The sequence below is a fragment of the Scyliorhinus torazame genome, chromosome 12 (assembly GCF_047496885.1).
Source record: "Scyliorhinus torazame isolate Kashiwa2021f chromosome 12, sScyTor2.1, whole genome shotgun sequence".
Taxonomy (NCBI): domain Eukaryota; kingdom Metazoa; phylum Chordata; class Chondrichthyes; order Carcharhiniformes; family Scyliorhinidae; genus Scyliorhinus; species Scyliorhinus torazame.
This window is the reverse complement of record NC_092718.1, coordinates 82,943,303-83,014,207: the sequence shown is the minus strand read 5'-3', so window position 1 is coordinate 83,014,207 and position 70,905 is coordinate 82,943,303. Positions and strand designations below refer to the sequence as shown.

General features: G+C 53.4%; 1 protein-coding gene across 2 annotated transcripts; it reads left to right on the top strand.

Annotated features, from left to right (window-relative positions):
• The first annotated feature begins 14,427 nt into the window (after positions 1–14,427).
• lim2.5 (lens intrinsic membrane protein 2.5) lies at positions 14,428–50,121 on the top strand. 2 transcript variants are annotated; one of them, XM_072470184.1, is made up of 5 exons: positions 14,428–14,579; positions 19,223–19,444; positions 24,260–24,409; positions 43,291–43,425; positions 49,831–50,121. In XM_072470184.1, the coding sequence occupies exons 2-5, from the start codon at positions 19,270–19,272 to the stop codon at positions 49,890–49,892; spliced, it is 522 nt and encodes a 173-aa protein (XP_072326285.1). In that variant the 5' UTR covers positions 14,428–14,579; positions 19,223–19,269; the 3' UTR covers positions 49,893–50,121. The 2 variants fall into 2 exon arrangements, with proteins under 2 accessions (XP_072326285.1, XP_072326286.1); XM_072470185.1 differs by lacking the exon at positions 14,428–14,579 and adding an exon at positions 14,586–14,829.
• Positions 50,122–70,905: the final 20,784 nt, after the last annotated feature.

The following is a 70,905-nucleotide window of genomic DNA, read 5'->3' as shown; positions in this document are numbered from 1 at the left end:
CATTGGTGCCTGGCACCATGGGGGCTCTGGCCCTGGCACCCGTCCAAGCTGCCAGGGGTGCCATCACTGACATTACCCTTGCCAGCAGTATGCTCCATGGCCCCCTGCCCGGCACCTCCATAGGGGCTACAGTGGGCATTACCCTGGGTTGGCCCCCTGAAGCCCCGTCGGCGGGTTGCGGCCAGGTGGGGGGAGTACTCCGCAATTGAAATCTCCGACCATGCACCACAATACTTGGATGTGAGGTTGGAGACGGAACGGACCCAGCCCCCCCCGCTGGAGGCTGGACACAGCCGTCCTCGCCAACAAGGTGTTCTGCAGGAGAATGTCACAAGCCATCGACGGTGAGCAACCTGCAACCAGAATAGGGAGCAATGACCCCGCACCTGCAGGAGATGTTCAATGTCTCACTGTCAAGAAGGACCCAGCCGCCCACGCTGGCACAGGCCTCGATACTGCTGATTCTGAAAGAAGACAAAGACCTGACGGAGTGCGGGTCATACAAACCCATCTCACTCCTCACCACTGACCCAAACGTCCTGGCGAAGGCCCTGGCGACGTGACTGGAGAGTTGCAGAGGATCAGACGGGCTTTGTCAAGTGAAGACAGCTAACGGTAAAATTCAGACGTCCGCTAAATGTGATTGTGACAACGCCCGGGGAGGGGCACCAGAAGTGATCATCTCCTGAGACGCAGAGAAGGCCCTTCGACAGAGTCAAATGGAAGTACCTCATGGAGGTACTGGAGCGGTTTGGGTTTGGACCAGGATTCACCTCCCATGGCGAGCGGACGGACAAACACCACCAGCTCTAGATACTTCCTGCTGCACAGGGGCACGAGGCAGGGACGCCCATTGTCCCCACTGCGGTACACCTTGGCAATAATCCAGCGGCCATCGCTCTCAGATCAGCGAAAGGTGAAGAGGCATCCAGAGGGGAGACATGGAGCACAGAGTCTCACGCTTTGCAGATTACCTGCTCCTCTATATCTCGAACCCGCTGGCCAGCGTGGGAGGAATAAAGGAACTCGTAAAGGAGTTTGAAGCCTTGTCAGATTACAAACTCAACCTGTGCAAGAGCAAAATCTTCCCCATGAACCCGCGGGGGAGTGGAATCAGAGCTTGGGAAACTACCATTCAAGTTGACCCAAACCAAATTCCAATACCGGGGGACCCAGATAGCCCACGACTGGACACGGATTCAGAAATGGAATCGAATAAGACTGGTGGAAGAGGAAAAGAGGGACCTGCGGAGGTGGGACTCGCTCCCACTCTCCCTGGCGGGGAGAGTGCAGACAATAAAAATGGATGAGCTGCCAAGATTCCTCTTCCCATTCTGATCCCACCTGATCTTCATCCCAAGCCTTCTTCACCAAAACCTTTGACAAATTAATCATGGTGTTTGTGTGAGCGTGTGCGTGTGTGCATGTGTGTGCATGTGTGTGTGTGTGTGTGTGTAGGGGGGTGGTACCCTAGGATTCGTAGAAGCATTGTAGCCGCCTGTGTTGGCCACTTCCCGACTTAAAATGGAGAACCGCAAAGACTACAGGGAAATTCAGCCAACACAGGCAAAAACTAGCAAGTGCAGAAATCCTGTGTATTGGAACTTGCAAAACCCCAGACAGCACTGAAACCAACAGCCATCTGCATACTAATGAGCGATCCCCGGGAACAATTGAAACATGTAAGGTGAATAAGGCCAAGCCAGACTCCTCGGCGCCAGCAGGAGCCAAGACAAAGGAAGGCCAACGGACACTCAGGGACCGCCCAGCGATCAGGGAACAACTCCAGTATTGGAAAAATCGATTCAAGTGATCGGAACGTAGTCCAAACCAAATACGGGGTCCGCCCCCGAATGGCGGGAAGCCCCTGGGGACTATAAAGTAAAGCCCCCAAGTTCAAATCGGTCTTCTTGGCAGGGTCACTCAGCAACTCGAATCAACCCTTGACAGTGACCTGCCTCGCTGCCGCATCAACCAAGTAAGTCTCCAGTCAACGCTCGCTATGAGACAGGCGCTCCTAGCTACCAGTCTGTACCAGCTTTTGAATCCTGCAGACTCAGATCGAACGAAAGGCCATTTGTTCCCCTGACCTGGTGGGCCAATTCCGAAGCTAAGTATAGGCCTTTTAGTGATAGAGAATAGTCTAGAAAATAGAGTTTATGCATGAGTAGTGATTTACTGTGTATAATAAATATGTTTTGATTTGAATCTTACTAATTGGTGTGTTGAGTTATTGATCATTACTTGAACTTGAACCTCATGGCGGTATCATAAAGATACCTGGCGACTCTAGAGCGAAGGTTATAGAAACAGAGCAAATTCAGTAAAGACCCAACGGGCACCGAATTAAGAGCCAACCAAAGTTAGCAACAGCATCCTACAAAGGAGGAGGAATATGGGGGGCCTGGACCTTCCGAACCTCCTCTGCCATGATTAGTTTGTCTGCTTTGGTGAAGGAGGTCTTGGGGATGAAGATCAGGAGGGATCAGAGTAGGAAGAGAAATCTTGGCAGCACGTTCATTTTTATTGTCTGCATTGGGTAAACTCCACCTCCTCATGCGCAGGGCTGAGCCTAATGCAGCTAAAGGTGGTGCACAGGGCACACTTGACCAGAATGCACATGAGCAGGTTCTTCCTGGAGGTGGAGGATAAATGTGAACTGTGTCAGGGAGGCCCGGCCAACCACACCAACATGTCCTGGTCCAGTCCCAGGCTTGTTGAGTTCTGGACAGAATTTTCCGAGGCCATGTCCAAGGTTGTGGGGGTGAGGGTGGAGCTGTGCCCACTAGTGGTGCCCTAGCCTTTGCCTCCCTGATCGCCCACCAGAGACTCAGCAGCGCCACCCAGGCCGCAGGCTGGCCGTCCGACGTGGTAGAATTCCTCAAATTGGAAAAGATAAAATTCACCATTAGAGGATCGGAAGAAGGTTTCCGAAACACATAGAAGCAATTTACCAACCAGTTTGAGGTTTGAATGGTGGGGGGGTGGAAACACCCCTGGTATGTTTTACTACCATGGGGCGACGTTTGGATTTGATTTGTTGTCACGTGTACCGAGGTACAGTGAAAAGTATTATTCTGTGTGTAGCCCAGACAGATTGTTCCATACATAAATACACAATGTAAATACATAGACACAGGCATCGGGTGAGCATACGGAGTGTAGTACTGCTCAGTAGAGAAGATGGGTGAAGGGACCAGTTCAGTCCATGAGAGGGTCATTCAAGAGTCTGGTAACAATTGGGAAGTAGCTGTTTCTGAACCTGTTCGTGCGAGTTCTCAGGCTTTTGTATATCCTGCCCGATGGAAGAGGTTGGAAGAGAGAATAACCCTGGTGGGAGGGGTCTCTGATTATGCTGCCTGCTTTCCCCAGGCAGCGGGAAATGTAGATGGAGTCAATGGATGGGATGCAGGTTTGTGTGATGGACTGGGCGGTGTTCACGACTCTCTGAAGTTTCTTATGGTCTTGGGCCGAGCAGTTGCCATACCAGGCTATGATGCAGCCAGATAGGATGCTTTCCATGGTACGTCTGTAAAAATTGGTGAGAGTTAATGTGGACATGCCGAATTTCCTTAGTTTCCTGAGGATGAATAGGCTGTTGTGCTTCCTTGGTGGTAGCGTCAGCGTGAGTGGACCAGGAAAGATTTTTGGTGATGTGCACACCGAGGAATATGAAGCTGTCAACCATCTCCACCTCGGCACCATTGATGCAGACAGGGGTGTGTACAGTACTTTGTTTCCTGAACTCAATGACCAGCTCTTTCGTATTGCTGACATTGAGGGAGAGATTGTTGTCATTGCACCATACCACTAGGTTCTCTATCTCCCACCTGTACACTGACTCGTCATTCTGAGTGTTCGAGATCCGACCCACTACAGTCGTGTCATCAGCAGACTTGTAGATCATGTGTGTATAGGGACTACAAGGGCTAAGGACGCAGCTTTGCGGGGCCCCGGTATTGAGGACTATCATGGAGAAAGTGGCGTTGTTTATCCTTCCTGATTGTGGTCTATGGGTCAGAAATTCGAGGATCCAGTTGCAGAGTGAGGAGCCTAGTCCTAGGTTTTGGAGTTTTGATATGAGCTTGGCTGGGATTATGGTGTTGAAGATGGAGGTGGAGGTGTGGTCAACAAATAGGAGTCTGACATAGTGGTCCTTATTGTCGAGATGCTCCAGGGATGAGTGTAGGGCCAGGGAGATGGCGTTTGCTGTGGACCAGTTGTGGCGGTATGCAAACTGATTTCTTGTACAGGTCAGGGTCGCCTATCTTAAACGCCTTAGATCTGGCCGTCAATAGGGAGTTGATTTCCCAGTTAAACCATGGTTTGGGGTTGGGGAACGTACGTCCTACCTTCTTCGGCATGCAATCTTCTACACACTCATTGATGAAGTCTGTGACGGTAGTGGCATATTCGTTTAGGTTGGCTGCTGAGTTCTCGAATATGGTCCAGTCCACTGACTCCAAGCAGTCGGTTAAGAACTCTTCCGTTGCTTCGGACTGGCACTGCACGACCTTCTTAACCGGATTCTCCCGTTTAAGTTCCTGCTTGTATGCCGGGAGAAGGAGCACTGTCTTGTGTTCCTATTTTCTGAAGTGGGGTCAGGGGATGGGTCGGTAGGTGCCCTTGATTTTTGTGTTGGGGCCCCTGGTGGGACAGATGTGTGGCAGCACACTCTTGAGGTTGGCCTGGTTGAAGTCCTTAGCCACGGTGAACAAGGCCTCCAGGTGTTCTGTTTCATTGTTATTTATAAAGAATAAAGAACAAAGAACAAAGAAAAGTACAGCACAGGAACAGGCCCTTCGGCCCTCCAAGCCCGTGCCGACCATGCTGCCCGACTAAACTACAATCTTCTATACTTCCTGGGTCCGTATCCCTCTATTCCCATCCTATTCATGTATTTGTCAAGATGCCCCTTAAATGTCACTATCGTCCCTGCTTCCACCACCTCCTCTGGCAGCGAGTTCCAGGCACCCACTACCCTCTGTGTAAAAAACTTGCCTCGTACATCTACTCTAAACCTTGCCCCTCGCACCTTAAACCTATGCCCCCTAGTAATTGACCCCTCTATCCTGGGGAAAAGCCTCTGACTATCCACTCTGTCTATGCCCCTCATAATTTTGTAGACCTCTACCAGGTTGCCCCTCAACCTCCGTCGTTCCAGTGAGAACAAACCGAGTTTATTCAACAGCTCCTCATAGCTAATGCCCTCCATACCAGGCAACATCCTGGTAAATCTATTCAGCGCCCTCTCTAAAGCCTACACACCTTTCTGGTAGTGTGGCGGCCAGAATTGAACACGATACTCCAAGTGTGGCCTAACTAAGGTTCTATACAACTGCAACATGACTTGCCAATTCTTTTACTCAATGTCCCAGTCAATGAAGGCAAGCATGCCGTATGCCTTCTTGACTACCTTCTCCACCTGTGTTGCCCCTTTCAGTGACCTGTGGACCTGTACACCTAGATCTCTCTGACTTTCAATACTCTTGAGGGTTCTACCATTCACTGTATATTCCTTACCTGCATTAGACCTTCCAAAATGCATTACCTCACATTTGTCCGGATTAAACTCCATCTGCCATCTCTCCGCCCAAGTCTCCAAACAATCTAAATCCTGCTGTATCCTCTGACAGTCCTCATCGCTATCCGCAATTCCACCAACCTTTGTGTCGTCTGCAAACTTACTAATCAGACCAGTTACATTTTCCTCCAAATCATTTATACTCAGCACTGACCACTGCGGAACACCACTGGTCACAGCCCTCCAATTAGAAAAGCATCCTTCCATTGCTACTCTCTGCCTTCTATGACCTAGCCAGTTCTGTATCCACTTTGCCAGCTCACCCCTGATTCTGTGTGACTTCACCTTTTGTACCAGTCTACCATGAGGGACCTTGTCAAAGGCCTTACTGAAGTCCATATAGACAACATCCACTGCCCTACCTGCATCAATCATCTTTGTGACCTCTTCGAAAAACTCTATCAAGTTAGTGAGACACAACCTCCCCTTCACAAAACCATGCTGCCTCTCACAAATATGTCCATTTGCTTCCAAATGGGAGTAGATCCTGTCTTGAAGAATTCTCTCCAGTAATTTCCCTACCACTGACGTAAGGCTCACCGGCCTGTAGTTCCCTGGATTATCCTTGCTACCCTTCTTAAACAAAGGAACAACATTGGCTATTCTCCAGTCCTCCGGGACATCATCTGAAGACAGTGAGGATCTAAAGATTTCTGTCAAGGCCTCAGCAATTTCCTCTCTAGCCTCCTTCAGTAATCTGGGGTAGATCCCATAAGGCCCTGGGGACTTATCTACCTTAATATTTTTCAAGACGCCCAACACCTTGACTTTTTGGATCTCAATGTGACCCAGGCTATCTACACACCCTTCTCCAGGTTCAATATCCACTAATTCCTTCTCTTTGGTGAATACTGATGCAAAGTATTCATTTAGTACCTCACCCATTTCCTCTGGCTCCACACATAGATTCCCTTGCCTATCCTTTAGTGGGCCAACCCTTTCCCTGTCTACCTTCTTGCTTTTTATGTACGTGTAAAAAGCCTTGGGATTTTCCTTAACCCTATTTGCCAATGACGTTTCGTGACCCCTTCTAGCCCTCCTGACTCCTTGCTTAAGTTCCTTCCTACTTTCCTTAGATTCCACACAGGCTTTGTCTGTTCCCAGCCTTCCAGCCCTGACAAATGCCTCCTTTTTCTTTTTGACGAGGCCTACAATATCTCTCATTATCCAAGGTTCCCAAAATTTGCCGTATTTTTCCTTCTTCCTCACAGGAACATGCCGGTCCTGAATTCCTTTCAACTGATACTTGAAAGCCTCCCACATGTCAGATGTTGATTTACTCTCAAACTTCCGCCCCCAATCTAGGTTCTTCAGTTCCCGCCTAATATTGTTATAATTAGCCTTCCCCCAATTTAACACATTCACCCTTGGACCGCTCTTATCCTTGTCCACCAGCACTTTAAAACTTACTGAATTGTGGTCACTGTTCCCGAAATGCTCCCCTACTGAAACTTCTACCACCTGGCCGGGCTCATTCCCCAATACCAGGTCCAGTAAAGCCCCTTCCCTAGTTGGACTGTCTACATCTTGTTTTATGAAGCCCTCCTGGATGCTCCTTACAAACTCTGCCCCGTCTAAGCCTCCGGCACTAAGTGAGTCCCAGTCAATATTGGGGAAGTTGAAGTCTCCCATCACAACAACTCACTTGCAGACCGCCGCGTTTCTCTGGCTTCGTTGGTCGGCGACTGCTTCTGGATGGTCCTGGAATCCGTTGGGAGAAGTCTGATCTTGTGGAAGGTAGATGGTTGCAGCTGGTGGGGTCCCAGGCGCAGGTTGTGATTTCAGGGTCGCCGGAGGGACATGTTCAGATCCGGTTAGGCCCTGCGGTTCCGCGAGGACTGGAAACCCTTTTGGTGTGTTCGGGTCTTCGTGTGGAGTCTTCCCTGTTTTGGGGGTGCTTAGTCTGGATTTGGGTCTCTGGCAAGGTCTTCCTGAGTCAGATAGAGCCGGGTCACATGTTTGGTTCCATTGTTGGTGGTCTGGTTAGGCCATCCTGGATTCGGGCCTTGGGGCAGGCTTGGCCGGACCTCCACGTTGAAACTCCACAAGATAGTTAAACAATACGGCTGTGGGAACTGATTACTGGGAGCCCAATGTTAATATACCTCGTATCTGTATATGTGTTTCCTGTATATTGATACCAATTTACTTTTCCCTTGTTTTCTTTTCTCCCTTTTTCTTGTTCCTTGCAATGTTGTTACAAATAAATACAAAAAACAATAAAAATATGATTAAAAATGAAAATGGTGAAGTGGTGGTAGGAGTAATGGAGAAATTATCTTTCAGGTGCACAGTTTATACTGGGTAATGATCACAGGTGGAAGTGATGCCTACTATGGTTGGAAAGCCAGTGGAAAGTGAAACAGCTGAGGTGTTGCAAGAAGCACATACTGAGGTGTTCCCCTATTGGGTGGTGACAAAAGCCACCGATTGAGACAGAAGGAAGATAACTTGAGGAGTACCAATTGGGAAGCTGAGGATCAGTCACCAGAAATCATGTTTCACACAATCATTAAAGGAGGGAGGAAATTCGGTCCATCGAATCTGTGCCAACCATCTGAAAGAGAACCTGACCTAGACACTCGTCCCCACCCTACCCCCATAACCCAATATCCCCACCTGACCTTTTGGACACTATTTTGCAATCCACCTAACCTACACATCTTTGGACTGTTGGAGGAAACCGGAGCACCCGGAGGAAACCCACGCAGACACGGGAGAAATTGCGAACTCCACAAAGACAGTCACCTGAGGCCGGAATTGAACCCGGGTCCCTGGCACTGAGAGGCAGCAGTGCTAACCACTGCGCCACCGTGCAGCACCCTGTGCCACTGTGCCCCTCCCGTGCACCGTGCCGCCCCGGTGCCACTCCCTGTGCACCATGCCCCCCGTGCACCATGTTCCCCCCGGGCACCGTGTTCCCCCTGTGCACCATGTTCCCCCCGTGCACCGTGTTCCCCCCGTGCACCGTGTTCCCCCCGTGCACCATGTTCCCCCCTTGCACCGTGTTCCCCCCGTGCACCATATTCCCCCCGTGCACCGTGTTCCCGCTGTGCAACGTGTTCCCCCTGTGCACCGTGTTCCCCCCGTGCACATTGTTCCCCCCGTGCACCGTGTTCCCCCTGTGCACCGTGTTCCCCCCGTGCACCATGTTCCCCCCGTGCATCGTGTTCCCCCCGTGCACCGTGTTCCCCCCGTGCACCATGTTCCCCCCCTTGCACCGTGTTCCCCCCATGCACCGTGTTCCCCCCTTGCACCATGTTCCCCCCATGCACCGTGTTCCTCCTGTGCACCGTGTTCCCCCCTTGCACCGTGTTTCCCCGGGCACCGTGTTCCCCCCGTGCATCGTGTTCCCCCTGTGCACCGTGTTCCCCCGTTGCACCGTGTTCCCCCCATGCACCGTGTTCCTCCCGGGCACCGTGTTCCCCCCCGGGCACCGTGTTCCTCCCGTGCACCGTGTTCCCCCGTGCACCGTGTTCCCCCCATGCACCGTGTTCCCCCCGTGCACCGTGTTCCCCCCGTGCACCGTGTTCACCCCTTGCACCGTGTTCCCCCCTTGCACCGTGCTCCCCCCTTGCACCATGTTCCCCCGTGCACCGTGTTCCCCCCGTGCACCGTGTTCCCCCGGCCACCGTGTTCCCCCGTGCACCGTGTTCCTCCCGGGCACCGTGTTCCCCCCGGGCACCGTGTTCCTCCCGTGCACCGTGTTCCCCCGTGCACCGTGTTCCTCCCGGGCACCGTGTTCCCCCCCGGGCACCGTGTTCCCCCTGTGCACAGTGTTCCCCCCTTGCACCGTGTTCCCCCCGTGCACCGTGTTCCCCTGGGCACCGTGTTACCCCCTTGCACCGTGTTCCCCCCGTGCACCGTGTTCCCCCCGGCCACCGTGTTCCCCCTGGGCACCTTGTTCCCCCCTTGCACCGTGTTCCCCCCTTGCACCGTGTTCCCCCCGTGCACCGTGTTCCCCCCGGGCACCGTGTTCCCCCGTGCACCGTGTTCCCCCCGTGCACCGTGTTCCCCCCGTGCACCATGTTACCCCCTTGCACCGTGTTCCCCCCAGGCACCGTGTTCCCCCCGTGCGCCGTGTTCCCCCCTTGCACCGTGTTCCCCCCAGGCACCGTGTTCCCCCCTTGCACCGTGTTCCCACCGTGCACCGTGTTCCCCCGGGCACCGTGTTCCCCCCGGGCACCATGTTCCTCCCGGGCACCGTGTTCCCGCCGGGCACCGTGTTCCCCCCGTGCACTGTGTTCCCCCCGTGCACTGTGTTCCCCCCTTGCACCGTGTTCCCCCAGTGCGCCGTGTTCCCCCCGTGCACCGTGTTCCCCCTTTGCACCGTGTTCCCCCCGGGCACCGTGTTCCCCCCGTGCACCGTGTTCCCCCCTTGCACCGTGTTCCCCCCAGGCACCGTGTTCCCCCCGTGCGCCGTGTTCCCCCCTTGCACCGTGTTCCCCCCAGGCACCGTGTTCCCCCCTTGCACCGTGTTCCCCCCGTGCACCGTGTTCCCCCGGGCACCGTGTTCCCCCCGGGCACCATGTTCCTCCCGGGCACCGTGTTCCCTACTTGCACCGTGTTCCCCCCGGGCACTGTGTTCCCCCCGTGCACCGTGTTCCCCCCTTGCACCGTGTTCCCCCGGGCACCGTGTTCCCCCCGGGCACCGTGTTCCCCCCGTGCACCGTGTTCCCCCCGTGCACCGTGTTCCCCCCTTGCACCGTGTTGCCCCCGGGCACCGTGTTCCCCCCTTGCACCGTGTTCCCCCGGGCACCGTGTTCCCCCGGGCACCGTGTTCCCCCGGTGCACCGTGTTCCCCCTGTGCACCGTGTTCCCCCCTTGCACCATGTTCCTCCCGGGCACCGTGTTCCCCCCGTGCACAGTGTTCCCCCCAGGCACCGTGTTCCCCACATGCACCGTGTTCCCCCCGTGCACCGTGTTCCCCCGGGCACCGTGTTCCCCCCGGGCACCGTGTTCCCCCCAGGCACTGTGTTCCCCCCGGCACCATGTTCCCCCCGTGCACCGTGTTCCCCCCGTGCACCGTGTTCCCCCCAGGCACCGTGTTCGCCCTTGCACCATGTTCCCCCGGGCACCGTGTTCCCCCCGGGCACCGTGTTCCCCCCAGGCACTGTGTTCCCCCCGGAACCATGTTCCCCCCGAGCACCGTGTTCCCCCCGTGCACAGTGTTCCCCCCAGGCACCGTGTTCCCCCCTTGCACCGTGTTCCCCCCGGCACCATGTTCCCCCCGTGCACCGTGTTCCCCCCGTGCACCATGTTCCCCCCGTGCACCGTGTTCCCCCGGGCACCGTGTTCCCCCCGGGCACCGTGTTCCCCCCAGGCACTGTGTTCCCCCGGCACCGTGTTCCGCCCAGGCACCGTGTTCCCCCCAGGCACTGTGTTCCCCCCGGGCACTGTGTTCCTCCCAGGCACTGTGTTCCCCCCGGCACCGTGTTCCCCCCAGGCACCGTGTTCCCCCCAGGCACCGTGTTCCCCCCAGGCACTGTGTTCCCCCCGGGCACCGTGTTCCCCCCAGGCACTGCGTTCCCCCCGGCACCATGTTCCCCCCGTGCACCGTGTTCCCCCCGTGCACCGTGTTCCCCCCAGGCACCATGTTCCCCGCATGCACCGTGTTCCCCCCAGGCACCGTGTTCCCCCCTTGCACCGTGTTACCCCGGGCACCGTGTTCCCCCCGGGCACCGTGTTCCCCCCAGGCACTGTGTTCCCCCCGGCACCGTGTTCCCCCCATGCACTGTGTTCCCCCGGGCACCGTGTTCCCCCCGGGCACCGTGTTCCCCCCAGGCACTGTGTTCCCCCCGGCACCGTGTTCCCCCCAGGCACCGTGTTCCCCCCAGGCACTGTGTTCCCCCCGGGCACTGTGTTCCCCCCAGGCACTGTGTTCCCCCCGTGCACCGTGTTCCCCCGGGCACCGTGTTCCCCCCGGGCACCGTGTTCCCCCCAGGAACTGTGTTCCCCCCCGGCACCGTGTTCCCCCCAGGCACCGTGTTCCCCCCAGGCACTGTGTTCCCCCTGGGCACTGTGTTCCTCCCAGGCACTGTGTTCCCCCCGGCACCGTGTTCCCCCCAGGCACCGTGTTCCCCCCAGGAACTGTGTTCCCCCCGGGCACCGTGTTCCCCCCAGGCACTGTGTTCCCCCCGGCATTGTGTTCCCCCGGGCACCGTGTTCCCCCCGGGCACTGTGTTCCCCCAAGGCACCGTGTTCCCCCCGGGCACTGTGTTCCCCCCAGGCACTGTGTTCCCCCCGGGCACCGTGTTCCCCAAGGGCACTGTGTTCCCCCCAGTCACCGTGTTCCCCCTGTGCTCCGTGTTACCCCCTTGCACCATGTTCCCCCTTTGCACCATGTTCCTCCCGGGCACCGTGTTCCCCCCGGGCACCGTGTTCCTCCCGTGCGCCGTGTTCCCCCCGTGCACTGTGTTCCCCCCATGCACCGTGTTCCTCCCGTGCACCGTGTTCCCCCCTTGCACCGTGTTCCCCCCTTGCACCGTGTTCCCCCCTTGCACCGTGTTCCCCCCGTGCACCGTGTTCCCCCCGTGCACCGTGTTCCCCCCATACACCGGTTCTCCCGGGCACCGTGTACCCCCCGGGCACCGTGTTCCCCACCATGCACTGTGTTCCCCCCGAGCATCGTGTTCCCCCCGTGCACCGTGTTCCCCCCGTGCACCCTGTTTCCCCCAAGCACTGTGTTCCCCCTGGCACCGTGTTCCCCCCGTGCACCGTGTTGCCCCCCCGTGCACTGTGTTCCCCCCAGGCACCGTGTTCCCCCCGTGCACCGTGCTGCCCCCTGTGCACCGTGTTGCCCCCGTGCACAGTGTTCCCCCCGGGCACTGTGTTCCCCCCAGGCACCGTGTTCCCCCCGTGCACCGTGTTCCCCCCCGGGCACTGTGTTCCCCCCAGGCACCATGTTCCCCCCATGCACCGTGCTGCCCCCTGTGCACCGTGTTGTCCCCGGGCACTGTGTTCCCCCCAGGCACCATGTTCCCCCTGTGCACCGTGCTGCCCCCTGTGCACCGTGTTGCCCCCGTGCACCGTGTTCCCCAGTTTGACCAGATGGTTGATAAAGAACAAGAGCAGGTGGTGCTTGAAGCAGATATCTTTAGTTCAAGAAAGTTGATTGAATTACAGTAGCAAGATTCAGATATAGAGCAGTTGTGTGGAAAAGCATATCGGGAAATAGAATCTAAGTGTACTCTGAGCCCGTTATTACATTAGAAATAATGTATTGAGGAGAAAATGGAGACCTCTATGTATTCAGAGTGACCAGACGTTCATTTATTAGTATTACCAGTGTGTTGTAGAAAGGAGGTTTGCGAGAAGCACATGAGGTTCCAACAGGGTGACTTGAGGAGCAAGTGCAAGCAAAAATACAGAGAGCTTCTTGTTGGCCTGGAGTGTACAACGATGTAGTTGAATTTTACCCTCCGACTGTGCAACATTCCCTCAGTACTGACCCTCCAACAGTGCACAACTCGCTCATTACTGATCCTCCAACAGTGCAGCACCCCCTCAGTACTGAACCTCCGACAGTGCAGCACTCCCTCGGTACTGAACCTCTGACAGTGCAGCACTCCCTCAGTACTGAACCTTTGACAGTGCAGCACTCCCCCAGTACTGACCCTCTGACTGTGCAACATTCCCTCAGTACTGACCCTCCAACAGTGCACAACTCGCTCATTACTGATCCTCCAACAGTGCAGCACCCCCTCAGTACTGAACCTCCGACAGTGCAGCACTCCCTCAGTACTGAACCTCTGACAGTGCAGCACTCCCCCAGTACTGAACCTCCGACAGTGCAGCACTCCCTCGGCACTGAACCTCTGACAGTGCAGCACTCCCTCAGTACTAAACCTCCGACAGTGCAGCACTCCCTCAGTACTGAACCTCCGACAGTGCAGCACTCCCTCAGGACTGAACCTCCGACAGTGCAGCACTTCCTTCGTACTGACTCTGAAGGTGGTGCAGCCAAGATGTACGTAGCTATTCTTCTGGCAGGGTCTGCAATGTGCAAGATTGCGCCTCAGAGACACGGTTGGGAGAGGGGTGGATAATAATAATCTTTATTATTGTCACAAATATGCTTACATTAACACTGCAATGAAGTTACTATGAAAATCCCCGAGCCGCCACATTCCGGCTCCTGTTCGTGTACACGGAGGGAGAATTCAAAATGTCCCATTCACCTAACAGCTCGTATTTCGGGACTTGTGGGAGGAAACCGGAGCACCCGGAGGAAACCCACGCAGACACGGAGGAAACCGGAGCACCCGGAGGACACCCACGCAGACACAGTGCTAATGACTGTGCTGCCGTGCGGGGTGGCTATGGAGGGGATTGTGCGGTGTGTCCTTCTCCCCCACCCCACCCCCAGGGAGCCACCGATGAAGCCTGTCTGACACAAAATAAAAGAGCATCTCGTGACCCTGGGGAGATTTGCAGAGATGGCAGAGTGGGAGAGGCTGTGCAAACTATCGAATTGTGAGCTTGTCTAACAAATGGCTAAAGGCCGAGTCCTGAAAGGGTGGCATTAGCTCGAGCGCTTGCTATTATGCAGTGAGCTGCCCTATTCTCTGCCTGATCCCACTTTCTGCCGATTGTGTGTGTGTGATTTGATTGTCCGTCACTGTCACTCTCATCCCAATCTGCCTCGCTCAGCAGATGCATTGAGAACCAAACTGCAGCCTGGACACATCGGAATGTTCGAGAATCGCCGCACACACCGCTCCCCCCCCCGCTTCCCCCCCCCCCAGTCCCTACCCTGACGTCCACAACCCTCCCCCCTCCCTTCCCCCCACCTCTGATCTCTGACACCTCATTGGCCGGGCTCCTTCAGCCTGTCAATTGGGCCACTTTTGGGTTCACAATAGAATTCCCCTTGTCGACAGATTTGCTCCAGTAATTGCATTGGACGACCAGTGACTCAACCTTTTTCCAATCCACCTTGCCCCCCATGCGAGCAAAGATTTGGTCTTGTCCTTCCAGGCGCATAATTGTCAAGGTAAGGATCTCCTCTGTCTCTCTCTATCTCTCTATCTCGACGTTCTACGACTGTTCCCAGTCGATTTCCCCCTTCCCGCTACCCACCATTGCAAATTTGAACATCGGCAAGATCGTGCGTTGGAATACTGTCGTGGAGCCACGCAAAAAAGTAATCGAGGCAGTTCGCGGGAGCGTATGTCAAAGAGAATTTGACCCTGAGCTACATAGAGAGATATTTGGGACTGGCGACCACAAGATCCATCAACGAGGTTGGTTTTGAGCTGCATCTTAATAGAGCTAGAGAGGTGGAAAGGGTTTCAGGAGGGAATTCCAGAGCTCGGGGGCCCCCCCCCAGGCAGCTGAAGGCTCGGCCGCCGATGGCAGAGCAACAGAGGTTGAATCGGGCAGGAATTGAAGGGGCGTAGAGACCTCAGAGGGTTTAGGGAGCTGAAAGAGGTTACAAAGATAGGGAGCGGTGGTAGGGGCTGGAGGAGGTTACAGAGATAGGGAGAGGTGTAGGGGCTGGAGGAGGTTACAGAGATAGGGAGAGGTTAGGGGCTGGAGGAGGTTACAGAGACAGAGAGGATTGTAAGGGCTGGAGAAGGTTACAGAGATAGGGAGTTATAGGGGCTGGAAGAGGTTACAGAGATAGAGAGGATTGTAAGGGCTGGAGGAGGTTACAGAGATAGGGAGGATTGTAGGGGCTGCGGGAGGTTACAGAGATAGGGAGGGTTGTATGGGCTGGAGGAGTTTATAGAGGTAAGGAGAATTGTAGGGGACCTGCAGAAGTTCACAGTGATAGGGAGCATTGTAGGGGCTGAAGGGGGTTACAGAGATCTGGAGGGCTATGGGGCTGGAGGAGGTTACAGAGATCTGGAGGGCTATGGGGCTGGAGGAGGTTACAGAGATGGGGAGGGCTACAGGGGCTGGAGAACGTTACAGAGATGGGAAGGGTTAAAGGGGCTGGAGGAGGTTACAGAGATGGGGAGGGCTATGGGGCTGGAGGTGGTTACAGAGATGGGGAGGGCTGCAGGGGCTGGAGAACGTTACAGAGATGGGGAGGGTTATTGGGGCTGGAGGAGGTTACAGAGATGGGAGGGCTATAGGGGCTGGAGAACGTTACAGAGGTGGGGAGGGCTGTAGGGGCTGGAGGAAACAGAGAGAGGGAATGTTGTAGGGGCCGGAGGAGGTTGCTGAGATAGGGAGGGTTATAGGGGCTGGAGGAGGTTACAGAGAAAGGGAGGGTTATAGGGGCTGGTGGAGGTTTCGCTGATAAGGAGGGTTGCAGGTGCTGGAGGAGGTTACAGAGATACGGAGAGTTGTAAGGACCACGGAATAATTTGAAAACAAGGAGCAGAATTTTATAGTGAAGACATTGCTTTCCTGGGGTTGCTGTAGCTCAGCGAGGCTGGTGGGGAGAGGGTTGATAGGTGAGCAAGACTCGGTATGGGCAAGGACACAGGCAGCATAGTCTTGGGCCATGTCCAGTTTACGGAAGATAGACTGTGGGAGACCAGCCAGGACGGTCAGAAACTCATCTCAGGATCAGATGGGAAGTTGCGAAAAGGCTGGCTCATTCTCAGAGAGTCGCCAGGGAGGGGGATTGATTCATTATCTCAGGAACCGAGTCTGGAGCGGGGTACTGAAAACGGTAGCTTCAGTCTTCCTGATTTTTAATCAGAGGAATCTTCTGCCCATTCTCCACATGGGGGGGGGGTGGGGAGCTGGGGGGTGGGGGGCGAGGTTGAGCTGGGTAGGTGTACATATCAAAGCAGAGTGATGGAGGTGCGACAAGGAGGTCATGGTCATAGGGGAACAGGGTTTGAAATCGAGGACGAGGATCGTAGTGGCGAGGGGAGGGAGCAGTGAGGAGACCAGCGGTGAGTGGCGAGTGCTGTGGGCCAGGCCTCGGGGGGTGGGGGGGGGGGACCAGGGAGGCAGGGAGAGAGGAGTTTGGGATGAGCTGGAGCTGATGGAAGGTGGGAGGTGATAATCCGGGAAGAAGATGGGTTAGGACAGCCAGGGACGGAAGGAAGAAGTGCACAGATGAAGGATGATCAGGCATTCTGCGGGCTGGGAGAGGGGACATGGAAGGGCAATAGACTGGGGAGATACTGGAGGGAGGGAATTCGGGAAGACGTTGAGGGGTGAATGAAAACAAGGAAGATGTTGTGCCGGAGTTGGGGAATGCTCCAGAAACAGGGAACGTCTGACAGAATGGTTGGCCCGGATCCTGGTAGCTTGTGTCAAGATGTAGGTGGAGGGGATGGTGAGGGGCGTGGCGCAGAGGGAGAGAGAGATGGTAAGAGGGTGTTGGGGGGGTGGGGGTGGGGGGGTCTTGCTGAGAGGAAATAACTCCAATTCCACATAGGAGGTCTTTGCAAATGGCTCCCGGCTCCACAAAATCCAAAAGTAATTCTGTCCTGTGAGAAAGACAGACTTGCATTTCTCGAGTGCCTGTTGCCACCTCCAGACATCCCAAAGCCTTTCACAGGCAAAGAGGGATTTTTTTTTTAGTGAGGTCACTTTTGTAATGCAGGAAATGGAGCAGCCAATTCGCACACAGTAAGATCCCACAGCAATGTGCCAGTGACCCAGATCATCATCTGTTGTAGTTAGTGATGTTGAGTGAGGTAAAAACGTTGACCCCAGGAGACCCCGGACAACTTCCCTCCCAGCTCAGCCACCACCCATCATCAACTCCTGCTCTTCTTCTAAATAGTGACCGTGGGATCTGTCACACCCACCCGAAAGGGCACATGATTCGTCAGATTAATGTGTCATCCTAAAAGACAGCAACTCCGAGAATGCAGCTCCTCCTCAGAACTGACCCACTGAGAGTGCAGCTCCCCCTCAGAACTGACCCTCTGACAGTGCAGCACTCCCTCAGTACTGACGCTCTGACAGTGCAGCACTCCCTCAGTCCTGACCCTCTGACATTGCAGCACTCCCTCAGAACTGACCCTCTGACAGTGCAGCACTACCTCAGTACTGACCCTCTGACAGTGCAGCACTCCCTCAGTCCTGACCCTCTGACATTGCAGCATTCCCTCAGGACTGACCCTCTGACATTGCAGCACTCCCTCAGAACTGATCCGCTGACATTGCAGCACTCCCTCAGAACTGAACCGCTGACAGTGCAGCATTCCCTCTGTACTGACCTTCTGACAGTACAGCGCTCCCTCAGTACTGACCCTCTGACAGTGCAGCACTCCGTCTGTACTGACCCTCTGACAGTGCAGCACTCTCTCAGTACTGACCCTCTGACAGTGCAGCACTCCCTCAGTACTGACCCTCTGGCAGTGCAGCGCTCCCTCAGTACTGACCCCCTGACAGTGCAGCACTCTCTCAGTACTGATCCTCTGACAGTGCTGCACTCCCTCAGTACTGCCCCTCTGACAGTGCAGCACTCCCTCAGTACTGACACTCTGACTGTGCAGCACTCCCTCAGTACTGATCCTCTGACAGTGCAGTGCTCTGTCAGTACTGATCCCCTGACAGTGCAGCACTCCCTCAGTACTGATCCTTTGACAGTTCAGCACTCCCTCAGTACTGATCCTCTGGCAGTGCAGCGCTCCCTCGGTACTGAACCTCTAACAGTGCAGCGCTCCCTCAGTACTGACCCTCTGACAGTGCAGCATTCCCTCAGTACTGACCCTCTGACAGTGCAGCGCTCCCTCAGTATTGACCCTCTGACAATGCAGCGCTCCCACAGTACTGACCCTCTGACAGTGCAGCTCTCCCACAGTACTGACCCTCTGACAGTGCAGCGCTCCCTCAGTACTGACCCTCTGACAGTGCAGCGCTCCCTCAGTACTGACCCTCTGACAATGCAGCGCTCCCTCAGTACTGACCCTCTGACAGTGCAGCACTCCCTCAGTACAATCTCCTTGCATTTTATGCTCCTTCTCCGGAGTGGGATTTGATACGCAAACATATGGCGCTCTTGTTACTGCCATTCCTAATAATGTCAATGATCATGGATTGCCTGTCTTGGGTGGTGGTGGGGGGTGGGTTGGGGAATGAGGGGTGACGGCAGCTGTCAAGGGAGCAAGAGTGATTTATGCTTGTGTGTGTTTTTCTGAGTAACTTGACCTTCTTTTATATGTTTACTGTTTGTGGCTGTTGCGGGCTAGACCGGCATTAATTGTCCATCCCTAATTGCCCCTCGAGAAACTGGTGGGGAGTCACCTTCCTGAACCGCTCCAGTCTGTGTGGTGTAGGTACATCCACTGTGCCGTTAGGGAAAGAGTTCCTGGACTGGTTTATTATCCTTCTCTTCTTCCCCATTCACTCAATCGAGAATGGCGGCAATTCAATCCATATTCTAGCAGCTGGTGCTCTGACCAGATTGACCAATAGGTAATTGTGAGGTCCCCTGTGGTTGAATAGCCAACCTGAGGTGGGCCCAAATATGACCTGTTGAAATATCAGGGTCATCGCCGGCAGGGCTAGTCTTCACTGTGAATCGGGCCCCCCTCTCCGAGAGAGCGGGTGACTGTAGGCCCCGGATAAGAACATCAGGGAGATAATCAGATCGCAGCGGCCGGGGGTTTTGGAGGCCATGGCTCCGTTACTGCTCGTAAGGCTATGGTTGCGCTTTATTTTAGAATATCCTACTCGACACTCTAACCAGCCTCTTTCTCTCTCTCTCTCTCTCAGATATCATTCCCTCGGTTACTCAGGCAGCAGTCAGCACACGTACAGACATGTACAGTTTCATGGGCGGAGGTCTCTTCTGTGCCTTCATGGGTAACGTTCTCCTGGTGGTGTCCACAGCGACAGATTACTGGATGCAGTACCGGCTATCCGGGAGCTTTGCACACCAGGGGCTCTGGAGATACTGTATCGCAAACAAGTGTTACATGCAGACCGACAGTATCGGTGAGAATGTAATCACATGAAGAGCATGATATGTGCGTACATGAGTGTATGTGTATATGTGTGCATGTGCGTGCATATGTGCGCATCTGCTTCTGTGTATGTATATGTGTATGTATCTCTGTGTGCATGTGCATATGCTTCTGTGTGTGTCTGTATGTGTGCATGTGCTTCTGTGTGGAGATGTGCACATGTGCTGCTGTGTGTGTGTAAGTATATGTGTACATGTAATTGTGTGTGTATATGTGCATGTGTGTCTGTGTGTGTGTACGTGTATATGTGCTTGTGTGTGTGTGTATGTGCTTCTGTGTGTGTGTATATATGTGTGCATGTGCTTCTGTGTATAAATTTATATGTGTGCATGTACTGTGTGCGTATGTGTGTGTATGTATGTATGTGTGCATGTGCTTATGGGTGTGTGTATGTGGATGTTTCCATTTGCAGGATAAACTAGAAGCAGAGGACGCAATCTCAGACTAAAGGGACGGTCCTTCAAAACAGAGATGAGGAGGAATTTCTTCAGCCAGAGGGTGGTGAATCTGTGGAACTCTTTGCCGCAGAAGGCTGTGGAGGCCAAATCACTGAGTGTCTTTAAGACAGAGATAGTTAGATTCTTGATTAATAAGAGGATCAGGGGTTATGGGGAGAAGGCAGGAGAATGGGAATGAGAAAAATATCAGCCACGATTGATTGATGGAGCAGACTCGATGGGCCGAGTGGCCTAATTCTGCTCCTATTTCTTCTGGTCTTACATTGTCCCCATCAAACACTCGCAGCACAGGTACAGCAGGTGATTAGGTACAAAGTAAAGCTCCCTTTACACTGTCCCCATCAAACGCTCCCAGGAAAGGTATAGCACAGGGATAGGTACAAAGTAAAGCTCCCTCTACACTGTCCCCATCAAACACTCCCAGGCCAGGTACAGCACAGGGTTAGATACAGAGTAAAGCTTCCTCTACACTGTCCCCATCAAACACTCCCAGGACAGATACAGCACAGGGTTAGATACAGAGAAAAGCTCCCTCTACATTGTCCCCGTCAAACACTCCCAGAACAGGGACAGCACAGGGTTAGATGCAGAGTGTAGCTCCCTCTACACTGTCCCCATCAAACACTTATGGCACAGATATGACACGGGACGAGATGCAGAGTAAAGCTCCCTCTACACTGTCCCCATCAAACACTCCCAGGACAGGTGAAGCACGGGGTTAGATCAAGAGTAAAGCTTCCTCTACACTGTCCCCATCAAACACTCCCAGGACAGGGACAGCACGGGGTTAGATGCAGAGTAAAGCTCCCTCTACACTGTCCCCATCAAACACTCCCAGAACAGGAAAGGCACAGGGTTAGACATAGAATGAATCTCTCTCTACACTGTCGCCATCAAACACTCCCAGGACAGGTGCAGCATGGGGGTCAGATACAGAGTAAAGCTCTCTCTACACTGTCGTCATCAAACACTCCCAGGACCGGTGCAGCAGGGGTTACATACAGAGTAAAGCTCCCTCTATACTGTCCCCATCAAACACTCCCAGGACAGGTACAGCACAGGGTCAGATACAGAATAAACCTCCCTCTACCCTGTCCCCGTCAAACACTCCCAGGACAAGGACAGCACAGGATTAAATACAGAGTAAAGCCCGCTCTACATTATCCTCATCAAACTCTCCCAGGACATGTACAGCATGGGGTTAGATACATAGTAAAGCTCCCTCTACACTGTCCCCATCAAATCCTCACAGGACAGGTACAGCACGGGGTTAGATACAGAGTGAAGCTCCTTCTACACTGTCCCCATCAAACACCCCCAAGACAGATAGAACATAGAACATAGAACATTACAGCGCAGTACAGGCCCTTCGGCCCTCGATGTTACGCCGACCTGTGAAACCAATCTAAAGCCCATCTACACTCTTCCATTATCATCTGTATATTTATCCAATGGCCATTTAAATGCCCTTAGTGTTGGCGAGTCCACTACTGTTGCAGGCAGGGCATTCCACGCCCTTACTACTCTCTGAGTAAAGAACCTACCTCTGACATCTGTCCTATATCTATCTCCCCTCAATTTAAAGCTATGTCCCCTTGTGCTAGCCATCACCATCCGAGGGAAAATGCTCTCACTGTCCACCCTATCTATTCCTCTGATCATCTTGTATGCCTCAATTAAGTCACCTCTTAACCTTCTTCTCTCTAACGAATACAGCCTCAAGTCCCTCAGCCTTTCCTCATAAGATCTTCCCTCCATACCAGGCAACATTCTGGTAAATCTCCTCTGCACCCTTTCCAATGCTTCCACATCCTTCCTATAATGCGGCGACCAGAATTACACGCAATACTCCAAATGCGGCCGCACCAGAGTTTTGTACAGCTGCAACATGACCTCATTGCTCCGAAACTCAATCCCTCTACCAATAAAAGCTAACACACCGTACGCCTTCTTAACAACCGTATCAACCTGGGTGGCAACTTTCAGGGATCTATGCACATGGACACCGAGATCTCTCTGCTCATCCACACTACCAAGAATCTTACCATTAGCCCAGTACTCTGTATTCCTGTTACTCCTTCCAAAATGAATCACCTCACACTTTTCTGCATTAAACTCCATTTGCCACCTCTCAGCCCAACTCTGCAGCTTATCTATGTCCCTCTGTAACCTGCAACATCCTTCCGCACTGTCCACAACTTAACCGACTTTAGGGTCATCTGCAAATTTACTCATCCATCCTTCTACGCCCTCCTCCAGGTCATTTATAAAAATGACAAACAGCAGTGGCCCCAAAACAGATCCTTGTGGTACACCACTAGTAACTGAACTCCAGGCTGAACATTCCCCATCAACCACCACCCTCTTACAGCTAGCCAATTTCTGATCCAAACCGCTAAATCACCCTCGATCCCATGCCTCCGTATTTTCTGCAATTGCCTACCGTGGGCAACCTTATCAAACGCTTTACTGAAATCCATATACACCACATCAACTGCTTTACCCTCATCCACCTGTTTGGTCACCTTCTCAAGGAACTGAATAATGTTTGTGAGGCACGACCTATCCTTCACAAAACCGTGTTGACTATCCCTAATCAAATTATTCCTTTCCAGAGGATTATACATCCTATCTCTTATAAACCTTTCCAAGACTTTGCCCACAACAGAAGTAAGGCTCACTGGTCTATAGTTACCGGGGTTCTCTCTACTCCCCTTCTTGAACAAGGGGACAACATTTGCTATCCTCCAGTCTTCTGGCACTATTCCTGGACAATGACGACATAAAGATCAAAGCCAAAGGCTCTGCAATCTCCTCCCTAGCTTCCCAGAGAATCCTAGGATAAATCCCATCCGGCCCAGGGGACTTATCTATTTTCATACTTTCCAAATTGCTAACACCTCCTCCTTATGAACCTCAAGCCCTTCTAGTCTAGTAGCCTGAATCTCAGTGTTCTCCTCGACAACATTGTCTTTTTCCTGTGTGAAAATATTCATTTAGCACCTCTCCTATCTCCTCAAACTCCATGCACAACTTCCCACTACTGTCCTTGACTGGCCCTACTCTTACCCTAGTCATTCTTTTATTCCTGACATACCTATAGAAAGCCTTAGGAGAGATAGAGATAGAGAATTAAACTCATGAATTGAGCAGGTATGGTGGTGACTGAATATTTGTTCTGGATATTGTGGTTGGAGCCATGTCTAATATCTTCATTCCCCCTATCCTGGTGTAATTTCCATCCAAACTCTCCTCTGTACTGTTCTCATACCATTCTCTCTCTCCCTCTATCGCTCTCATACGCTCTCTCAACTTCTCTCTCCTTCCTTCCTCTCTCTTCCACTCTGTCTCTCTCTACTTCCCACTCATTCTCTGCCCCCTTGCTCTCTCTTTCTTTCTCTCTCTCGCTGTCATTCACTATTTCTCTCTCTATCTCCCTCCGTCGCTTACTCTTTTTCACCTGCCCTTCTATCCCTGTCCCTTACACTGTCCCCCATCTCCTGCTCTCTCCCCTCTCTTTCCACCTCTCTCCCTCCTTCCCACACTGTCCCTTTCTCTCTCTTTTACATTTTCTCTTTCCCTCCTTTCATCTCTGCAATTTTCTCTCCCCTCATTTCCTCCACATTTTTCTCTCCCTTCCTCTGCACCTCCCGCTTTCTATGCCCCCCACCCCCTTCTCCTACTCTTTCTCTGTCTCCCGTCTCTATTCTTCTCTCCCTATTTGGTCTTTCCACCTCTCCTTCCATCCCTCTGCCTTTGCCACATCTCACCTCTCTACTTTGTCCTCTCTCCCTCTCGCTTTCTCCCTCTCCTTTTCCCCATCTGACTCACTCTCCCTCTCTCTCTCTCCCTCTCTGTCTGTCTCTCTCTCTGTCACTCCCATGTGTCTCTCTCCCCACTCTATCTCTGTGTCTTTCCCCTCCCCCACTCCCCCCATTATCTCTTCTCCCTCTCTCTGTCTCTCTTTCTCGCTGGGTCTCGTCCTTGTCCTTCCGATCTCTCTCTCCCCTCGCACTCCTCCACCCCTCTCTCTCTGTCTCTCCCTCTCTCCATCTCGTTCCCCTCTTCCTCCCTCCCTGTCTCTCCCTTCCTCGCTGTCTCTCCCTTTTCCCTCCCTCCCTCTGCCTCTCTCCCTCCATCTCTCTCTGCCCACTCTCTCTGTCTGTCTCTCTCCATTCTTTCTCCCTTCCTCTCTTTATCTGGCTCTCCCTCTCTCTCTCTGTCCCACTCTTCTGTCTCCCACTACTGTCCCCTCCCACCCCCTCCCCACTCTCCCACCCGCTCCCCACTCTCCCTCTCCCTCCCCATTCTCCCTCTCTTTGCTGCAGCTTACTGGAATGCTACCAGGGCCTTTATGATCCTTTCTGCGATGTCCTGTTTCGCTGGGTTGATTGCAGGAGCTCTCGCCTTCGCTCACTTTTCCTTCTTCGAGAGATTTAACCGCACCTTTGCAGCTGGAGTCATGTTCTTCATATCCAGTGAGTATTGACTGAGCCCTCATTACACAACTGGAGCAGTGAGACCATGAGCAACTGAGAGACAGAGGGGGAGAAAGAGTGACAGAGATACAGAGAGACAGAGAGGGACAGAGACACAGAGAGACAGTGATGGAGAGAGAGAGAGAGGGAGAAAGAGGCAGTGTGGTAGTCACCACTGTATAATTCGTGTATTCGAGGTAATACGGTACGGCTCCTGTACTACAGGTACGGGGGTAGATCCCTGCCTGCTGGCTCTGCCCAGTAGGCGGAGTATAAATGTGTGTGCTCACTGAGCTGCAGCCATTTCGGCAGCAGCTGTAGGAGGCAACACATCTCTGCGTAATAAAGCCTCAATTACTCTCTACTCTCGTCTCGTTGTAATTGATAGTGCATCAATTTATGAAGCAAAGATTTTACAGCGATGGACCTTCGCATCAAGCCTGATCGCCTGCAGCTGCACCCTCAAGCAGACAACGCCACGTCGGCCTTCGACCACTGGCTAGCTTGCTTTGAAACCTACCTCGGATCAGCGACAGAACCACCCTCGGAAGCACAGAAACTCCAGATCCTGTACACACGGTTGAGCTCCGAGGGTGGCAACCGAAGGGGGAGGGGACAGTACCAGGTCGGAGGTGGTGGTGGTTGTGGATGGGGAACCAGCGGGTGCCAGGTCCCGGAGGGAGACTGTGTCCTGTCGCCCGTCATGGTGTGCCACGTAGGCGTACTGTGGGTTCGCATGGAGGAGTAGGACTTTTTCGACGAGGGGGTCTGATTTATGACTCCTCGCATGCTTCCGGAGGAGGACGGGCCCAGGAACTGTCAACCAGGTCGGGAGCGAGACCCCGGAGGTGGACCTCCTAGGGAAGGCAAACACACGTTTGTGAGGGGTCTCATTGGTAGCAGTGCCCAGGTGCGACCGGATGGAGTGGAGCGCGTCGGGGAGGACCTACTGCCAGCAGGAGACCAGGAGACTCTTAGACCGAAGGGCCAGGAGGACGGCCTTCCAGACCGTTGCATTCTCCCTCTCCACCTGCCCGTTTCCCCGGGAGTTGTAGCTGGTCGTCCTGCTCGAGGCGATGCCCTTGCTGAGCAGGAACTGGCGCAGCTCATCACTCATGAACGAGGAGCCCCGATCACTGTGGGTGTAGGTGGGGAAACCAAACAAGGTGAAGATACTGTGTAGGGCCTTGATGACCGTGGCAGAAGCCATGTCAGAGCATGGAATGGCGAAAGGGAAACGTGAGTACTCATCAATGATATTGAGAAAGTACACGTTGTGGTCAGTGGAAGGGAGGGGCCCTTTGAAGTTGATGTTGAGGCGCTCAAAGGGGTGGGAGACCTTCACCAGGTGTGCTCTGTCCGGCCGGTAGAAGTGCGGTTTGCACTCCGCACAGACCTGGCAATCCCTGGTCACAGTCCTGACCTCCTCGATGGAGTAAGGCAGGTTGCAGGCCTTGATAAAGTGGAAGAACCGGGTGACCCCCGGGTGACAGAGGTCGTTGTGGAGAGCCCGAAGTCGGTCTACATGCGCGCTGGCACATGTACCACGGGACAGGGCATCTGGGGGCTCATTGAGCTTCCCCGGGCGATACAAGATCTCGTAGTTATAGGTGGAGAGTTCGATCCTCCACCTCAAGATCTTGTCGTTCTTAATCTTGCCCCGCTGTGTGTTGCTAAACATGAAGGCAACCGACCGTTGGTCGGTGAAGAGAGTGAATCTCCTGCCAGCCAGGTAATGCCTCCAATGTCGCAGCTTCCACAATGGCTTGGGCTTCCTTTTCTACTGAGGAGTGCCGAATTTCGGAGACATGGAGGGTGCGGGAGAAGAAAGCCACAGGTCTGCCTGCCTGGTTGAGGGTGGCGGCCAGAGCAAAGACCGACGCATCGCTCTCCACCTGAAAGGGGAGGGACTCGTCGACTGCATGCATCATGGCCTTGGCGATGTCCGCCTTGATGTGGTTGAAGCTCGGTGGGCCTCAGCCGTCCGGGGGAAAATGATGGACTTGATGAGTGGGCGGGCCTTGTCCGCATAATTAGGGACCCACTGGGCGTAGTATGATAAAAACCCCAGGCATCGTTTCAGAGCCTTGGGGCAGTGGGGGAGAGGGAGTTCCAGGAGGGGGCGCATGCGGTCGGGGTCGGGCCCTAGGACTCCATTTTCCACAACGTAGCCAAGAATGGCTTAGCGGGTAGTGCGGAAAATGCATTTCCCCTTATTACAGGTAAGGTTAAGGAGTTTGGCGGTGTGGAGGAATTTCTGGAGGTTCGCGTCATGTACCACGGTTGTGGTCGCAGATGGTGACATTATCCAGATATGGGAACGTGACCCGCAACCCCGTACTGGTCAACCATTTGGCCCATTTCTCGCTGGAAGACCGAGACCCCATTGGTAACGCTGAAGGGAACCCTAAGGAAATGGTAGAGGCGGCCACCTGGATGGGGAGCTGGTGGTACGCGGATTTCAAGTCAACGGTGGAGAAGACTCGCTACTGCGCAATCTGATTGACCATGTCAGATATGCGGGGAAGTGAGTACGCGTCGAGCTGTGTGTACCGGTTGATCGTCTGACTGTAGCCGATGACCATCCGGTGCTTCTCCCCAGTCTTAACTACCATCACTTGAGCTCTCCAGGGGCTGTTACTGGCCTCAATGACCCCCTCCCGCGGAAGTCGTTGGACTTCCGACCTTCTTTTTTATCATAGAATTTACAGTGCAGAAGGAGGCCATTCGGCCCATCGAGTCTGCACCGGCTCTTGGAAAGAGCACCCTACCCAAGGTCAACACCTCCACCCTATCCCCATAACCCAGTAACTCCACCCAACACTAAGGGCAATTTTGGACACTAAGGGCAATTTAGCATGGCCAATCCACCTAAACTGCACATCTTTGGACTGTGGGAGGAAACCGGAGCACCCGGAGGAAATCCACGCACACACGGGGAGGATGTGCAGACACCGCACAGACAGTGACCCAAGCCAGAATCGAACCTGGGACCCAGGAGCTGTGAAGCAATTGTGCTATCCACAATGCTACCATGCTGCCCAACAGGACAGGACCTGATAAAGGTCCTGTCCTGGGCACTGTACCATCTGCTCCTCGTGGCAACGGGCTTACAGTCCGGGGTGAGGTTCGCGAAGAGCGAGGATGGATCGACCTTAAGGATCGTGAGGCCACAGACGGCAACGAGGGGGTAGGGGTCCGCCGAACTTCAGGGTAAGGCTCTGGAGGTGGCACTGAAAATCGAGGCCTAGTAACAGGGCAGCGCAGAGGTGGGGGAGGACGTAGAGTCTTAAGTTACTGTACTCTATGCCCTGTACCGAGAGGGTCGCGATGCAGTATCCCCCGGATCTGTACAGAATGGGATCCGGAGGCCAGGCAGATTTTCTGGGTGACGGGGAGAACCGGAAGGGAGCAGCGCCTTACCATAGCTGGGTGGATGAAACTCTCCGTGCTCCCAGAATCGAAGAGGCAGGTCGTCTCGTGCCCGTTGATCCATACGGTCGTTGTAGCGGTCCCGAGGCTGTGAGGCCAGGACTGATCGAGGGTGATGGAGGCGAGCTGCGGAAGTTGGTGGGAGGGCCGATCGGCGGTGGCGGAGGTATCAGCTGCCAGCGTACAGCCAGGCGAGCAGGGGTCCTGGGGTGCGTTCCAAGATGGCGCCGAAGATGGCGGCGCCCCTGGACCGCACATGGGGAGTGTTGCAGTAGCGATGCTGGGCCTAGAAACGGCAGCGACCGATCGACCCTGGCAAACGGTGATGAAGTGGCCCTTCTTGCCACACCCGTTGCAGGTCACGCTCCGCGCTGGGCAGGGTTGTCTGGGGTGCTTGTTCTGGCCGCAGAAGTAGCATTTGGGGCCTCCGGAGTTAGCTGGCTGCCGTGCGGCGAAGGCGTGCGATGCACCCGGGTCGGATGACGGTGGGGCCCATGACGCCCACGAGGCTGCCGCGCGGTCGGAGGTGTTGGACTCCAGGTTGTGGGAGGCCACTTCTAGGGAGTTAGCGAGCTGTACAGCCTCTGTGAGGCCGAGTGTACCCCCTTCCAATAATCGCTGGCGAACGTAGTTGGACTTAATGCCTGTGACATAGGCTTCCCTGATCAGCAGTTCCGTGTGTTGGACTGCCGACACCTGCAGTTTCTGCCAAGTATCCGCAAGGTACGCAGGAAATCGTCCTGAGACTCCCCCGGGAGCTGCCGTCTCTTGGCCAGGAGGTGCCTGGCGAACACCTGATTTACAGTCCTGATATACTGTCCTTTCAGCAGTTCCATTGCTTCCGTGTAAGTGGGAGCGTCCCGAATGAGGAGGAAAACTTGTGGGCTCACCCATGCGTAGAGTATCTGGAGCTTCTGCGGGTCTGAGAGGTCTTCTGTGGATGCTCTGAGATATCCTTCAAAGCAGGCTAGCCAGTGCTCGAAGGTGGCTGTGGCGTCGGCTGTGTGAGGGTTCAGCTCCAGGCAATCCGGCTTGAGTAAGACATTCATCTTGAAAATTCTAGCACAATAAATTGATGCACCATCAATGACCACGAGACGAAATGGTGAACAATTGAGGCTTTATTGTGCTAGATGTTAAGCCTCCTGCAGCTGGAAGCAAGAATGGGGCCAGTGCAGGAGAGCGTACACTTTTATACAGAGCCTGCTGGGTAGAGCCAGCAGGCCGGGATTTACTGTAATGACTGGAGTACAATGGCAGTGTACCGTAATACATGTAGTGTATGGCCAGTGGTTTACCACAGAGAGAGAGGGAGACAGAAAGAATGAGACAGAGAGAGGTACAAGGGAGGGAGAGAGAGAGGGAAAGAGAATGAGACAGTGAGAGAGAATGATGCAGTGAAGAGAGAGCGAGAGAGAGAGAGAGAAAGAGAGAGACAGAGAAGGGCGAGAGAGAGGGGAGAGAGGGGAGGGAGGGGAGAGAGAGGGGGAGGGAGAGAGGGGGAGAGAGAGGGGAAGAGAGACGGGAGGGAGAGGGGGAAGAAGGGGGAAGGAGAGAGGGGGAGAGAGTGGGGCAGAGATGGAGGAAGAGATGAAGAGAGAGAGACAGGGTAAAAGGGAGAGAGGGGAGGGAGAGGGGGAGGAAGAGAGGGGGAGAGAGAGGGGGGGAGAGAGACGGGAGGGGGAGGGAGAGAGATGGGAAGGAGAGGGTGAGGGAGGGAGAGGGGGAAGGAGAGAGGGGGAAGGAGAGAGGGAGAAGGAGAGAGGGGGAGAGGGAGGGGCAGAGAGGTGGTGAGGGAGAGGTTGAGATGGAGGAAGAGATGAAGAGAGACAGGGAGAAAGGGAGAGAGAAAGAGACAAAGACAGTGAAAGGGAGAGAGGAGGAGAGGGGTAGATTGAGAGAGGGGGAGAGACAGAGAGAGTGAGAGAGGAGACAGAGAGGAGAGAAATAGAGAGGAAGAGAGAAGGAGAGGTAGAGATAGAGAGAGAAGAGGAAGAGATAGTGAGAGAGACAGAGAGGGTCACGGAGAGAGGGACAGAGGAGGAGAGGGAGAGACAGAGATGAGAGAGTGGGTGAGAGAGAGCACACAAAGACACAGCGAGTGAGGGAGAGGGAGAGAGGGGGAGACAGGGAGAGAGACAGAGAGATGCAAGGAGGAGAATAGAGAGAGAGGGAGAGAGAATAAGGCACACAGAGAGACATAGAGTGAGACAGAGAAAGAGATGTAATGTTCTTTGTTTAAATTATTATTAAGGTTGTAGTGTTGCTACAAAGAACATACAGACTTTGTACTAAATCAAAATCAATTTATTTATATTACACTAAAAATTGTGAATTCTTAAGTATGCTGAAAAAGGTAAGATTAAGATCAAATAACTGCAATACACAGAATTACGGAAAAACAGGACTGTCTCCAACCCTCTTTCCTCACTCACTCCAAAAGCACGTGGACCACCATGTGGGTTGTGAGTTGTGCTCTTACTCCATCTAGTGGTTGGATGCTGTAATTGCACAGTATTCTACATGACCATTCATATTTACAAAGTTGAAATACTATATATACAAAGATAATATACTAGATATCATTACATCCCCCTTTCTTTGCAAATTTTGAAGTTACATTTCATTCAAAATGTGTATTTCCAATTACATTCACTGAGACGATGATCATGTTTCCATACACATGCAAAAATGTTCAAAGATTTAGCCGATCAGTCTTCTTCCTAATTTATTGCGATCTTCCTGGTACTCTAGTCGAACTTGATATGGACTGCTATGGAATCAGAGTCGCAGCCTGAACATCGTCATTGAGATTTGTTGTCATCTCTTCATGTGTATCCGTCTATGTATTAGTCGTTTCTGTTGCTTTATCTTCTTCTGGTCTAAGCATTATCACTCTGTTGTTTCTGTTTGTGTGCTCAAGATCAGTTCCCTTTGGCTTACCTGATTTATCTTTGAGCTTTTCATAGTTTCTTTTGTCCTCTTCAGATCCATCCTGGTCATATATCACTTTCCCGGACTGACGTTTCTGCCTTGCTTCCAATGTTCTCCCAGTGAAATCTTTAAAAACTTTCGTAGGTTTACTTTTCCTTTGAAAATTCTTTTGTGCTTGTCGACTTCCGACATGAAAATTGTGTATTGTTTCACTCTCTCAAATGCATCCGTATCTTCTCAGTCAACCATTCGCTCAGTGGAATATTCTTTTCTGTTCCCTGTCTGTGGAAGGCTAGCCAGTTGATTGGATGTATCGTTCGGAGCCTGTGCTAATTTTGCATCTGGGTCGCCTTGTGCGTGGTGTTGTATACAGTCTTCGCTACCTACTCACTGCACTAGCTGTAATTTCTCACACGCTTTAGCACCTAATAAAGACGTTTAATTTGCTTGTACACTTATTGCAAACTTGATGAAAAAACTTTGTCACTTGACTTCGATCTGCAGTTTGCAGGTTCCAAAGGTCGCCATTTTTCTTCCATTATAGTCTTTTAAAATATAGGTATTATCTTCTATTTCTGGTTTAACTTTAAGTTTTTTTTAACATCATCTTGATTTATTAGGTTTGCTCTAGCGTCAGTATCCAGTTTATACCAATTATAGTTTTGTTGATTATCATTGGAATTGCCCAATCACCCGTATTTTTGACTATTGACATTTCTTAATTTTTGCTTCTTCATTGGCGTAGATGACACGCACAAAAAATGCATCGTCTAGTCCTATAGCAATATTTTCATCCATATATTGCTTGTTTTCAGTTAATCTATCTGTCACTGATGTATTTTTCATCTCTTGCATTTTATGGATTTCATTAACCTTTGTCGCTTGTTGCATCTCACTGGAAATGCATTGTTGTGCAGTTTGGCACATATTTTTCCATGTGCAGGACATTTGAAATGAAAAAAATGAAATGAAAATCGCTTATTGTCACAAGTAGTTTCAAATGTAGTTACTGTGAAAAGCCCGTAGTCGCCACATTCCGGCGCCAGTTCGGGGAGGCTGGTACGGGAATTGAACCCGTGCTACTGGCCTGCCTTGGTCTGCTTTAAAAGCCAGCTATTTAGCACTGTGCTAAACCAGCCCGGGAGAGAGAGAGAGAGGGAGAGAGACAGAGAGAGACGAAGAAAGGGAAAGATAACAGAGAGACAGAGAAAGGAGGAGAGACAGTGAGAGACAGAGAGGGGGCCGAGAGGAGGAGAGGGCGAGAGACGGAGAGAGAAAGACAGAGAGTGAGAGAGGGACAGAGTAGGAGCGGGAGAGACAGAGAGAGAGAGAGAGAGGGAGGGTGGGTGTGAACGCAGGACAGGAAGAGACAACGAGAGAGGGAGAGAGGCAGAGACAGAGAGAGAGAGACAGAGAGAGAGAAAGGGAGAGAGGAGAAGTGGAGGAGAGACAGAGAGAGAGGGAGAGTCTGCCCACAACAGTAACTATTTACACTTCCCCGTTGGGACAACCAATATGCCGGTCCCTGCTCGGGCCGGCTTTTATGCTCGATCTTACGAGTCCCAGCTGGGCAGGTCTCCGCCCCCTATTGGGTTAGCTCGTACTCCATGAACCCCACCGGGACATCAATCATGGTTTCTGTGGGCTATGAGTTACCCATGTTACCCATGATACACCCACTGTTCTCATGCATGGCCAACTGTTTGTTCTGCCAGTCAGTCTCTGCACCTACATTTGTAAACAGTCTTTAAATTGCCCATCTCCTGACAGAATCACACAATCACAGAATTGTTCCTGCGCAGAAGGAGGCCATTCGACCCATTGTTCTCTGCGAGCATCCGTACCCCTGAACATTGTTTTTATTTTCAAATAATCATCTAATGCTCTCTCGAATGTCTCGATTGAAGTTGCCTCTGCCACACTTCCAGGCCGTGCGTTCCAGATCACAAACCACTCACTTTGTGTGAAAAAGCTTTTTCTCACATCACATTTGCTTCTTTTGCAAATCACTTTAAATCTGTGCCCCTCTTGTTCTTGATCCTTTTACGAGCGGAAACAGTTTCTCCCCACCATGTTCTTCCTACCAAAATGCATCATCTCACCATTCTCCACATTGAGCTTCATCTGCCACCTATCTGCCGACTTCACCAACTTGTCTATGTCCTTTTGAACTTCTACACTGTGCACTTAATGGTCCTTGTGTGCGTTGATGTTGCAATTGAAATTGGGCGATGTTCCTTACCCGAGGAATGTCGTTCCCATGGCCTTTATTGCCTTGGTGACTGTTGTTGTTCCATTTGCGTTTGTTGAGAACCCATGAACCTCTGGGTTTGATGGTAGTTTCATACCTGAGGAAGGAGCAGTGCTGCAAAAGCCAGTGACTCCAAACAAAACTGTTAGACTTTAACATGGTGTTGTAAGACTTCTTACTGAGTTCCATACCCAGTAGAGCTTGTGCAATCTCTTCTCCCCGACTGACCGGTTACAGCAAGGGAGCCATTTCACTCATTGGGCATATCTGTCTGTGGTTGTACCTGCATATCAGGTTGCGGTTTCTTTTCCAATTTCCACTTTGAGTTGCTTCGAATGGAACTTGTGGGTCATTCTTTCCTTCTGGTGACTTTGTGTCATGTCTGAAATTTGTTTGGTCACATCCCGCATAACTTGGCCCATTGAAGACTTCAGTTTATCCTGTGTTTTTACCGGTATACACTCAGCTGGAATCTTGCCCTTCAAACTTTCAAATTCAGCTCTGATGCATACATTTTCCTGTGGAATATTTACCTGCTGCTCATGCATTCCATTGTGTTGTCGTGGTCAACAGTTATCTTGTAGTTCACTTGAATACTCTCTCTCTCTCCGGTGTCTTGTGTCTCCCTCACTCTGGGCACAATCAGATTTACCAGCCCAGGCTTCAGACTTGTCCCAGATGAGATAAGTGATCATAGCATCCCGTTGAAGGTCTGGAACTCGAGATCTTCCTCCTTGCCATTGCAATGGACTCTCAGACTAATGTGTGCTCTCAGTATGAATACCCTATCATCACATAGCCTCAATATTACTTTGCAGGGCCTCGTTTTCAGATCCACCATATTGAACCAGTTCACACAGGCCTGTGAAGATTGTTATGTTGCATAATGCACCCGTTTCTATCTGACATTTCTTGCAAATGTGATATTCGCCCTCTGCAGTCATTGTTGCAACATTCGCAATCCATTTATCTCCTATGGACTTGACAGAACTAACCTGATGGATTGTGTGTAATTCTATACTAGACTCGCCTGCTGATATCTCTCCAGTGGCCCCCACCTCTGTCGACTTGCTTTTCTTCTTTCTTGTTTGCGAAATGATTCTGTTTCTTACAGTTGTAACACTTCTTTCCCTGTGCTGGAAAATCCCTCTTTTCCCGTGTCTTCTGCAGTATTTGCATCCTGCCCTTTATCCGCTAAATCCATCCCAGACCACATCCCAACAGTGTCTAGGATACTGGACAGAAACCCCAATATTTTATTTTAATTTTGTAAACCTGTGAGGAAAGGATACCTCGCTCCAGGAGTGATTTCATGAAGAAATAGGGATACGGTTTATTAAAACATACGTTATTACTAATGCAGTATTAAAATGTCTTTAACATTGCACAAGAAAATAACTTACAATTTCCCCTTAAACAATACTACTCAATACAGTGAATATAGTAACCCATAACTGCTATCTTTATTCCCACTCAAACAACAACAACAAAAACACCACAGCTCTGAATTCACTGTTAATACAGTTAGCACTCAGGAATACTTGCTTTACAGAGATGTTCTTTGGAAAATAGAGATCTTTTGAAATGGCTTTAAAGAAAAGATCTGAATCGCATCAGAACAATGCAGAAACTCTGGCTGTATTTCTTCAGAAGCTGCTTCCGCTGGTTTCCACTAACCTTCCGAACACACTCTTCTGAATGGCTTGGAAAGGAACTGCGAGCATGTCTACAGACATATCTTTTAACTGAACTGGATGTTTGCCTTCTGCATACATCTCCATCTAAAACTCAAACAACTCTGCTTTTCTGAAAAATGCCCAATACCTTGGCTCCTCCCGGGAACGACATCATCTTACCAAGGTGGAATCTAATTAACTCCACAGGGAACCCTGTTAAGACACCCTGGGTTAGCACGCGGTCACTTCCAGCCCCACGTGACCCGAAGTCACAACACAAGTGAATGAACAATATTTCTTTGAAATAAAAAAAAGTCTTTGGCTGCCAAATAATTACAGTCACCAGGTTTGTAAATGTAAACACAATTACTGTTTATTTATAACAAGAATTGTAATGAAATATGCAGCAGATTCAACTGGTTTACTATTATATAATTCCTAATTCCCCACTTTAACTTTCCCTCACCGTCTACACACATACACATGCACAAGACAGACAAACACAGAGGGGTGGAAAGGGATAAAAATCATAAGTAAAAGGAAAAAGAGTCTTTGTTTCAGATCCTGAGTTTCAGCACCTTATTCTTCTTCAAACTTTGCTTTCAGTCTGAGACTTTACTGTAGATTCGTTCAGGTCTCTGCAGCACTCACAGCCTTTCTGGAGAAACACTCAAGAGAGTCCTGGTCCCTATGCTTCAAGGATTCAAACTGAGCTCCTTGGAACTCTGAGGACTATCCCATTGGGATAGGTTGCACTCACCACCTGTTACCAGGCAGAGTACGGCCTTTTTGCCAATTCATTGCCCACCAGACAATCAATCAAACTGAGTCCAAACCCAGCTCTCTCTCTGGTGCTGAAAAGTCTGTGATCTCCTGTTCAAACTAGCAGAGACTAGCAGACTGTTCACACCTGTAACTTCTGAATTGCTCATTTTCCCTGCTACTTGAGTTGCACAGGCAAAAGAGACAAAGCCTGAGTGAGACACATCCAGAGTGGGAATTTGGAACTTGGTAATTTGGTACAGTGAGGTAATCAGGAAAGGTAAGTGGTAAGTCTAATTCTGCTGTTTTTCAGTCAAAAGTGAAGTGTGTCGATTAGTGTCTGATTGGCTGAAGCTGCCCCCACCCTAATTGCTCAAAGGCAGTTATCTGTCAGTCACCTGAGGCCTGTTTGGGGGCACAAAGGTACACATTGTATTCTTCTCTTTGAAGTTTAAGTAGTGTGAGTCATCCTGGTCAGCTGAAGTCTGTATAAAAGACAGGCAGGAAGCACAATCAGTAAGCGTGTGCAGGTCAAAGAGACACAGCCTGAGTGAGACACATCCAGAGTGGGAATTTGGAACTTGGTAATTTGGTACAGTGAGGTAATCAGGAGAGGTAAGTAGTAAGTCTAATTCTGCTGTTTTTCAGTCAAAAGTGCAGTGTGTAGATTAGTGTCTGATTGGCTGAAGCTGCCCCCACCCTAACTGCTGAGAGGCAGTTATCTGTCAGTCATCTGAGGCCTGTTTAGGGGCACAAAGGTACACATTGTATTCTTCTCTTTGAAGTTTATGTAGTGTGAGTCATCCTGGTCAGCTGAAGTCTGTATAAAAGACAGACAGAAAGCGCACTCAGTAAGCGTTGCGCAGGTCAAAGAGACAGAGCCTGAGTGAGACACATCCAGAGTGGGAATTTGGAACTTGGTAATTTGGTTCAGAGAGGTAATTCGGTGCAGAATGGGAGAAGGTGCTTTTTCCCTACTGTTTTGTTCTCTCTCTTTCTTCTGGCCTGTAACTTTTAATCAGCAGGGAGAGAACCCGAGAGCATCTGAGACCCTCAGAAGATAAGTAAGTGATTTTTACTCATTTTTACTTTTATTATCTTTTCAAATTGTGTGTGTGTGTGTGGGGGGGGGGGGGACTGAAGTGGCATCACAGAAAAGCTGTGACCTGATTGGCTGGTTGGGAATCTACACTAAATTAAAAAAATTAAGCATTGGTAAACTAATTAAGCATAATTACTTAATTATAATTTAGAGGGGTATCTAAGCCAGAGATCGGAGAGTACTGTATTTAGCTTTCACACTTATAGTAGAAATCTAGTGCCTGGAAACATATAGTTAACAGTAACTTTTTTTTTAACTTTTAAATTTAATTTACTAATTAATTGACGCAATGTCAATTAGAGGGGTGCAGTGCTCTGACTGATATGTGGCAGGTCCGGGAGGCTTCCAGCGTCCCGGATGGCTTCATCTGCAGAAAGTGCACCCAACTGGAGTTCCTCACAGACCATGTGGTTCGGTTGGAGCGGCGTTTGGATGCAATTAGGAGCATGCAGGTGGTGGAAAGCGTCATAGATAGCAGTTATATAAATGTGGTCACACCCAAGGTGCAGGCAGAGAAATGGGTGACCACCAAAAAGGGCAGGCAGTCAGTGCAGGAATCCTCTGTGGTTGTCCCCCTCTTGAACAGGTATACCCCTTTGGATACTGTCGGGGGGGATAGCCTATCAGGGGAAAACAGCAGCAGCCAGAGCAGTGGCACCACGGCTGGCTCTGATGTTCAGAAGTGAGGGTCAAAGCGCAGAAGAGCAATAGTCATAGGGGACTCTATAGTCAGGGGCACAGATAGGCGCTTCTGTGGATGTGATAGTGACTCCAGGATGGTATGTTGCCTCCCTGGTGCCAGGGTCCAGGATGTCTCCGAACGGGTAGAGGGCATCCTGAAGGGGGAGAGCAAACAGGCAGAGGTTGTTGTACATATTGATACTAACGACATAGGCAGGAAGGGGCATAAGGTCCTGCAGCAGGAGTTCAGGGAGCTAGGCAGAAAGTTAAAAGACAGGACCTCTAGGGATGTAATCTCTGGATTACTCCCTGTGCCACGTGCCATTGAGGCCAGAAATAGGAAGAAAGAGCAGCTAAACTTTAACGTGGCTAAACAGCTGGTGTAGGAGGGAGCGTTTCCGTTATCTGGACCACTGGGAGCTCTTCCGGGACAGGTGTGACCTATATAAGAAGGACGGGTTGCATCTAAACTGGAGAGGCATAAATATCCTGGCCGCGAGTTTTAAACTAGTATGGCAGGGGGGTGGGCACGGGAGCAATAGGTCGGAAGGTGAGAGCATTGAGGGAGAACTAGGGAATAGGGACAGTGTGGCTCTGAGGCAGAGCAGACAGGGCGAAGTTGCTGAACACAGCGGGTCTGGTGGCCTGAAGTGCATACGTTTTAATGCAAGAAGTATTACGGATAAGGCAGATGAACTTAGAGCTTGGATTACCAAGCTCTAAGAGCTGTATAGAACCTTAGTTAGGCCACACTTGGAGTATAGTGTTCAATTCTGGTCGCCACACTACCAGAAGGATGTGGAGGCTTTAGAGAGGGTGCAGAAGAGATTTACCAGAATGTTGCCTGGTATGGAGGGCATAAGCTATGAGGAGCGATTGAATAAACTCGGTTTGTTCTCACTGGAACGAAGGAGGTTGAGGGGCGACCTGATAGAGGTATACAAAATTATGAGGGGCATAGACAGAGTGGATAGTCAGAGGCTTTTCCCCAGGGTAGAGGGGTCAATTACTAGGGGGCATAGGTTTAAGGTGAGAGGGGCAAAGTTTAGAGTAGATGTACGAGGCAAGTTTTTTACGCAGAGGGTAGTGGGTGCCTGGAACTCACTACCGGAGGAGGTAGTGGAGGCAGGGACGATAGGGACATTTAAGGGGCATCTTGACAAATATATGAATAGGATGGGAATAGAAGGATACGGACCCAGGAAGTGTAGAAGATTGTAGTTTAGTCGGGCAGTATGGTCGGCACGGGCTTGGAGGGCCGAAGGGCCTGTTCCTGTGCTGTACATTTCTTTGTTCTTTGTTCTTTGTTCTTATTACTTGCAACTATGATGTTGTTGCCATTACAGAGATCTGGTTGAGGGAAGGGCAGGATTGCAAGCTAAACGTTCCAGGATTTAGATGTTTCAGGCGGGATAGTGGGGGATGTAAAAGGGGTGGCGGAGTTGCGCTACAGGTTGGGGAGAATACCACAGCTGTACTACGGGAGGACACCTCAGAGGGCAGTGAGTGCCCCTAGTCGCCACATTCCGGCGCCTGTTCGGGGAGGCTGGTACGGGAATCAAACAATGCTGCTGGCCTGCCTTGGTCTGCTTTAAAAGCCAGCGATTTAGCCCAGTGAGCTAAACCAGCCCCTGTGCCAGAGGCTTAGACGGGGCAGAGTTTGTAAGGAGCATCCATGAGGGCTTCTTAAAACAATATGTCGACAGTCCAACAGGGAAGGGGCTGTACTGGACCTGGTATTGGGGAATGAGCCCGGTGGTAGAAGTTTCAGTAGGGGAGCATTTCGGTAACAGTGACCACAATTCAGTAAGTTTTAAAGTGCTGGTGGACAAGGATAAGAGTGGTCCTAGGGTGAATGTGCTAAATTGGGGGAAAGCTAATTATAACAATATTAGGCGGGAACTGAAGAACCTAGATTGGGGGCGGATGTTTGAGGGTAAATCAACATCTGACATGTGGGAGGCTTTCAAGTGTCAGTTGAAAGGAATTCAGGACCGGCATGTTCCTGTGAGGAAGAAGGATAAATACGGCAATTTTCGGGAACCTTGGATAACGAGAGATATTGTAGGCCTTGTCAAAAAGAAAGAGGAGGCATTTGTCAGGGCTAAAAGGCTGGGAACAGACGAAGCCTGTGTGGAATATAAGGAAAGTAGGAAGGAACTTAAGCAAGGAGTCAGGAGGGCTAGAAGGGGTCACGAAACATCATTGGCAAATAGGGTTAAGGAAAATCCCAAAGCTTTTTACACGTACATAAAAAGCAAGAGGGTAGCCAGGGAAAGGGTTGGCCCACTGATAGGCAAGGGAATCTATGTGTGGAGCCAGAGGAAATGGGCGAGGTACTAAATGAATACTTTGCATCAGTATTCACCAAAGAGAAGGAATTGGTAGATGTTGAGTCTGGAGAAGGGTGTGCAGATAGCCTGGGTCAAATTGAGATCCAAAAAGACGAGGTGTTGGGCGTCTTGAAAAATATTAAGGTAGATAAGTCCCCAGGGCCTGATGGGATCTACCCCAGAATACTGAAGGAGGCTAGAGAGGAAATTGCTGAGGCCTTGACAGAAATCTTTGGATCCTCACTGTCTTCAGGTGATGTCTCGGAGGACTGGAGAATAGCCAATGTTGTTCCTTTGTTTAAGAAGGGTAGCAAGGATAATCCAGGGAACTACAGGCCGGTGAGCCTTACGTCAGTGGTAGGGAAATTACTGGAGAGAATTCTTCGAGACAGGATCTACTCCCATTTGGAAGCAAATGGACATATTTGAGAGAGGCAGCATGGTTTTGTGAAGGGGAGGTCATGTCTCACTAACTTGATAGAGTTTTTCGAAGAGGTCACAAAGATGATTGATGCAGGTAGGACAGTGGATGTTGTCTATATGGACTTCAGTAAGGCCTTTGACAAGGTCCCTCATGGTAGACTAGTACAAAAGGTGAAGTCACACGGGATCAGGGGTGAGCTGGCAAGGTGGACAGAACTGTCTAGGTCATGGAAGTTAGAGAGTAGCAATGGAAGGATGCTTTTCTAATTGGAGGGCTGTGACCAGTGGTGTTCCGCAGGGATCAGTGCTGGGACCTTTGCTGTTTGTAGTATACATAAATGATTTGGAGGAATATGTAACTGATCTGATTAGCAAGTTTGCAGACGACACAAAGGTTGGTGGAATTGCGGATAACGATGAGGACTGTCAGAGGGTACAGCACGATTTAGATTGTTTGGAGACCTGGGCGGAGAGATGGCAGATGGAGTTTAATCCGGACAAATGTGAGGTAATGCATTTTGGAAGGTCTAATGCAGATAGGGAATATACAGTGAATGGTAGAACTCTCAAGAGTATTGAAAGTCAGAGAGATCTAGGTGTACAGGTCCACAGGTCACTGAAAGTGGCAACACAGCTGGAGAAGGTAGTCAAAAACGCATACGGCATGCTTGCCTTCATTGGCCGGAGCATTGAGTATAAGAATTGGCAAGTCATGTTGCAGCTGTATAGAACCTTAGTTAGGCCACACTTTGAGTATAGTGTTCAATTCTGGTCGCCACACTACCAGAAGGATGTAGAGGCTTTAGAGAGGGTGCAGAAGTGATTTACCAGAATGTTGCCTGGTATGGAGGGCATTAGCTATGAGGAGCGGTTGAATAAACTCGGTTTGTTCTCTCTGGAACAACGGAGGTTGAGGGGCGACCTGATAGAGGTCTACAAAACTATGAGGGGCATAGACAGAGTGGATAGTCAGAGGCTTTTCCCCAGGGTAGAGTGGTCAATTACTAGGGGGCATAGGTTTAAGGTGCGAGGGGCAAGGTTTAGAGGAGATGTACGAGGCAAGTTTTTTACACAGAGGCTAGTGGATGCCTGGAACTCGCTACCGGAGGAGGTGGTGGAAGCAGGGACGATAGTGACATTTAAGGGGCATCTTGACAAATACATGAATAGGATGGGAATAGAGGGATATGGACCCAGGAAGTGTAGAAGATTGTAGTTTAGTCAGGTAGCATGTTCGGCACGGGCTTGGAGGGCCAAAGGGCCTGTTCCTGTGCTGTACGTTTCTTTGTTTTTTGTTTGTTCTTTGTACTTGACTTAAAGACATATGTCCTTTAATCAAACATGGATCAAAAATGATAATGGCAAAATAAAAGAAATGGGAATCAAGGAATAAACAAGAAGGATCCTTACTACCCCTTTAATCCAAACAACATTCCATTTACGATGCTTTAATTGCACCCCTGGCTCCCAAAATCTTTCAAACCAGGATTCTTAAAAAAAAACACTACTATCCCAGGGTTTTAACCATTAATACAATGTTTCTGAAATTCCGACATTCATCACATTGCGAGTTCTCTGCTCTTTTGGCCTGGCCTGTCTCTCAGCAAGGTGATCTCTGGGTCTACTCTGCCATACATGTGCTCTGGGTGGTGTTTCACAATTGCCATATTTTGACGCAGGCCAGTTTCTCATCTTGCAGTAGATTTGCTCTCGCCGTGGGGGTAGCGCACGCCTAAGACTAATCAATCTCATGTCAGGTCATTTTTTTTAGCAGCCTGAATTCATGAGATTCTGCCAGCTGCTTTACTGCAGTTATGTTTTTTTCGTTGGTCTAGTTTTCACTCTGAACTCCACTGTTGAATGCATATCGCTCATATGTAACATTCACTCTTTCAAAATATCTGCCATCTGCTTTCTCTGCTTCTCAGTTAGATTTATGAAGGTATACATTTTGTCACACTATCCCTTCCCCCTGTCCACCCCCTCCTCACCCCTCCCAGCAGAGTTAAAAGTGTGGCTACTTTTATTGGTTCAGGATTGTTCATTAAGCCTTTTGCAACCTCATGGCTTTGTCATTTTAAGTGGAAAAATGGCCAGTTTTGCTATGTATCACCATTGGTCTTGACTGGGGACATAAGTGGAAAATTTACTGCAGCCAATTTTACACTGTTGGGAATTTATTCACAGCCTATTTGTGCATGCCTTTTGTTCTCTTGTATCTCCTTTTATTTAATCCTTTTAAAGTAGCAATCTGCAAATTGGAATTTGGCTGTGTGCCTTTCTTAGCTGTGTCTTCTCTCTGCAGCCAGTATTTCACTTTCAGCCTGTATGTGCTTTATCTTTGTCCTTTCCTCAGCAGCATTTTTGCAGATTTGAATTTTGATGTCTTCTTGAGTTCTCGTTGTCTTCTCTGTATCATTTCTAGGGCTCAGAAATATATTTTTCTTCACTTCCTGGCACCACATTTCATGTATTACTGCAGTGTGTTCTCAACAAGAGGATTTATTGACTTGGGAAGAAATGGCAGCCTACAGTCAGCTTGCCTCATGGTGGAGTGACAGGACTATGGCAAGCCAGGCAGTACACTTCATAAGATTGTGTTTTCAAAACCCAAACAGAAAGAGAGAGTGAAAGAGAGATGGATAGAAAGGTGGAGAGAGTGTGAGAGAGAAAAGGAGAAAGAGAGAGTGAAAGAGGGGGGAGAGAAGGAGAAATAGAGAGACAACAGGGGGATGAAGAGAGGGGAAGCTGGAGGGAGAGAGGAAAGAGATGGTGGGAGAAGATGGAGGGAGGGAGAGAGAGCAGATCGAGAATAAGGAGAGGTTGGGGGAGGGAGAATGGAAGAGAAGCAGGGTGGTAGAAGGAGTGGGGCCGGAGACTGGGAATGGAGAGACAATGAAAGAAAGATGAGGATATGAGAGAGAAAGAGAAAGGCTGAATCAGAGAGAGAGAGAGAGGAGGAGGAAGAAGGTATTTTTAAAAATGAGAGAGGAGGATAGGGAAGAGAGGAAGGAGACAATATGAAAAAGAGAGAGAGGGAGAGAGAAAAATCAAAATGAAGAGACATAGGGACAAAGTGAGAATGTCAGAGTGGATAGGAGAGAGAAAGGAAGAGACAGATAGAGAGAGAGACAGAGCGTGTGAAAGAGAAAGGAAAGCAGATAATGAGCATGATAGAGAGGTTGTAATACCTTTGAGGAGGGGTGGGAGTTTGAGTTGAAGCATATTGAAGGTGATGATATTTCCCGTGTTATTGATGTTCATCTTGTCATTCTTTACCTGCCCAGCTTTCATGGTGCTGCTGGCGATGGCTGTCTACACTGGCGTTACGGTGAATTTCCTGGGCAAACGCTTTGGTGACTGGCGGTTCTCCTGGTCCTACATTCTGGGATGGGTGGCGATGCTCCTGACCTTCTTCGCGGGTAAGCTTTCAGCCAAAAGGATCGAACAATCTAACTCATCGGAACTCCCTCCAGCAATGTGCCCGTCCCTGGCAGCAGGGGCAGTGCTGATCTACACCAGCACCCACAACAATGCACACAGAACCAGGCCATTTGGCCCATCTGCTACATGCTGATGTCTCTGCTCCACATGAGTTTCATCCCATCCCCTCTCTTCATCTCCCCCATCACCAGCTGCATCTATTTCTCTCTCCCTCATGTGTTAATCCAGTTTCCCCCTTAAATACATCAACACTATTCACCTCTCACTGTGGGAGCGAGTCCCACATTCTCAACACTATTCACCTCTCCCTGTGGGAGCGAGTCCCACATTCTCAACACTATTCACCTCTCCCTGTGGGAGCGAGTCCCACATTCCCAACACTATTCACCTCTCCCTGTGGGAGCGAGTCCCACATTCTCAACACTATTCACCTCTCCCTGTGGGAGCGAGTCCCACATTCTCAACATTCCCTGTGGGAGCGAGTCCCACATTCTCAACACTCCCTGTGGGAGCGAGTCCCACATTCTCAATACTATTCACCTCTCCCTGTGGGAGCGAGTCCCACATTCTCAACACTATTCACCTCTCCCTGTGGGAGCGAGTCACACATTCTCAACACTATTCACCTCTCCCTGTGGGAGCGAGTCCCACATTCTCAACACTCCCTGTGGGAGCGAGTCACACATTCTCAACACTATTCACCTCTCTCTGTGGGAGTGAGTCACACATTCTCATCGCTCCCTGTGGGAGAGAGTCACACATTCTCAAAACTCCCTGTGGGAGCGAGTCCCCCAATCTCCCCACTGCCTCCGGGAGTGAGTCCCACATTCTCCCCACTCCCTGTGGGAGTGAGTCCCACATTCTCCCCACTCCCTGTAGAAACATGGGGCGAAATTCTCCGGAAACGGCACGATGTCCGCCGACTGGCGCCCAAAACGGCGCAAATCAGTCGGGCATCACGACGCCCCAAAGGAGCGGAATGCTCCGCATCTTTGGGGGCCGAGCCCCAACCTTAAGGGGCTAGGTCGGCGCCGGTCGAATTTCCACCCCGACAGCTGGCGGAAAAGGCCTTTGGTGCCCCGCCAGCTGGCGAGGAAATGACATCTCCGGGCGGCGCATGCGCGGGAGTGTTAGCGGCCGCTGACGGCATTCCCGCGCATGCGCATTGGAGGGAGTCTCTTCTGCCTCCGCCATGGTGGAGACCGTGGCGAAGGCGGAAGGAAAAGAGTGCCCCCACGGCACAGGCCCACCCGTTCGGCAACCGGCGGGGGCGGGATTCACGCCAGCCCCCGGCGATTCTCCGACCCGGCGGGGGGGGTCATCAATATTCAACAGTCACAAATAAATCCAATGGGGAATTCAGGAGAGTGGGGAGAATTGGGACTCACTCCCACAGGGAGTGGGGAGAATGTGGGACTCGCTCCACAGAGAGTGGAGAGAATTTGAGGCTCACTCCACAGGGAGTGGGGAGAATGTGCGACTCTCTCCCACAGGGAGTGGGGAGAATGTGAGGCTCACTCCCACAGGGAGTGGGGAGAATGTGAGGCTTACTCCACAGGGAGTGGGGAGAATGTGAGGCTCACTCCACAGGGAGTGGGGAGAATGTGGGACGCATCCCCAGAGAGTGTGGGAGAAGGGAGAATGTGGGACCCGCTCCCAGAGAGTGTGGGTGAATGTGGGACCCAATCGCGGGCCAGACAACCGTGGGGGCACCCCCCGGGGCCAGATCATCCTGCGCCCCCCCCCCCCCCCCAGGACCCCGGAGACCGCCCACGTCACCTTGTCCCGCCGGTAAGGTAGGTGGTTTAATCTACGCCGGCGGGACAGGCATTTTAGCAGCGGGACTTCGGCCCATCCGGGCCGGAGAATCGCGTGGGGGGGCCCGCCAACCGGCGCAGCGCGATTCCCGCCCCCGCCGAATATCCGGTGCCAGAGACTTCGGCAACCGGCGGGGGCGGGATTCACGCCCTTGTTCCACATTCCCCCCACTCCTTTTGGAAGCGAGTCCCACATTCTACCCACTCCCTTTGACAGCGAGTTCTACATTCTCTCCACTCTCTGTGGGAACGATCCACATTCTCCCCACTCCCTGTGGGAGTGAGTCCCACATTCCTCCCACTCCTTTTGACAGCGAGTTCCACATTCTCTTCACTCCCTGGGCGAAATTCTCCGGAAACAGCGCGATGTCCGCCGACTGGCGCCCAAAACGGCGCAAATCAGTCGGGCATCGCGCCGCCCCAAAGGTGCGGAATGCTCCGCATCTTTGGGGGCCGAGCCCCAACCTTAAGGGGCTAGGTCGGCGGCGGACGAATTTCTGCCCCGCCAGCTGGCGGAAAAGGCCTTTGGTGCCCCGCCAGCTGGCGCGGAAATGACATCTCCGGGCGGCGCATTAGCGGGAGCGTTAGCGGCCGCTGACGGCATTCCCGCGCATGCGCAGTGGAGGGAGTCTCTTCTGCCTCTGCCATGGTGGAGACCGTGGCGAAGGCGGAAGGAAAAGAGTGCCCCCACGGCACAGGCCCGCCCGCGGATTGGTGGGCCCCGATCGGGGCTGGATTCACGCCCCGTGTGGGAACGATCCACATTCTCCCCACTCCTTGTGAGAGTGTGTCCCACATTCTCCCCACTCCCTGTGGGAGCGAGTCCCACATTCACCCACACTCTCTGGGAGCGGGTCCCACATTCTCCCTTCTCCCAAACTCTCTGGGGATGCGTCCCACATTCTCCCCACTCCCTGTGGAGTGAGCCTCACATTCTCCCCACTCCCTGTGGAGTAAGCCTCACATTCTCCCCACTCCCTGTGGGAGAGAGTCGCACATTCTCCCCAGTCCCTGTGGAGTGAGCCTCACATTCTCTCCACTCTCTGCGGAGCGAGTCCCACATTCTTCCCACTCCCTGTGGGAGTGAGTCCCAATTATCCCCACTCTCCTGGATTCCCCATTGGATTTATTTGTGACTGCTGAATATTGATGGCCCCGAGTTCTGCTCTCACTCCTCCGACACAAGTGGGAACATCTTCTCTACGTCGACCTTATCGAGACCCTTTCCAAACTTTATTGACCTGGATCACTTCACCCCCTTGGCCTTCACTTTTCTGCAGCGTCTGAACTTTCTACAACCTGGGGCGAAATTCTCCGACCCCCCCCCCCACCGGGTCGGAGAATTGCCGGGGGCTGGTGTGAATCCCGCCCCCGCCGGTTGCCGAACGGGCGGGCCTGTGCCGTGGGGGCACTCTTTCCCTTCCGCCTTCGCCACGGTCTCCACCATGGCGGAGGCAGAAGAGACTCCCTCCAATGCGCATGTGCGGGAATGCCGTCAGCGGCCGCTGACGCTCCCGCGCATGCGCCGCCCGGAGATGTCATTTCCGCGCCAGCTGGCGGGGCACCAAAGGCCTTTTCCACCAGCTGGCGGGGCGGAAATTAGTCCGGCGCGGGCCTAGCCCCTTAAGGTTGGGGCTCGGCCCCCAAAGATGCGGTGCATTCCGCACCTTTGGGGCGGCGCGATGCCCTACTGATTTGCGCCGTTTTGGGCACCAGTCGGCGGACATTGCGCCGTTTCCAGAGAATTTTGCCAAGGATCTCTGTTTTAAAGTTGTTTGGTGTCGAACTATCTGGTAGTTGAACCTGTTCATTGTGAACACACGTCGAAACGTACAATTCGAGGACAAAGCACGATCCAGGACCTATCTCCATCCTGACCCCTCGCTGCTTATAGACCACTCCATTATTGAGCAACTACTCTCACCATGTGACACCTTGCAGCACATTGTGGGTGGTATTGGTCCCCAATCCCACGTTAACCCTTACTAACCCACATACACTTATGCTACGGGGACGGCAGGAGGTTACACAGGTTGGAGGGTTGGAGGCACTGGAAGAGGTTGTAGAGATAGGGAGGGTTGTAGGGACTGGAGGAGTTTACAGAGATATGGAGAAGTGAAGGGGGCTGGAGGAGGTCACAGAGATAGGGAGGGTCGTAGGATCTGGAGGAGGTTACAGAGATAGGGAGGGTTGTAGGGGTTGGAGGTAGTTACAGAGATAGGGAAGGTTGTAGGGGCTGGAGGAGGCTACAGAGATGGGGAGGGTTGTAGGGGTTGGAGGTGGTTACAGAGATAGGGAGAGTTGTAGGGGTTGGAGGCGGTTACAGAGATAGGGAGGTTTGTAGGGGTTGGAGGCGGTTACAGAGATAGGGAGGGTCGTAGGGGTTGGAGGCAGTTACAGAGATAGGGAAGGTTGTAGGGTCTGGAGGAGGTTACAGAGATAGGGACGGTTGGAGGGGTTGGAGGAGGTTACAGACACAGGGAGGATTGGAGGATTGGTGGAGGTTACAGAGATAGGGAGGGTTGTAGGGTCTGGAGGAGGTTACAGAGATAGGGAGGGTTGGAGGGCTGGAGGTGGTTACAGAGATAGGGAGGGTTGTAGGGGTTGGAGGCAGTTACAGAGATAGGGAAGGTTGTAGGGGCTGGAGGCGGTTACAGAGATAGGGAGGTTTGTAGGGGTTGGAGGCGGTTACAGTGATAGGGAGGGTTGTAGGGGTTGGAGGCGGTTCCAGAGATAGGGAAGGTTGTAGGGGCTGGAGGAGGCTACACAGATAGGGAGGGTTGTAGGGGTTGGAGGCGGGGACAGAGATAGGGAAGGTTGTAGGGGCTGGAGGAGGTCACAGAGATAGGGAAGGTTGTAGGGTCTGGAGGAGGTTACAGAGATAGGGAGGGTTGTAGGGTCTGGAGGAGGTTACAGAGATAGGGAAGGTTGGAGGGGTTGGAGGAGGTTGCAGAGATAGGGAGGGTTGGAGGAGCTGGAGGAGGTTACAGAGATAGGGAGGGTTGGAGGGGCTGGAGGTGGTTACAGAGATAGGGAGGGTTGTAGGGGTTGGAGGCGGTTACAGAGATAGGGAGGGTTCGAGGTGCTGGAGGAGGTTACAGAGATAGGGAGGGTTGTAGGGTCTCGAGGAGGTTACAGAGATATGGGGCGTCATTCTCCGACCCCCCCGCCGGGTCGGAGAATGGCCGTTGGCCGCCGTGAATCCCGCCCCCGCCCCCACCGAAGTCGCCGGTACCGGAGATTGGGCGGGGGCGGGAATCGGGCCGCGCCGGTTGGCGGGACCCCCCGCTCAATTCTCCGGCCCGGATGGGCCAAAGTCCCGCCCAGAAATTGCCTGTCCCGCCGGCGAAAATCAAAGCTGGTATTTACCGGTGGGACCAGGCGGCGTGGGCAGGCTCCGGGGTCCTGGGGGGGGGGGGTGAGGCAATCTGACCCCGGGGGGTGTCCCCACGGTGGCCTGGCCCGCGATCGGGTCCCACCGATCCACGGGCGGGCCTGTGCCGTGGGGGCACTCTTTCCCTTCCGCCTCCGCCACGGCCTCGACCATGGCGGAGGCGGAAGAGACTCTCCCCACTGCGCATGCGCGGGAAACTGACAGCGGCCGCTGACGCTCCCGCGCATGCGCCGCATTTCCGCGCCAGCTGGCGGGGCACCAAACGCCATACCGCCAGCTGCCGGGGCAACAAACGCCATTTCCGCCAGCTGGCGGGGCAGAAATCCCTCCGGCGTCGGCCTAGCCCCTCAATGTTGGGGCTAGGCCCCCAAAGATGCGGAGCATTCCGCACCTTTGGGCCGGCGCGATGCCCGTCTGATTGGCGCCGTTTTTGGCGCCAGTCGGCGGACATCGCGCCGTTGGGGGAGAATTTCGCCCAGGGAGTGTTGGAGGGGTTGGAGGCGGTTACAGAGATAGGGAGGGCTGTAGGGGCTGGACGAGGCTACAGAGATAGGGAGGGCTGTAGGGGCTGGAGGAGGCGACAGAGATAGGGAGGGTTGTAGGGTTTGGAGGTGGTTACAGAGATAGGGAGGGCTGTAGGGGCTGGATGAGGTTACAGAGATAGGGAGGGCTGTAAAAGGTTACAGAGATAGGGAGGGTTGGAGGAGCTGGAGGAGGTTACAGAGATAGGGAGGGCTGTAGGGGCTAGAGGAGGTTACAGAGATAGGGAGGGTTGGAGGAGCTGGAGGAGGTTACAGAGATAGGGAGGGCTGTAGGGGCTGGAGGAGGTTACAGAGATAGGGAGGGCTGTAGGGGCTTGACGCGGTGACAGAGATAGGGAGGGCTGTAAGGGCTGGACGAGGTTACAGAGATCGGGTGGGTTGTATAGTCTAAGGAGAAGAAAACAAGGATGTGAATTTGTAAATGGAGACATGTGCGGACCAGGAGCCAATGGAAGTCAGTGAGTAACCAGATGTGATGAGCTAACGGGGGTGATGCGAGTTTGGACATCATGGCAGCAGAGTTTGGGATGAGCTGGAATTTCTAGAGGGGGTTGGGAGAGTTGAGGCCGGAGGGAAGATTGCGATGGATTTCATTGCCCTGTTAACTCTGTCCTATTTCCACCTTTCCAGGAATCTTCTATATGTGTGCTTATAGGATGAGCGAATGTCGGAGAATGTCCGGATCACGCTAGGAGGGAATGATGGGAATGGGAAAGACCGGTTCCTCTGGTAAAACTGCCAAGGCCATCCACATCCTGGCTATAAACTGTTATTGGATTCAAACTTTTGCCTTTCTCCAGATAATCTTCTTGCTGGTTTTTATGAAGTTGGATGTCGAACCTCGTGTAGATCAGGCTGGAGTGAAAATTGAAACATTCGGGAAAACTCTCGAAACATGAATAAAAACCTGGAAAGCAAAAATGTGTCAACAATGCGCAATTATTTTCAGGGGCAACAGCATTCCCCAAGTCTCTCCCACACACGCACTCGCTCCATCCTCCATTCCCACACTCCATTTCACGGTCTCTCTCCCACACTCCCTCTTTTGGCCCTGCGTCCCCTCACACATTGAGGGAGTGCTGCACTGTCAGAGGGTCAGTACTGAGGGAGTGCTGCACTGACAGAGGGTCAGTACTGAGGGAGTGCTGCACTGTCAGAGGGTCAGTACTGAGGGAGTGCTGCACTGACAGAGGGTCAGTACTGAGGGAGTGCTGCACTGTCAGAGGGTCAGTACTGAGGGAGTGCTGCACTGTCAGAGGGTCAGTACTGACGGAGTGCTGCACTGTCAGAGGGTCAGTACTGAGGGAGTGCTGCACTGTCAGAGGGTCAGTACTGAGGGAGTGCTGCACTGTCAGAGGGTCAGTACTGAGCGACTGCTGCACTGTCAGAGGGTCAGTACTGAGGGAGAGCTGCACTGTCAGAGGGCCAGTACTGAGGGAGTGCTGCACTGTCAGAGGGTCAGTACTGAGGGAGTGCTGCATTGTCAGAGGGTCAGCACTGAGGGAGTGCTGCACTGTCAGAGGGTCAGGACTGAGCAACTGCTGCACTGTCAGAGGGTCAGTACTGACGGACAGCTGCACTGTCAGAGGGTCAGTACTGAGCGTCTGCTGCACTGTCAGAGGGTCAGTACTGAGGGAGTGCTGCACTGTCAGAGGGCCAGTACTGAGGGAGTGCCGCATTGTCAGAGGGTCAGTATTGAGCGACTGCTGCACTGTCAGAGGGTCAGTACTGAGGGAGTGCTGCACTGTCAGAGGGTCAGTACAGAGCGACTGCTGCACTGTCAGAGGGTCAGTACTGAGCGACAGCTGCACTGTCAGAGGGTCAGTACTGAGGGAGTGCTGCACTGTCAGAGGTTCAGTACGGAGGGAGTGCTGCACTGTCAGAGGGTCAGTGCTGAGGGAGTGCTGCATTGTCAGAGGGTCAGTACTGTGGGAGTGCTGCACGGTCAGAGGGTCAGTATTGAGCGACTGCTGCACTGTCAGAAGGTCAGTACGGAGGGAGTGCTGCACTGTCAGAGGGTCAGTACTGTGGGAGTGCTGCACGGTCAGAGGGTCAGTATTGAGCGACTGCTGCACTGTCAGAGGGTCAGTACGGAGGGAGTGCTGCACTGTCAAAGGGTCAGTGCTGAGGGAGTGCTGCATTGTCAGAGGGTCAGTACTGAGGGAGTGCTGCACTGTCAGAGGATCAGTATTGAGCGACTGCTGCACTGTCAGAGAGTCAGTACTGAGGGAGTGCTGCACGGTCAGAGGGTCAGTACTGAGCGACTGCTGCACTGTCAGAGGGTCAGGACTGAGCAACTGCTGCACTGTCAGAGGGTCAGTACTGACGGACAGCTGCACTGTCAGAGGGTCAGTACTGAGCGTCTGCTGCACTGTCAGAGGGTCAGTACTGAGGGAGTGCTGCACTGTCAGAGGGCCAGTACTGAGGGAGTGCCGCATTGTCAGAGGGTCAGTATTGAGCGACTGCTGCACTGTCAGAGGGTCAGTACTGAGGGAGTGCTGCACTGTCAGAGGGTCAGTACAGAGCGACTGCTGCACTGTCAGAGGGTCAGTACTGAGCGACAGCTGCACTGTCAGAGGGTCAGTACTGAGGGAGCGCTGCACTGTCAGAGGTTCAGTACGGAGGGAGTGCTGCACTGTCAGAGGGTCAGTGCTGAGGGAGTGCTGCATTGTCAGAGGGTCAGTACTGTGGGAGTGCTGCACGGTCAGAGGGTCAGTATTGAGCGACTGCTGCACTGTCAGAAGGTCAGTACGGAGGGAGTGCTGCACTGTCAGAGGGTCAGTACTGTGGGAGTGCTGCACGGTCAGAGGGTCAGTATTGAGCGACTGCTGCACTGTCAGAGGGTCAGTACGGAGGGAGTGCTGCACTGTCAGAGGGTCAGTGCTGAGGGAGTGCTGCATTGTCAGAGGGTCAGTACTGAGGGAGTGCTGCACTGTCAGAGGATCAGTATTGAGCGACTGCTGCACTGTCAGAGGGTCAGTACTGAGGGAGTGCTGCACGGTCAGAGGGTCAGTACTGAGCGACTGCTGCACTGTCAGAGGATTAGTACTGAGGGAGTGCTGCACTGTCAGAGGATCAGTACTGAGGGAAGGCTGCATTGTCAGAGGGTCAGTACTGAGGGAGTGCTGCACTGTCAGAGGGTCAGTACGGAGGGAGTGCTGCACTGTCAGAGGGTCAGTACCGAGGGAGCGCTGCACTGTCAGAGGGTCAGTACTGAGGGAGTGCTGCACTGTCTGCGAGTCAGTACTGAGGGAGTGCTGCACTGTCGGAGGGTCAGTACTGAGGGAGTGCTGCACTGGCAGCGGGTCAGTACTGAGCGACTGCTGCACTGTCAGAGGGTCCGTACTGAGCGACTGCTGCACATTTTGAGGGCCAGTACTGAGGGAGTGCTGTACTGTCAGAGGGTCAGTACTGAGCGACTGCTGCACTGTCAGAGGGTCAGTACTGAGCGACAGCTGCACTGTCAGAGGGTCAGTACTGAGGGACTGCTGCACCGTCAGAGGGTCAGTACTGAGTGACTGCTGCACTGTCAGAGGGTCAGTACTGAGGGAGTGCTGCACTGTCAGAGGGTCAGTGCTGAGGGAGTGCTGCACTGTCAGAGGGTCAGTACTGAGCGACTGCTGCACTGTCAGAGGGTCAGTACTGAGGGAGTGCTGCACTGTCAGAGGGTCAGTACTGAGGGAGTGCTGCACTGTCAGAGGGTCAGTACTGAGGGAGTGCTGCACTGTCAGAGGGTCAGTACTGAGCGACTGCTGCACTGTCAGAGGGTCAGTACTGAGGGAGTGCTGCACTGTCAGAAGGACAGTACTGAGGGAGTGCTGCACTGTCAGAGGGTCAGTACTGAGCGACTGCTGCACTGTCAGAGGGTCAGTACTGAGGGAGTGCTGCACTGTCAGAGGGTCAGTGCTGAGGGAGTGCTGCACTGTCAGAGGATCAGTACTGAGTGACTGCTGCACTGTCAGAGGGTCAGTACTGAGGGAGTGCTGCACTGTCAGAGGGTCAGTACTGAGCGACTGCTGCACTGTCAGAGGATCAGTACTGAGTGACTGCTGCACTGTCAGAGTGTCAGTACTGAGGGAGTGCTGCACTGTCAGAAGGACAGTACTGAGGGAGTGCTGCACTGTCAGAGGGTCAGTACTGAGCGACTGCTGCACTGTCAGAGGGTCAGTACTGAGGGAGTGCTGCACTGTCAGAGGGTCAGTGCTGAGGGAGTGCTGCACTGTCAGAGGATCAGTACTGAGTGACTGCTGCACTGTCAGAGGGTGAGTACTGAGGGAGTGCTGCACTGTCAGAGGGTCAGTACTGAGGGAGTTCTGCACTGTCAGAGGGTCAGTACTGAGCGACTGCTGCACTGTCAGAGGGTCAGTACTGAGGGAGTGCAGCACTGTCAGAGGGTCAGTACTGAGGGAGTGCTGCACTATCAGAGGGTCAGTACTGAGCGACTGCTGCACTGTCAGAGGGTCAGTACTGAGGGAGTGCTGCACTGTCAGAGGGTCAGTACTGAGGGAGTGCTGCACTGTAGAGGGTCAGTACTGAGGGAGTGCTGCACTGTCAGAGGGTCAGTACTGAGGGAGTGCTGCACTGTCAGAGGGTCAGTACTGAGCGACTGCTGCACTGTCAGAGGGTCAGTACGGGGGGAGTGCTGCACTGTCAGAGGGTCAGTGCTGAGGGAGTGCTGCATTGTCAGAGGGTCAGTACTGAGCAACTGCTGCATTGTCAGTGGGTCAGTACTGAGGGAGCGCTGCACTGTCAGAGGGTCAATACTGATGTCGTGCTGCATTGTCAGAGGGTCAGAACTGAGGGAGTGCTGCACTGTCAGAGGGTCAGTACGGAGGGAGTGCTGCAATGTCAGAGGGTCAGTGCTGAGTGAGTGCTGCACTGTCAGATGATCAGTACTGAGTGACTGCTGCACTGTCAGAGGGTGAGTACTGAGGGAGTGCTGCACTGTCAGAGGGTCAGTACTGAGGGAGTGCTGCACTATCAGAGGGTCAGTACTGAACGACTGCTGCACTGTCAGAGGGTCAGTACTGAGGGAGTGCTGCACTGTCAGAGGGTCAGTACTGAGGGAGTGCTGCACTGTCAGAGGGTCAGTACTGAGCGACTGCTGCACTGTCAGAGGGTCAGTACTGAGGGAGTGCTGCACAATCAGAGGGTCAGTACTGAGGGAGTGCTGCACTGTCAGAGGGTCAGTACGGAGGGAGTGCTGCACTGTCAGAGGGTCAGTACCGAGGGAGCGCTGCACTGTCAGAGGGTCAGTACTGAGGGAGTGCTGCACTGTCTGCGAGTCAGTACTGAGGGAGTGCTGCACTGTCGGAGGGTCAGTACTGAGGGAGTGCTGCACTGGCAGCGGGTCAGTACTGAGCGACTGCTGCACTGTCAGAGGGTCCGTACTGAGCGACTGCTGCACATTTTGAGGGCCAGTACTGAGGGAGTGCTGTACTGTCAGAGGGTCAGTACTGAGCGACTGCTGCACTGTCAGAGGGTCAGTACTGAGCGACAGCTGCACTGTCAGAGGGTCAGTACTGAGGGACTGCTGCACCGTCAGAGGGTCAGTACTGAGTGACTGCTGCACTGTCAGAGGGTCAGTACTGAGGGAGTGCTGCACTGTCAGAGGGTCAGTGCTGAGGGAGTGCTGCACTGTCAGAGGGTCAGTACTGAGCGACTGCTGCACTGTCAGAGGGTCAGTACTGAGGGAGTGCTGCACTGTCAGAGGGTCAGTACTGAGGGAGTGCTGCACTGTCAGAGGGTCAGTACTGAGGGAGTGCTGCACTGTCAGAGGGTCAGTACTGAGCGACTGCTGCACTGTCAGAGGGTCAGTACTGAGGGAGTGCTGCACTGTCAGAAGGACAGTACTGAGGGAGTGCTGCACTGTCAGAGGGTCAGTACTGAGCGACTGCTGCACTGTCAGAGGGTCAGTACTGAGGGAGTGCTGCACTGTCAGAGGGTCAGTGCTGAGGGAGTGCTGCACTGTCAGAGGATCAGTACTGAGTGACTGCTGCACTGTCAGAGGGTCAGTACTGAGGGAGTGCTGCACTGTCAGAGGGTCAGTACTGAGCGACTGCTGCACTGTCAGAGGATCAGTACTGAGTGACTGCTGCACTGTCAGAGTGTCAGTACTGAGGGAGTGCTGCACTGTCAGAAGGACAGTACTGAGGGAGTGCTGCACTGTCAGAGGGTCAGTACTGAGCGACTGCTGCACTGTCAGAGGGTCAGTACTGAGGGAGTGCTGCACTGTCAGAGGGTCAGTGCTGAGGGAGTGCTGCACTGTCAGAGGATCAGTACTGAGTGACTGCTGCACTGTCAGAGGGTGAGTACTGAGGGAGTGCTGCACTGTCAGAGGGTCAGTACTGAGGGAGTTCTGCACTGTCAGAGGGTCAGTACTGAGCGACTGCTGCACTGTCAGAGGGTCAGTACTGAGGGAGTGCAGCACTGTCAGAGGGTCAGTACTGAGGGAGTGCTGCACTATCAGAGGGTCAGTACTGAGCGACTGCTGCACTGTCAGAGGGTCAGTACTGAGGGAGTGCTGCACTGTCAGAGGGTCAGTACTGAGGGAGTGCTGCACTGTAGAGGGTCAGTACTGAGGGAGTGCTGCACTGTCAGAGGGTCAGTACTGAGGGAGTGCTGCACTGTCAGAGGGTCAGTACTGAGCGACTGCTGCACTGTCAGAGTGTCAGTACGGGGGGAGTGCTGCACTGTCAGAGGGTCAGTGCTGAGGGAGTGCTGCATTGTCAGAGGGTCAGTACTGAGCAACTGCTGCATTGTCAGTGGGTCAGTACTGAGGGAGCGCTGCACTGTCAGAGGGTCAATACTGATGTCGTGCTGCATTGTCAGAGGGTCAGAACTGAGGGAGTGCTGCACTGTCAGAGGGTCAGTACGGAGGGAGTGCTGCAATGTCAGAGGGTCAGTGCTGAGTGAGTGCTGCACTGTCAGATGATCAGTACTGAGTGACTGCTGCACTGTCAGAGGGTGAGTACTGAGGGAGTGCTGCACTGTCAGAGGGTCAGTACTGAGGGAGTGCTGCACTATCAGAGGGTCAGTACTGAACGACTGCTGCACTGTCAGAGGGTCAGTACTGAGGGAGTGCTGCACTGTCAGAGGGTCAGTACTGAGGGAGTGCTGCACTGTCAGAGGGTCAGTACTGAGCGACTGCTGCACTGTCAGAGGGTCAGTACTGAGGGAGTGCTGCACAATCAGAGGGTCAGTACTGAGGGAGTGCTGCATTGTCAGAGGGTCAGTACTGAGCGACTGCTGGACTGTCAGAGGGTCAGTACGGGGGGAGTGCTGCACTATCAGAGGGTCAGTGCTGAGGGAGTGCTGCACTGTCAGAGGGTCAGTACTGAGGGAGTGCTGCACTGTCAGAGTGTCAGTACTGAGGGAGTGCTGCACTGTCAGAGGGCCAGTACTGAGCGAGTGCAGCATTGTCAGAGGGTCAGTACTGAGCGACTGCTGCACTGTCAGAGGGTCAGTACTGACGGACTGCTGCACTGTCAGAGGGTCAGTACTGAGCGTCTGCTGCACTGTCAGAGGGTCAGTGCTGAGGGAGTGCTGCACTGTCAGAGGGCCAATACTGAGGGAGTGCCGCATTGTCAGAGGGTCAGTATTGAGCGACTGCTGCACTGTCAGAGGGTCAGTACGGAGGGAGTTCTGCACTGTCAGAGGATCAGTACTGAGGGAATGCTGAATTGTCAGAGGGTCAGTACTGAGGGAGTGCTGCACTGTCAGAGGATCAGTACTGAGGGAATGCTGAATTGTCAGAGGGTCAGTACTGAGGGAGTGCTGCACTTTCAGAGGGTCAGTACGGAGGGAGTGCTGCACTGTCAGAGGGTCAGTACTGAGGGAGCGCTGCACTGTCAGAGGGTCAGTACTGAGCGACTGCTGCACTGTCTGAGAGTCAGTACTGAGGGAGTCCTGCACTGTCAGAGGGTCAGTACTGAGGGACTGCTGCACTGTCAGAGGATTAGTACTGAGGGAGTGCTGCACTGTCAGAGGATCAGTACTGAGGGAATGCTGAATTGTCAGAGGGTCAGTACTGAGGGAGTGCTGCACTGTCAGAGGGTCAGTACGGAGGGAGTGCTGCACTGTCAGAGGGTCAGTACTGAGGGAGCGCTGCACTGTCAGAGGGTCAGTACTGAGGGAGTGCTGCACTGTCTGAGAGTCAGTACTGAGGGAGTGCTGCACTGTCAGAGGGTCAGTACTGAGGGAGTGCTGCACTGTCAGAGGGTCCGTACTGAGCGACTGCTGCACATTCAGAGGGCCAGTACTGAGGGAGTGCAGCACTGTCAGAGGGTCAGTACTGAGCGACTGCTGCACTGTCAGAGGGTCAGTACTGAGCGACAGCTGCACCGTCAGAGGGTCAGTACTGAGTGACTGCTGCACTGTCAGAGGGTCAGCACTGAAGGAGTGCTGCACTGTCAGAGGGTCAGTACTGAGGGAGTGCGGCACTATCAGAGGGTCAGTACTGAACGACTGCTGCACTGTCAGAGGGTCAGTACTGAGGGAGTGCTGCACTGTCAGAGGGTCAGTACTGAGGGAGTGCTGCACTGTCAGAGGGTCAGTACTGAGCGACTGCTGCACTGTCAGAGGGTCAGTATGAGGGAGTGCTGCACTGTCAGAGGGTCAGTACTGAGGGAGTGCTGCATTGTCAGAGGGTCAGTACTGAGCGACTGCTGGACTGTCAGAGGGTCAGTACGGGGGGAGTGCTACACTATCAGAGGGTCAGTGCTGAGGGAGTGCTGCACTGTCTGAGAGTCAGTACTGAGGGAGTGCTGCACTGTCAGAGGGTCAGTACTGAGGGAGTGCTGCACTGTCAGAGGGTCCGTACTGAGCGACTGCTGCACATTCAGAGGGCCAGTACTGAGGGAGTGCAGCACTGTCAGAGGGTCAGTACTGAGCGACTGCTGCACTGTCAGAGGGTCAGTACTGAGCGACAGCTGCACTGTCAGAGGGTCAGTACTGAGGGACTGCTGCACCGTCAGAGGGTCAGTACTGAGTGACTGCTGCACTGTCAGAGGGTCAGCACTGAGGGAGTGCTGCACTGTCAGAGGGTCAGTACTGAGGGAGTGCGGCACTATCAGAGGGTCAGTACTGAACGACTGCTGCACTGTCAGAGGGTCAGTACTGAGGGAGTGCTGCACTGTCAGAGGGTCAGTACTGAGGGAGTGCTGCACTGTCAGAGGGTCAGTACTGAGCGACTGCTGCACTGTCAGAGGGTCAGTATGAGGGAGTGCTGCACTGTCAGAGGGTCAGTACTGAGGGAGTGCTGCATTGTCAGAGGGTCAGTACTGAGCGACTGCTGGACTGTCAGAGGGTCAGTACGGGGGGAGTGCTACACTATCAGAGGGTCAGTGCTGAGGGAGTGCTGCACTGTCAGAGGGTCAGTACTGAGCGACTGCTGCACTGTCAGAGGGTCAGTACTGAGGGAGTGCTACACTATCAGAGGGTCAGTGCTGAGGGAGTGCTGCACTGTCAGAGGGTCAGTACTGAGGGAGTGCTGCACTGTCAGAGGGTCAGTACTGAGGGAGTGCTGCACTGTCAGAGGGCCAGTACTGAGGGAGTGCAGCATTGTCAGAGGGTCAGTACTGAGCGACTGCTGCACTGTCAGAGGGTCAGTACTGACGGACTGCTGCACTGTCAGAGGGTCAGTACTGAGCGTCTGCTGCACTGTCAGAGGGTCAGTGCTGAGGGAGTGCTGCACTGTCAGAGGGCCAATACTGAGGGAGTGCCGCATTGTCAGAGGGTCAGTATTGAGCGACTGCTGCACTGTCAGAGGGTCAGTACGGAGGGAGTGCTGCACTGTCAGAGGGTCAGTACTGAGGGAGTGCTGCACGGTCAGAGGGTCAGTATTGAGCGACTGCTGCACTGTCAGAGGGTCAGTACGGAGGGACTCCTGCACCGTCAGAGGGTCAGTGCTGAGGGAGTGCTGCACTGTCAGAGGGTCAGTACTGAGCGACTGCTGCACTGTCAGAGGATCAGTACAGAGGGAGTGCTGCACTGTCAGAGGATCAGTACTGAGGGAATGCTGAATTGTCAGAGGGTCAGTACTGAGGGAGTGCTGCACTGTCAGAGGATCAGTACTGAGGGAATGCTGAATTGTCAGAGGGTCAGTACTGAGCGAGTGCTGCACTGTCAGAGGGTCAGTACGGAGGGAGTGCTGCACTGTCAGAGGGTCAGTACTGAGCGACTGCTGCACTGTCAGAGGATTAGCACTGAGGGAATGCTGAATTGTCAGAGGGTCAGTACTGAGGGAGTGCTGCACTGTCAGAGGGTCAGTACGGAGGGAGTGCTGCACTGTCAGAGGGTCAGTACTGAGGGAGCGCTGCACTGTCAGAGGGTCAGTACTGAGGGAGTGCTGCACTGTCTGAGAGTCAGTACTGAGGGAGTGCTGCACTGTCAGAGGGTCAGTACTGAGGGAGTGCTGCACTGTCAGAGGGTCCGTACTGAGCGACTGCTGCACATTCAGAGGGCCAGTACTGAGGGAGTGCTGCACTGTCAGAGGGTCAGTACTGAGCGACTGCTGCACTGTCAGAGGGTCAGTACTGAGCGACAGCTGCACTGTCAGAGGGTCAGTACTGAGGGACTGCTGCACCGTCAGAGGGTCAGTACTGAGTGGCTGCTGCACTGTCAGAGGGTCAGTACTGAGGGAGTGCTGCACTGTCAGAGGGTCAGTGCTGAGGGAGTGCTGCACTGTCAGAGGGTCAGTACTGAGCGACTGCTGCACTGTCAGAGAGTCAGTACTGAGGGAGTGCTGCACTGTCAGAGGGTCAGTACTGAGGGAGTGCTGCACTGTCAGAGGGTCAGTACTGAGGGAGTGCTGCACTATCAGAGGGTCAGTACTGAGCGACTGCTGCACTGTCAGAGGGTCAGTACTGAGGGAGTGCTGCACTGTCAGAGGGTCAGTACTGAGGGAGTGCTGCACTGTCAGAGGGTCAGTACTGAGGGAGTGCTGCACTGTCAGATGGTCAGTACTGAGGGAGTGCTGCATTGTCAGAGGGTCAGTACTGAGCGACTGCTGCACTGTCAGAGGGTCAGTACGGGGGGAGTGCTGCACTATCAGAGGGTCAGTGCTGAGGGAGTGCTGCATTGTCAGAGGGTCAGTACTGAGCAACTGCTGCACTGTCAGAGGGTCAGTACTGAGGGAGTGCTGCACTATCAGAGGGTCAGTACTGAGCGACTGCTGCACTGTCAGAGGGTCAGTACTGAGGGAGTGCTGCACTGTCAGAGGGTCAGTACTGAGCGACTGCTGCACTGTCAGAGGGTCAGTGCTGAGGGAGTGCTGCATTGTCAGTGGGTCAGTACTGAGGAGCGCTGCACTGTCAGAGGGTCAATACTGATGTAGTGCTGCATTGTCAGAGGGTCAGTACTGAGGGAGTGCTGCACTGTCAGAGGGTCAGTACGGAGGGAGTTCTGCACTGTCAGAGGGTCAGTGCTGAGGGAGTGCTGCACTGTCAGAGGATCAGTACTGAGTGACTGCTGCACTGTCAGAGGGTGAGTACTGAGGGAGTGTTGCACTGTCAGAGGGTCGGTATTGAGGGAGTGCTGCACTGTCAGAGGGTCAGTACTGAGCGACTGCTGCACTGTCAGAGGGTCAGCACTGAGGGAGTGCTGCACTGTCAGAGGGTCAGTACTGAGGGAGTGCTGCACTATCAGAGGGTCAGTACTGAGCGACTGCTGCACTGTCAGAGGGTCAGTACTGAGGGAGTGCTGCACTGTCAGATGGTCAGTACTGAGGGAGTGCTGCACTGTCAGAGGGTCAGTACTGAGCGAGTGCTGCACTGTCAGAGGGTCAGTACTGAGCGACTGCTGCACTGTCAGAGGGTCAGTACGGGGGGAGTGCTGCACTATCAGATGGTCAGTGCTGAGGGAATGCTGCATTGTCAGAGGGTCAGTACTGAGCAACTGCTGCACTGTCAGAAGGTCAGTGCTGAGGGAGTGCTGCATTGTCAGTGTGTCAGTACTGAGGGAGCGCTGCACTGTCAGAGGGTCAATACTGATGTAGTGCTGCATTGTCAGAGTGTCAGTACTGAGGGAGTGCTGCACCGTCAGAGGGTCAGTACGGAGGGAGTGCTGCGCTGTCAGAGGGTCAATACTGATGTAGTGCTGCATTTTCAGAGGGTCAGTACTGAGGGAGTGCTGCACTGTCAGAGGGTCAGTGCTGAGGGAGTGCTGCACTGTCAGAGGGTCTGTACTGAGTAACTGCTGCACTGTCAGAGGGTCAGTGCTGATGGACTGCTGCATTGTCAGAGGGTCAGTACTGAGGGAGTGCTGCATTGTCAGAGGGTCAGTACTGAGGGATTGCTGCACTGTCAGAGGGTCAGTACTGAGCGACTGCTGCACTGTCAGAGGGTCCGTACTGTGCGAGTGCTGCACTGTCAGAGTGTCAGTACTGAGGGACTGCTGCACTATCAGAAGGTCAGCACTGAGGGACTGCTCCACTGTCAGAGGGTCAGTACTGAGGGAGTGCTGCACTGTCAGAAGGTCAGTACTGAAGGAGTGCTGCACTGACAGAGGGTCAGTACTGAGCGACTGCTGCTCTGTCAGAGGGTCAGTACTGAGGGAGTGCTGCATTGTCAGAGGGTCAGTACTGAGGGAGTGCTGCACTGTCTGAGGGTCAGTACTGAGGGAGTGCTGCACTGTCAGAGGGTCAGTGTTGAGGGAGTGCTGCACTGTCAGCGGGTTAATGCCGTTAATGCCGACGTGTATCCCGTGGGCGCCGCTATCTTGCTTGCCTCAGGATACGTGCGACCCCTGGGCGCCCCCATCTTCCCCTCATCTGGCCTCGGGCGGCCCGTGGGCACCGCAATCTTCAACGCCGCCCGCCACGTGAGCCCCGTGGGGCTTCCCCGCCACAGGACCCCTGCACGTCGGGCACCTCATCGGGCCGCTCATCGCCTGCAACCGCCACCGACCAGCCAGGGGCCTTCCAACACCAGCTACAGCTCGCCTCCATCACGCTCGACCTCAACCTCACAACCTCGCAACCGCGTCGACGTCGGTAAAGGTCGATGGGTAAAAGACATCATGCCTTCTTGACTCCGGAAGCACAGAGAGCTTCATCCACCCCGATACGGTAAGGCGCTGCTACCTCGTGGTACACCCCATTAACCAGAGAATCTCCTCGGCCTCCGGATCCCACTCCGTGGAGATCCAGGGGTACTGCACCGCCACCCTCACCATCCAGGGCGTAGAGTTCAGAAACTTCCGGCTCTATGTCCTCCCCAACCTCTGCGCTGCCTTGCTACTCGGCCTGGACTTCCAGTGCAACCTCCAAAGTCTACCCTGAAATTCGGCGGGCCCCTACCACCCCTTACTGTATACGGTCTCACGACCCTTCCGGTCGACCCGCCTTCTCTGTTTGCAAACCTCACCCCGGATTGCAAACCTGTCGCCACCAGGAACAGACGGTACAGCGCCCAGGACAGGACCTTCATCAGGTCTGAAGTCCAGCGGCTGCTACGGGAAGGCATCATCGAGGCCAGCAACAGCCCCTGGAGAGCCCAAGTGGTAGTGGTGAAAACAGGGGAGAAAAACAGGATGGTCGTTGACTTACAGTCAGACCATCAATCGGTACACTCAGCTCGACGCGTACCCCCTCCCACGCATATCTGATATGGTCAAGCAGATTGCACAGTACCGGGTCTTCTCGACAGTGGACCTGAAATCTGCCTACCACCAGCTCTCCATTCGCAAGGCGGACCGCCCGTACACCGCGTTTGAAGCGGACGGCCGCCTTTACCACTTCCTTAGGGTTCCCTTCGGCATCACTAATGGGGCCTCGGTCTTCCAACAGGAGATGGACTGAATGGTTGACCGGTACGGACTGCAGGCCACTTTCCCGTACCTGGATAGCGTCACCATCTGCGGCCACAACCTGCAGGACCACGACGCTAACCTTTCCAAATTCCCCCACACCGCCAAACTCCTCAACCTAACGTACAACAAGGAGAAGTGCGTGTTCAGCACCAACCGCTCAGCCATCCTCGGCTATGTGGTGCAAAATGGAGTTCTGGGGCCCGACCCCAATCGCATGCGCCCCCTCATGGAACTCCCTCTCCCCCACTGCCCCAAGACCCTCATACGATGCCTGGGGTTCTTCTCATACTACGCCCAGTGGGTCCCTAACTATGCGGACAAGGCCCACCCACTCATTCACTCCACCGTTTTCCCACTGACGGCCGAGTCTCACCAGGCTTTCAACCGTATCAAGGCCGACATCGCCAAGGCCGTGATGCACGCAGTCGACGAGACGCTCCCCTTCCAAGTCGAGAGCGATGTATCAGACATCGCTCTAACCGCCACCCTCAACCAGGCAGGCAGGCCCGTGGCATGCTTTTCACGCACCCTCCATGCCTCTGAAATTCGGCACTCCTCCGTCGAGAAGGAGGCCCAAGCCATCGTAGAAGCTGTGCGGCATTGGAGGCATTACCTGGCCGGCAGGAGATTCACTCTCCTCACTGACCAACGGTCGGTTGCCTTCATGTTTGTAGCTCACAAAGACTCACGAGAGACGAATAGAGATGAAGTCGATGAGGCTTTATTAAGCGTGACTTGTTCCCCGCAGTTCAGTCGCAGACTGGCCTGCGGGGGAGAACTCCTGGTTCTTATACTCCGCCTTCAGGGCGGAGCTAGAGGTCAACAGCCAACCAGGACCCAGGATCTGTCAGCCAATGACATCGCGGCTTCACAGTCCCACATGACCCCTAATGCATACTACCACAATGTTCAATAACCCACAGCGGGGCAAGATCAAAAATGATAAAATCTTGAGGTGGAGTATTGAGCTGTCCACCTACAATTATGAGATTTTGTATCGCCCCGGCAAGCTCAACGAGCCCCCACTATGCCCTATCCCGAGGTACATGTGCCAGCGCACAAGTGGACCGACTCCGGACCCTACACGACTGTGGTGAATGTATTATATCAATAATCCACCGTTGTATCTTTGCAATGCTGTTGCCCTTGTATTTGTATCTGTGTTATGCTGTTGCCCTTGTGGGCTCCACCTATGGGCCATTGTATGGCATCATCCATAAGGGAAAATGTTGGGGCATGTATTGCTCCTCCCTTGAAGGGAGGTATAAAGAGCAGTCGGCCTGTAGGCGGCTCTCTGTGTTAGATCAGTCGCAGGCAGGCACTGTTCTAAGTTGATTAAAGCCACAGTTTATTTCTACTCTTGTCTCAAGTGAATTGATGGTCGCATTAATTTAATCAACTACAACGCAACTATGGAATAGGCCCTCAAACCTAACCGACTGGAACTCGATCCGCAGGCTGCGAAGACGAAATAAATTTTTTCTCACTGGCCCCGCTGTTTCAAGGCCTATCTCGCCGCCTCCTCCTCGCCTTCTGTCACCGACAAACAGAAGCTGAGCCTCCTCCACGCACGCATGAGCCATCGAATCTCTGGTCAACTCGAGGAGGCTTCCTCCTACGCAGACGCCCTCGCGATGCTCGAACGCCTCTATGTACGGCCCGTGAACGAGGTATACGCGCGACACATTCTCACCACTCGTCGCCAGCGCCCCGAGGAATCGCTAGAAGACTACCTACGTGACCTCAAAGTCCTCACACGCAGCTGCAACTACCAGGCTGTTACGGCCACTCAACATATGGACCTCGCCGTCCGAACCGTCTACGTGGCGGGTGTCCGGTCCGACTACGTGCGACAGTGCCTACTCGATAAAGAGGCCCTAGCCCTGATCAGACGGTAAAGTTAGCCTCCTCTCTGGAAGTAGCGTTCCAAAGCCTTATCGTGTTCCCGTCTGACCACACGACCCCCTCCCTCGTGGACCCCCCACCACAGACTACCCCAGGCCTGTGCCGCGCGGCTGCCCGCCCATCATGGGGGCTATCCTACTATTTCTGCGGCCAGACCCAACACCCCCGGCAGCGCTGCCCGGCCCGTAACGCGAACTGCAGCAGCTGCGGGAGAAAAGGACATTTCGCCAAAGTCTGCCTGGCCAGGTCTAAGAACTCCAACTCACAGGCCCGATCCTCAGACTCACAGGTCCGCAGATCCCGCAATGTGGCAACGTGTCTGCCGACTCCACCCCCTGTAGACGCATCATCAGCCTCGTGCTATCCGTGGGGGCAGCAATCTTCCAGCCCACACAGCACGTGCGACTCACAGGGCCATCACCTTGGCTATCCTCCCCCCCGCGGCCGGCCACGTGCGATCCATGGGGGCCGCCATCTCGGACGCCATCTTCCTCACCGCCCGACACACTCGACCAACGGGGGCCGCCATCTTGGCCGCCATCTGCTACGCCGCTCGACACATGCGACCAACAAGGGCAGCTATCGTGGAACCGCCCCAGTGCCTCCGACCACGCCGGCTACCTGCAACTCAGCGCGGTCACTCTGGACCAGTCGCGACCCAAACACCTCCGGAGTTCCATGATGACCGTTCGGGTAAACGGGCACGAAACGCCTTGCCTCTTTGACTCCGGGAGCACAGAGAGCTTCATTCAGCCAGACATGGTAAGACGCTGCTCGCTCCCAATTTTCCCGGCGTACCAAACCGTCTCTCTCGCCTCTGGGTCGCATTCGGTACAAATCCGAGGGTGCACTACCGCAACCCTAGCAATACAGGGCGCCGAGTACGCCAATTTTAAATTATACGTACTCCCAGACCTCTGCGCTCCTCTCCTATTGGGACTAGATTTCCAATGCAACCTCAGGAGCCTAACCCTGAAATTCAGGGGGCCCCTACCCCCACTCACCGTATGTAGCCTCGCGACCCGAAAGGTCGACCCTGCCCCACTCTTTGCAAACCTCACCGCCGACCAGTCGCCGCCAGAACCAGGCGGTATAGCAAACAGGACAGGACTTTCATCAGGTCCGAGGTCCAGCGACTCTTACGGGAGGGAATCATCGAGACCAGCAATAGCCCCTGGAGAGCTCAGGTGGTGCTCGTCAAGACCGGGGAAAAGAACCGGATGGTTGTAGATTACAGCCAAACCATAAACCGGTACACGCAACTCGATGTGTACCCCCTTCCCCGGATTGCAGACATGGTTAACCAGATCGCACACTACCAGGTGTTCTCCACGGTGGATCTGAAGTCTGCGTACCACCAGCTCCCAATCCGCCCGGAAGACCGCCACTACACGGCTTTTGAGGCAGACGGCCGCCTTTTCCACTTCCTCCGGGTCCCCTTTGGCGTCACAAACTGGGTTTTGGTGTTCCAAAGAACAATGGACTGAATGGTGGACCAGTACGGGCTGCGGGCCACATTTCCGCACTTGGACAATGTCACCATCTGCGGCCATGATCAGCAGGACCACGATGCCAACCTCCACAGATTTCTCCAAACCACCCAAGCCCTTAACCTCACTTACAACGAGGAGAAATGCGTTTCCCGCACATGAGACTAGCCATCCTCGGCTACGTTGTGGAAAACGGGGTTCTAGGACCCGACCCCGACCGCATGCGCCCCCTCCTGCAACTCCCCCTCCCTCACTGCCCCAAGGCCCTGAAGAGGTGCCTCGGGTTCTTTTCATATTATGCCCAGTGGATTCCCAACTATGCGGACAAAGCCCGCCCACTAATCAAGGCCACCATCTTCCCACTGGCGGCTGAGGCCCGCCAGGCCTTCAGCTGCATCAAGGGGGACATCGCCAAAGCCGTGATGCGCGCGGTGGACGAGTCCGTCCCCTTCCAGGTGGAGAGCGACGCATCAGAGGTCGCCCTCGCCGCTACCCTCAATCAAGCAGGCAGACCGGTAGCGTTTTTTTCACGCACCCTCACCACCTCCGAAATTCGGCACTCCTCAGTCGAAAATGAGGCCCAAGCCATCGTGGAAGCTGTACGGCACTGGAGGCACTACCTCGCTGGTAGGTCAGCGACCAACGATCGGTAGCCTTCATGCTCGATAATACGCAGCGGGGCAAAATCAAGAACAATAAGATCTTGAGGTGGAGAATCGAGCTCTCCACCTATAATTACGATATAGTATATCGTCCTGGGAAGCTGAACAAGCCCCCAGATGCCCTGTCCCGCGGCACATGCGCCAGCGCGCAAGATGACCGACTACGGGCTATCCACGATGACCTCTGCCACCCAGGGGTCACCCGGCTTATCCACTACATCAAGGCCCGCAACCTGCCCTACTCCACCGAGGAGGTCAGAGCCATGACCAGGGACTGCCAGATCTGTGCGGAGTGTAAACCGCACTTCTATCAGCCAGGTAAGGCCCACCTGGTGAAGGCATCCCAGCCCTTTGACCGTGTTGTACCCTCAATAACGACGCTAGAGAGTAAAACGGTAAAGAAGGCTTTAATAAGCTAAGAACTAGCCGCCTCAGTATCAATTTCAAAGATCCCCTCCCCTCCAATAACCGCAATACATATTTGCTCAATATTATTGATGAGTTCTCCCACTTCCCCTTTGCAATCCCTTGCCCCGACATGACCACGTCCACCGTCATTAAAGCCCTACATAGTGTCTTCACCCTGTTTGGTTTCCCCAGTTATGTCCACAGTGACCGGGGCTCGTCGTTCATGAGCGACGAACTGTGTCAGTACCTGCTCAGTAAGGGCATCGCCTTGAGCAGGACTACCAGCTGTAACCCCCGGGGAAACGGGCAGGTGGAGAGGGAGAACACGAGGGTCTGGCAGACCGTCCTACTGACCCTGCAGTCTAGGAATCTCCCAGTTTCTCACTGGCAGGAGGTCCTCCCCGATGCGCTCCGCTCTATTAGGTCCCTACTTTGCGCGGCCACAAACGAGACCGCTTGTTTGTTTTCCCTAGGGGAGCTACCTCAGGGGCCTCACTTCCGTCCTGGCTGAAGACACCGGGGCCCGTCCTACTCAGAAAACACGTCAGGAGCCATAAGTCCGACCCTCTGGTAGAGAGGGTCCAGCTCCTACACTCAAACCCTCAGTACGCTTATATCAAACACCCCGATGGCCGACAGAATACGGTCTCCCTCCGGGACCTGGCGCCCGCCGGTTTCACCACCACCACCACTCCACCTTATCCCGCCCAACCTACCATGACCAGCGCCCCGCCCCTATATGGCTCCCGCGCTCCCTCCCGCCCGCCATCCCCCCTTCACCGATCCACAGGAATGAAGCTCCAGAAGAGATGCTCCCGGAGTCCACGTCTGTACCCGCACCGGCGCCCTCACTACCGATGCCAGCACGGATGAGCTCAACACCCGGGCAGAGCTTCGGCGATCACAGCGCACAATCCGTGCGCCGGACCGGCTGAACTTATGAACCCGTCACCACCGCCGGACTTCATTTTTTAACAGGGGGTGAATGTGATGAATGTATTATACCAATAATCCACCATTGTATCTGTACTATGCTGTTGCCCTCGTATTTGTATCTGTGCCATGCTGTACTGTTGCCCTTGTGGGCTCCACCTATGGGCCATTGTATGCATTATCCATAAGGGAACATGTTGGGGCCTGTATGGGCTCCGCCCATGACTCCTCCCCTTGAAGGGAGGTAGAAAGAGCAGACACCCTATAGGCGGTTCTCAGGGTTAGATCAGTCGCAGGCAGGCACTGTTCTAGTTGATTAAAGCCACAGTTTATTTCTACTCTTGTCTCGAGTGAATTGATGGTCGCATCAACGACGCTCTCTGTCACCCAGGGGTCACCCGGTTCTTTCACTTCATTAAGGCGCGCAATCTGCCCTACTCCATTGAGGAGGTCAGGGCGGTCACCAGAGACTGCCAGGTCTGCGATGAGTGCAAAGCGCACTTCTACCGGCCAGACAGAGTACACCTAGTGAAGGCCTCCCACCCCTTTGAACGCCTCAGCGTGGATTTCAAAGGGCCCCTCCACTCCACCGACCGAAACACATATTTCCTTAACGTGGTCGACGAATACTCCAGATTCCCCTTCGCCGTCCCATGCCACGATATGATGTCTGCCACAGTCATCAAAGCACTCAACACCATCTTCGCCCTGTTCGGTTTCCCCGCCTACATCCACATCGACCGGGGATCCTCATTTATGAGCGATGAACTGCGCCAGTACCTGCTCAGCATCGCCTCGAGCAGGACGACCTACTACAAACCCCGGGGAAACGGGCAGGTGGAGCACGAGAATGGGATGGTCTGGAAGGCCATCCAGCTGGCCCTACGGTCCAAGAATCTCCCGGTCTCCCGCTAGCAGGAGGTCCTGCCCGACGCCCTTCACTCCATTCGGTCGCAACTTTGCACTGTGACTAATGCAACCCCCCATGAACGTCTCCTTGCCTTCCCCAGGAAGTCCACCTCCGGGGTTTCGCTCCCAACGTGGCTGGCAGCTCCTGGACCTGTCCTCCTCCACAAACACGTGCGGCTCCACAAGGCGGACCCGTTGGTCGAGAGGGTACAGCTACTCCATGTTAACCCGCAGAATGCCTACGCAGCGTACCCCGACGGCCGCCAAGACACAGTCTCCCTCAGGGACCTGGCACCAGCTGGGTCCCCCCCCCCTCCTCTGCCCCGGTGCCATCCTTCCACCCCCAGAGCACCTCACCACAGCCGCCGCTCCAGGACGATCCGTCCTCCCCTTGGTCCCACCCGGGGATGAAGATGAGGTCTACACGCTCCCGGAGTCACCGGCGACCGAACCGACGCCTGCATCGCCACCGGGACTGCGGCGCTCACAACGGAGGATCAAGGCACCCGATCGTCTTAATTTGTGGACATTCCCCAAAATGTTAACCTATGCATGTAAATAGTCTTCCACCATCCCCGCTGGACTCTTTTTTAACAGGGGGTGAATGTGGTAGTCACCACTGTTGTATATATCACATATGAGATGTAATACGGTAAGGCTCCTGTACTACAGGTATGGGGTTAGATCTCTGCCTGCTGGCTCCGCCCAGTAGTCGGAGTATAAACGTGTGTGCTCACCGAGCTGCAGCCGTTTTGGCAGCAGCTGCAGAAGGCCACACATCTCTGCGTAATCAAGCCTCGATTACACTCTACTCTCGTCTCGTCGTAATTGATAGTGCATCACTCTCTTCCTGCCTTCTTCATTCTCTGTGTCTCCTGTTTCCCCTTCTCTCATTTTCTCAGTCTCTCTCTGTCTCTCACTCTCTGTCTCTCTCTTGCACACTCACTTTTTCGCTGTCTCTTGCTCTCTTTGTCTCTCCTTCTCTGTCTCTCTCTCTCTCTCGCTCACCCTCCCTCTGTTTCCCTTTCTCTCACACTCCCTGCCTCTCATTATGTCTCTCTCTCGCTTACCATCTCTACCTCTCTCGCTCACTCACTCTCTGTTTCTCTCTCTTGTTGTTGCACCTTGTTACAATCTCTCCCAGTTACACTTTAATTTCAAACACATTTCCCTGTCTCTTTAGTTCTGATGAAGAACCCAATGGACTTGAAACATTAACCCAGTTCTCTCCCCCTACGAGTGTTGCCGTAACAGGAAGGTACTTCAGTTATACAGGGCATTGATGAGCCCACATCTCAAACGCTGTGTGCGGTTTCGGTCTCCTTATTTCAGTAAGAATGTAAATATATTGGAAGCGTTTCAGAGGAGGTTTACCAGGTCTATACCTGGAATGCAGGTTGCTTTATGAGGATAAGTTGGACAGATTGGGTTTGTTTCCACTTGAGTGTAGAAAAGGGAGGGGATGAAGATGGTTCAAAAAATATATATTTTCCAAGTATTGCCAAAAACGCACAGTCAAAAACATTTAAATATGATACAAGCAATTTGTCATTTTTGTTTTAACAAACTAAAAATAACCTCAAAACTCC

Coding starts and splice junctions, on each gene's coding strand:
- lim2.5 (XM_072470184.1), top strand. CDS start 19,270: ATGTACAGTTTCATGGGCGGAGGTCTCTTCTGTGCCTTCATGGGTAAC. Junction 19,445..24,259: donor CATGCAGACCGACAGTATCG/GTGAGAATGTAA, acceptor TCTTTGCTGCAG/CTTACTGGAATGCTACCAGG. Junction 43,426..49,830: donor GCTCCTGACCTTCTTCGCGG/GTAAGCTTTCAG, acceptor CCACCTTTCCAG/GAATCTTCTATATGTGTGCT.